A 72,089-nucleotide genomic window follows, 5' to 3' on the forward strand; every position below is an offset into this window, starting at 1 on the left:
AGAGCACTTTATGTAAAAAGGGAAGAAAAGAGATCTAAAGATTACCAGCCATAAAATGGTTCAGATAACATTATTCTACAGTTCCAGTTGCAAATTAATCAAGATGTTCGGACCAGAGTGTGAGGGGAAACTTGGTCAAAGATCACGTTGGATGTCAGAATAAACATCCTCAGCGTACAGTAAAGAAAGCCTGAACCTTGGGCTTGTTCTAGATAAAGTTGTTTTTCTTGGAGGGTTGAGATAAAATAGATGAAATGGTCATCTCAGGGAATGAGAGCCATTGAGTCAAAGAGTCATAGAGTGATACAGTGTGGAAACAGGCCCTTCGGCCCAATTTGCCCACACCGGCCAACATGCCCCAGCTACACTTGGCCCACCTGCCTGCGTTTGTCCTGAATTCAGCTTCTGTTGTGGAGAACAGCGATCATCAAGAAGGCTCAGCAGTGGCTGCACTTCCTGAGGGTTCTCAGGAAGCACAACCTGGACTCTAACCTGCTGCTGACCTTCTACCGCTCGTCCATCGAGAGCCTGCTGACATACTGCATTACAGCATGGTACGGCAGCTGCACCATGGCAGACAGGGAGAGGCTTCAGAGGGTAACTAGGACAGCACAGAAGATCATTGGTTGCCCTCTCCCCTCCCTGATGGATATTTACACCTCCCGCTGCCTTAGCAGGGCAAAGAATATCATCACGGACAGCTCCCATCCTGCGTTTGGACTGTTCGACCTGCTGCCCTCTGGAAGGCGCTATAGGTGCATCAAAACTAGGACAAATAGACTCAGGAATAGTTGTTTTCCGAAAGTCATAACTACTCTTAATTCACACATGCACTGATTTCACAGCCCAACACCCGGACTTCCATCTATTCTATCCACGTACTGAAATTTGGAACTGTAATGTGTATTGTAACTGTAATTTTTAATATTTAAATTTTATTTTATTTTAAAATATTTTAATATAATTTTTAAACATCTGCCTAAGAATACTACCTATTCATCCTTCACCATTTTGCCTTTATAGATACGTATATAGCGCCGCAGAATTGTGCACCTACCCCCCCCGCCCTTTGTTTTGTTTTCTGTTTCTTGTTTTTTGTACTAAATTATATGTATGCACTGAGTACGAGCTGCTTTTAATCTCATTGTACATGTAGAGTGACAATAAATGGCATATCATATATATATCAAAATCCAGACTGAAAGAGAAAAATGGCTGAATGACTTAAGCCCCTGTCCCACTGTACGAGGTAATTCAAGAGTTCTCCCGAGTTTTCCCCTGATTCGAACTCGGAGTTTGTGGATGACCTGTAGCGGCTCATACGAGTAACGGTAGGTACTTGGGAAATCCGGTAAACTGGTGGCGTTTTTTCAACACTGAAAAACGTCCACGAGTAAAAAAATACTTTTTTTACTCGTACGAGCCGCTACGAGACATCCACAAACTCCTACGGACCCGCTACAGACATTGTCAGAGTTTGAATCAGGGGAAAACACGGGAGAACTCTTGAATTACCTTGTACAGTGGGACAGGCCCTTTAGTATGTTAGCAGAGATGCGGTTGAAAGCACCAGGAGATTGGTGGGCAGTGAGAGGTCTCTGAGAGGAATCTAGTCACATGCGCTTGATATCCAATGCATTTGCAACACTGAGACCCTGACCCTCAATATCCTGAGAGGCATTATTGAACTTCTACAGGTGCACAGTAGAGAGCATGCTGACCGGTTGCATCGTGGCTTGGTTCGGCAACTTGAGCGCCTTGGAGAGTAGTAAACACTGCCTAGTCCATCATCGGCTCTGACCTCCCTTCCATCGAGGGGATCTATCGCAGTCGCTGCCTCAAAAAGGTTGGCAGTATCATCAAGGACCCACACCATCCTGGCCACACACTCATCTCACCGCTACCTTCAGGTAAAAGGTACAGGAGCCTGAAGACTGCAACGACCAGGTTCAGGAATAGCTACTTCCCCACAGCCATCAGGCTATTAAACTCGGCTCGGACAAAACTCTGAACATTAATAACTCATTATCTGTTTATTTACACTTTATCAGTTTATTTATGAATGTGTGTATATATTTATATAATGGTATATGGACACACTGATCCGTTTTGTAGTAAATGCCTACTATGTTCTGTTGTGCTGACACATGAGAATAAACTCTCTTGAATCATGAACCTTGACCAAAATCTCAACTGGACAATAAATAGTTTGACTATAAGAGACTGGGTAAGAGATTGGGTTTTCTGCAGTGAGTTTTAGAGTGATACAGCGTGGAAAGGCCTTTTGGCCCAACTTGCCCATATCGGCCAACATGTCCCAGCTACACTAGTCCCACCTGCCCCGTGTTTGGCCCATATCCCTCCAAACCTGTCCCATCCACGTACCTGCCTAAATGTTTCTTAAACTTTGCGATAGTCCCTGCCTCAACTATCTCCTCTGGCAGCTCGTTCTAGACACCCGCCACCATTTGTGTGAAATTAGATTCCATGTTTTAGTTTAGCTTTAGCATAGAGATACAGAGCGGAAACAGGCCCTTCTGCCCAACGGGCTTGCGGCGAGTCCAGGGGTCACCCGTACGCTAGTTCTATGTTATCCCAGGTTTTGCATCCTACAGGAGCCAAATATCCGGCAAACCTGCACGTCTTTGGAGTGTGAGAGGAAACCGGTGATCTCGGGGAAAACCCACGCAGGTCACGGGGAGAATGTACAAACTCCGTACAGACAGCGCCCGTAGTCAGGATCGAACTCGGGTCTCTGTCGCTGTGAGGCAGCAACTCTACCGCTGCACCACCGTGCCGCCCTATCATACGTCATGCCAAATGTAACCGAGGATTTATTGTCATTGTAACATTGGTGCCAATTTCCATTACTAACCCTTTCACAGAATTATAATTTAGTTCCCTGGGTCCTTTGGTTTACAATTTATCTTACGTATAGCAATGTTTTGATGTTCTACACAATAGAACGCTATCTTAACGCTAATTGCAGTACCTTGGTACATGTACTGGAGAACGATAGAACAGTGGTACCCGTACGTTATACTACGTGCTCAGCGAGCTCTGGCCGTATGTTGTGATGCCAATTGGCCTGCAATTTAACACTAACATTACTGTTGTGGATATGTATGATTCATACATTATTGGTGAGCAGCAAAAGCTGCTTATGTTGCAGTTGGCCTTCAATGACGGCGGAACGTTCTAACGTTATGAAAGAGGGTGTATCCTCAGTTTGATCAAAGTCCTTGAATCATGAGGGCAACATAGCTTTCAGTCGGGCTGGAGGGTTGGTGAATCGGTGGAACTCATTGCCACAGAAGGCTGTGGAGGCCAATGGATGTTTTTAAGGCAGAGATAGACAGATTCTTGATTAGTATGGGTAGAATAGGAGCAGAATTAGGCAACTCCAAAGACGTACAGGGTGTCAGGGGTTATGGGGAGAAGGCAGGAGAATGGGGGTGGAGAGGGAAAGATAGATCAGCCATGGTTGAATGGCAGAGTAGACTAGACGGGCCGAATGGCCTAATTCTGCTCCTGTCACTTATGAATTTATGAACGTGATGATAAGTTTAGTTTTAGTTTAGTTCAGGGATACAGCGCGGAAACTGGCCCTTCGGCCCAACGAGTCTGCACCGACCAGCGATCCCCGCACACTAACGCTATACTACACATCCTCGGGACAATTTGCATTTTTACCAAAGCCAATTAATCTACAAACCTGTACGTCTTTGGAGTGTGGGAGGAAACCGGAGCATCAGGAGAAAACTAACGCAGGAGGAACGTACAAACTCCGTACAGACAGCGCCCGTAGTCAATACAATACAACAATACAATACTATACAATGTATTTGTTGTCATTTGAACCCAGAGGTTCAAGCGAAATTTGGTTTCTGCAGTCATACAAACAAGAAGAAGAACCAAGACACAACACAATTTACACGAACATCCATCATAGTGAATCTCCTCCTCACTGTGATGGAAGGCAAAGTCTTATCTCTCCCCTGCACTCCTCATTCTCCTCCCGATGTCAGAGTCAAAGCCCCCGGCGGGCGATGGTAAATAAGTCCCGCAGCCATTAAAGCCGCGCTGGGCGATGCAAGTACCTGCTCCGAGTCTTGGTGTTGGTGCCCCCGGCGTGCGCTAACAAGTCCCGCGGCCATTTAAAGCCGTGCCGGGCGATGTAAGGCCCCGCTCCAGGTCATCCTCAACCCCGCAACTCGGGCGGGAGAAGTCGCCGTTGCGGAAGCCCCGAAAAGCGGTCTCCCACCCAGGATCTAACCTGGGTCTCTGGCGCTGTGAGGCAGCAACTCTAACAGCAGCACCACCGTGCCACCATTTTCCTGCATCTTCGGAGGGTGAGGTGATGGATTTTAGTGAGGGATGGGGGGTGGCTGGGACAAATCCTGGACAAACCCAAATCACTGGAGAAGGTTTCTGCAGAATTTTGTCTGCATTCCTAATGCCCATGTTCTGGCATTCGTCTGAATAGTCCCTGAAAATTTCAGGGATTCAGTGTAGATGGGACATGCTGGCCAGTGTGGGCAAGATGGGCCGAAGGGCCTGTTTCCACACTGTATCACTCTATGACTCTATCTACACTATTGCCACTAGTCCCCGTACATTAACACTATCCCACGCACACTAAGGAAGTTCCCAGTGAAAAAGCACGCAGGTCACGGGGAGAACGTACAAACTCCGTACAGCCAGCACCCGTAGTCAGGATTGAACACGGGTCTCTGGTGCTGTAAGACAACAACTCCATCGCTGCGCCACCGTGCCGTCAGAGACACACTTAGCAAATATATTTCAGAAATTTGACAACTTGCCACACCGACAAGTGCCGACTTGACCAGCTACACTAGTCCCACCTGCCTGCGTTTGGCCCATATCCCTGCAAACCTGTCCTATCAATGTACCTGCCTCACTGTTTCTTAAACGGTAGAATAGTCCCTGTCTCAACTACCTCTTCTGGCAGCTTGTTCCATACACCCACCACCCTTTGTGTAAAAACATTGTCCCTCAGATTCCTATTAAATCTTTTCACAGAGATGTTCTTGTTCTTCTTCTTGTTCACACAGAGAGTTGTAAATCTGTGGAATTCTCTGCCACAGAATGCAGTGGAGGCCAATTCACTGGACGTTTTCAAACAGGAATGACATTTAGCTCTAAGGGCTAATGGATTCAAGGGATATGGGGAGAAAGCAGGAACGGGGCAATGATTTTAGATTAGCCATGATCATATTGAATGGCGATGCTGGCTCGAAGGGCTGAATGGCCTACTCTTGCACATACTTTTGGAAGTTTCTTTCCATGTTTCTTCCCCTTCACCTTAAACCCATGTTTTCTGATCCTTGATTCACGTACTCTGTGCATCCACCCGATCTTTTCCTCTCATGGTCTTATACACCTCTATAAGATCTATTCCTCTCATTATTTTGTATGTATCCATAAGATCTCCCCTCATCCTCCTGCGCTCTATGGAATAGAGTCCCAGCCTACTCAACCTCTCCCTATAGCTCAGACCCTCTAGCCCTGGCAACATTCTCGTAAATCTTCTTGATATCCTTTCCAGCTTCACAACATCTTTCCCACAACACGGTGCCCAGAACTGGACACAATAAATGCGGCCTCACTAACATCTTATAGAATTGCAACATGAGTTTGAATGGAAGCCACATATCTTTAATGAACTTAAAAATGTAGCCTAGAAAAATGCAGGAAGGGCCCTTTGATCTATCGACTGGCCATGATTCAGAATCTTAATTGTGGGTGTCAGTAAAATGAACGATCCTTTCAAGCACAATGCGTGTTTTATTTAGCGGATCAAACCACGATCAATTAGTCCGAGAAATGTTCTTTAATTGTTGGCAAATGTCAAAACTTGCGAACAAACAAACAGATGCATGAAATGCGAAATGGGATTTCTGTCAAAGGTTCAATGCTGTTGAAAGCAATGATAGGCTCGGTGCTGGGACCGCAGCTATTTACAATATACATTCATGATTTAGATGAAGGGACTCAAAGTAACATTAGCAAATTTGCAGATGACACATAGCTGGGTGGCAGTGTGAACTGTGAGGGGGAAACACTTTTTCTCACAGAGAGTGGTGAGTCTGAGGGAGGTGGAGGCAGGTTCTCTGGATGCTTTCAAATGAGAGCTAAATAGGGCTCTTAAAAATAGCAGAGTCAGGGGATATACAAGATACAAGATACAATTTAATTGTCATTTGGACCCCTTGAGGTCCAAACAAAATGCCGTTTCTGGGGAGATATGGGGAGAAGGCAGGAACGGGGTACTGATTGGGGATGATCAGCCATGATCACATTGAATGGTGGAGCTGGCTCGAAGGGCAGAATGGCCTACTCCTGCACCTATTGTCTATTGTCTATTGATGCTATGAGGATGCAGGGTGACTTGGACAGGTTGGGTATGTGGGCGGATGCATGGCAGATGGAGTTTAATGTGGATGTATGTGAGGTTATCCACTTTGGTGGCAAAAACAGGATGGCAGATTATTATCCAAATGGTGTCAAGTTGGGAAAAGGGGAAAGTACAACGGGATCTGGGGGTCCTTGTACATCAGTCTATGAAAGTAAGCATGCAAGTACAGCAGGCAGTGAAGAAAGCAAATGGCATGTTGGACTTCATAGCAAGAGGAGTTGAGTATAGGAGCAAAGAGGTCCTTCTGCAGTTGTACAGGGCCCTAGTGAGACCACACCTGGAGTATTGTGTGCAGTTTTGGTCTCCAAATTTGTGGAAGGATATTCGTGCTATTGAGGGAGTGCAGCGTAGGTTTACAAGGTTAATTCCCGGGATGGCGGGACTGTCGTATGCTGAGAGAATGGAGCAGCTGGGCTTGTATACTCTGGTGTTTAGAAGGATGAGAGGTGATCTCATTGAAACATATAAGATTATTAAGGGTTTGGCCACACTAGAGGCAGGAAACATTTAGAACGGGGATGAGGAAACACGTTTTCACACAGAGATTTGTGAGTCTGTGGAATTCTCTGCCTCAGAGGGCGGCGGAGGGCGGTTCTCTGGACGCTTTCAAGAGAGAGTTAGATAGAGCTCTAAAAGATAGCGGAGTCAGGGGATACGGGGAGAAGGCAGGAACGGGGTACTGATTGTGGATGATCAGCCATGATCACATTGAATGGCAGTGCTGGTTCGAAGGGCTGAATGGCCTCCTCCTGCACCTATTGTCTATTGACATCCTCGTTACAGTGAAACGGGCGGCACAGTGGCGCAGCGGTAGAACTGCTGCCTCACAGCGCCGGAGACCCGGGTCCCATCCCGTCTATGGGTGCTGTCAGTACAGAGTTTGTACGTTCTCCCTGAGACCACGTGGGTTTTCTCTGGGTGCTCCGGTTTCCTCCCACACTCCCAAGACGCGCGGGTTTGTAGGTTAATTGACTTCAGTAAACATTTTAAATTGTCCCCAGTGTGTAGGATAATACTCGTGTACTGTGTGGTCGCTGGTTGGCGTTATTTGCCGGGCCGTAGGGCTTGTTTCCACGCTGTATCTCTGAAGTCTAAAGTAAAGTTAGGTCTAAAAGCGTCTGTGGAAGGAACGGACAAATGGCATTTCAGGTCGGGACCCTTCCTCAGACACATTGGAGTAGGGAGGAGAAAGCTGTCCAGAGGAAAATAAATAACCGTCTAGGAGGGGTAAGGTTGATGAAGAGAGGTGTAGGTGTGTAAAGTTGATAAAGAGAGGTCGGGCTGTGAGGCCAAGTCAATGGATGTTTTCAAGGTGGAGATTGATACATTCTTGATCATTCTTGATACATTCTTGATCTAGTCAGGGGTTACGGAGAGAAGGCAGGAGATTGGGGTTGAGAGGGAAAGATAGATCAGCCATGATTAAATGGCAGAGTCGACTTTAGTTTCGTTTAGAGATGCAGTGCGGAAACAGGCCCTTCGGCCCACCGGGTCCGCGCCGACCAGCGATCCCCGCACATTAACACTATCCTATACCCACTGGGGACCATTTTTACATTTACCAACCCAATTAACCTACAAACCTGTACTTCTTTGGAGTGTGGGAGGAAACCGAAGATCTCGGAAAAAAACCCACGCAGGTCACGGGGAGAACATACAAACTCCGTACAGACAGCACCCATGGTCGGGATCGAACCCGGGTCTCCAGCGCTGCATTCGCTGTAAGGCAGCGACTCTACCGCTGCGCCACCATGACCGCCCTTCCGTATCTTCCCCTTTGCTGCTGTACTTGAGTTTTGCACCCGACACACTGGAGGCAATTTACGGGAGCTTATTAGCCTACAAACCTGCACGTCTTTGGAGCGTGGGAGGTGACCGGAGCACACGGGGAAAACCCACACGGTCGCAGGGTGAACGTTTTAAACGCCGTACAGCCAGCACCCGTGGCCAGGATGGAACCCGGGTCTCCGGCGCTGTGAGGCAGCAACTCTACCGCTGCGCCACCGTGCCGCGCCATCCTGGAGGTGAGGCAAAAGTGTGGCCATTAAAAGTTTAAGAAGGTTCTGGAACCTCTAAAATCTTCAAACTAACAAAAGTATTGCACAACAATACTTGAAGAAAGGCTTTATTCCTTTGAAGTTAGATAGGAGATAATGGGGAACAGTGATGACTGCATTATGGTGGTGAAATATCGTCTTGTTCCGAAGCACTCATTCTACTGCGTCAGATTATTTAGTAGCTCATATAGATTAAAATCATGGAGTCATAATTATGAGAGTCCCGGGGGTTTTCATAAAAACATGTTAGATTAAACCATTCTTGCATCTCCTTAGATATGCATTTAATGTAATCAGCACATAAATTATTACTATTGTAGTGATTTTCGATTATTTTTAGTTTAGTTAGGTTGAGAGATACAGTGCAAAACAGGCCCTTCAGCCCACCGAGTCCGCACCGACCAGCAAACCCAGCACACTAACACTATCCTACACACACTAGGGACAATTTACAATTATACCCAAGCCAATTAACCTACAAACCTGTATGTCTTTAGAGTGTGGGAGGAAACCGGAGCACCCGGGGAAAACCCACGCAGGTCACAGGGAGAACGTGCAAACCCCGTACAGACAGCGCCTTGCAGTCAGGATTGAACCCGGGTCTCTGGTGCTGTGAGGCAGCAACTCTACCGCTGCGCCACCGTGCCGCCCCCTATTTTATCTCCTGTCTATCTTATCCCATGGACAGTCGCACCAAATTCAGTTCTCATCTATTGTTCTGAAAAATGTTTCGATTACCTGCTAATTAGTCAGATTTATCCCTTGTATTAGAGTGTTAGATTACCTGGCCTTTATTTGTTCATGTTGTTAGGCAGAACAGGGAAGGGTCTCGACCCGAAACGTCACCCATTCCTTCTCTCCAGTGATGCTGCCTGTCCCGATCAGTTACTCCAGCTTTACGTTTCTATCTTTGGGGGTATTGATGGGCCTAATTCTGCTCCTATCACTTATGAACGGTCACTCGAAACCTGTATGACTGTCCTCTCATAGAGGACGCCAGTGCGCGACTTTGTTTAACGTGGGGAGACTGGTGCACAGACAGCCACCACACGGTCCTTGACAGATCTGGGTCACGATCCACTGGCATGGAGTCCAAGACGACCGGAGACCCTTTTCTGCTGCAGCCTTCATCCGCCTTCCCAGCCGTTGTGTCGCTCCACTAAGTTCAGCCATCGTCCTCCGCCTGTTCCACCGTTGAGGTGTTGGTCGGATTGCTCTTTGTCAGGGACCTCCCCCTCGACCCTACCGCCATGGGTGGCCCTACCAGGAGCATAGCTCCAGACGGCATCGCTCTCAGGATCTCAGGACCACACAAGCTTCTCCACCACGACAAGGTGACAAATCCACGGAGAAGTGGAGAACATGAATTAATATGTTTAAGAAGGAACTTCAGATGCTGGAGAATCGAAGGTACACAAAAAAGCTGGAGAAACTCAGCGGGTGCAGCAGCATCTATGGAGCGAAGGAAATAGGCAACGTTTCGGCCCGAAACGTTGCCTATTTCCTTCGCTCCGTAGATGCTGCTGCACCCGCTGAGTTTCTCCAGCTTTTTTGTGTACATGAATTAATATGTTTGACACAGCCTCATGTTACTTAATTAGCGAGCTGCCAGTGGAGGGACTTGAGGCAGGTGCGATCACAATGTTTAATAAAACATTTGGACAGGTACATCGATAGGATAGGTTTAGAGGGATATGGGCCAAACGCAGACAGGTGGGACTGGTGTAGATGGGGCAAGTTGTTGGGCCGAAGGGTCTGTTTCCACGCTGTATGACTCTCTAATTAGATTTACAGCTGATTTTAAAATGAACCCCTGATGTTTACTAACCTCTTTGTAACACTGTGATAGCTTTCCCTGGATAATAAAAAAGAATGCATTTCAAAGCAGATAATTATTTAGATAAAATATACTTTAACTGTAATTTATAGTCTCAGGCAAAGAGAGAAGCAAATGATTTGGATAGCCTGCCTAACATGATACATCATACGTTTTTCCATTTTGCTTTGAACATACATACATTTTTCCTTTTTTCCCCCAAGTAATTTATTGAATAGAAATTGTCCAACCTTTATATAATATCCTTAAAGCAAATCAGATGTGACTACGATATATGTATATGTACATAAAACAAAAATTGTCAGTTACATTTGCTTCAGTGAACTACAGTAAATCCAGCAAAACTAGTGAAAATCTATTCCCTTTACAGGTGCTAATGGACCATACTGAAATGCTCTGAACAGCACAACATAATCAATGACTTCTCTAACTTCAAGTAACCCTATCCTCTCAATAGACAATAGACAATAGATTCAGGAGTAGGCCATTCGGGCCTTCGAGCCAGCACCACCATTCAATGTGATCGTGGCTGATCATCCACAATCAGTACCCCGTTCCTGCCTTCTCCACCCCCGACTCCGCTATCTTTAAGAGTCCTATCTAGCTCTCTCTTGAAAGTATCCAGAGAACCGGCCTCCACCTCCCTCTGAGGCAGAGAATTCCACAGACTCACAACTCTCTGTGAGAAAAAGTATTTCCTCGTCTCCGTTTTAAATGGCTTACTCCCTCTCCATCCCCTCCCCCTTCCCAGTTCTCCGACCAGTCTTGCTATCTCCGACAACATGTTATCTCTGAATCTCCCACTCCCCTGACATCAATCTGAAGAAGGGTCTCGACTCGAAACGTCACCCATTCCTTCTCTCCAAAGATGCTGCCTGTGACTGAGTGACTCCAACTTGTTTGTGTCTATAATCCATAAACATTAGACCTGCTTCAAACGCAATGTATAGCACACAGTGCTGGAGGAACACAATGGATCAGGCAGCATCTGTGGAGGGTAGACACAAGATGCTGGAGAAACTCAGCGGGACAGGCAGCATCTCTGGATAGAGGGAACGGGTGACGTTTCAGGTTGAGATCCTTCTTCGGACTGAGGGGAGAGGGACATCGAGATATATGAAAGGGGAAAGTGTGAAAACGAGCGATCAAAGGGGATGAAGTTCAAGAAAAATGTAGAATAGATCATTGTTAGCTTGGGGAAGGAGACAACGAAGCATATAAAAGTAAAATTTAATCAGGAGGGGAGTCAGACTGGTTGGAAAACTAGGATGGGGAGGTGATGGAGGGAAAGCAAGGGTTATTTGAAGTTAGAGAAGTCAATGTTCACACCGCTGGGGTGTAAGCTGCCCAAGCGAAATACGAGGTGCTTTTCCTCCAGTTTGCACTGGGCCTCACTCTGACAATTGAAGAGGCCCAGTACAGAAAGGTCAGTGCGGGAATGGGAGGGGTGGTTAAAGTGTTTAGCAACCTGGAGATTATGCAGTTCTAAGTGGACTGAGCGGAGGTGTTCAGCGAAACGATCGCTGAGCCTGCGCTTGGTCTCGCTGATATACAGGAGTCCACACCTGGAACAGCGGATACAGTAGATGAGGTTGGAGGAGGTGCTGGTGAACCTCTGCCTCACCTGAAAAGACTGTAAACCCCCATTTCCCCCAGCTCATTCCATACACCCACCACCCTTTGTGTGATAAAGTTAACACTTCAGGTTCTGATAAGATCTTTACCCTTTCACCATTAACCCATGCCCTCTGGTTCTCGATTCCCCTACCCTGGGCAAGAGACTTGTGTCTACCCGATCTATTCCGCTCATGATTTTGTGCTCCTCTATAAGATCTCCCATCATCCTCCTGTGCTCCAACGAATAGAGTCCTACTCTGCCCAACCTCTCTCCCCCTAGCTCAGGCCATCGAGTCCTGGCAACATCCTCGCAAATCTCTCCCTGCCCAGAACGGCCTTCCCATTATTGGTCTATAGGACGCAGCAGATTGGAACGGTACGGTGGCGCTGCAGTGGAGTTGCTGCCTGATAGCGCAGAGACCAGGGTTCGATCCTGACTCCGGGTGCTGTCTGTGTGGAGTTTGGACGTTCTCCCCGTGACCCACATGGATTTTGCTCCAGGTTCTGTAATGTCCAGGTTCAGGAACAGCTTCTACTCTACAGCCATCAGGTTATTAAACACAACAACCTCCAAATAAGCTCTGAACTACATAGACTCGGGGGGCAATGTTTTGTCTTTTTGAGCTATTATTGGTTGTGTATCTATGTGTATGTATATGTATGTATATTTCAAAAAAACTGTAAATGGCTCAATTGTAATCATGTGTTCTTTCTAATGCATTCTTGCTATTGAGGGAGTGCAGCAAAGGTTTACAAGGTTAATTCCCGGGATGGCGGGACTGTCATATGCTGAGAGAATGGAGCGGCTGGGCTTGTATACTCCGGAGTTTAGTAGGATGAGAGGGGATCTTATTGAAACATATAAGATTATTAAGGGTTTGGACACGCTAGAGGCAGGAAACATATTCCCAATGTTGGGGGAAGTCCAGAACCAGGGGCCACAGTTTAAGAATAAGGAGTAAGCCATTTAGAACGGTGACGAGGAAACACTTTTTCTCACAGAGAGTGGTGAGTGTGGAATTCTCTGCCTCAGAGGGAGGTGGAGGCAGGTTCTCTGGATGCTTTCAAGAGAGAGCTACATAGGGCTCTTAAAAATAGCGGAGTCAGGGGATATGGGGAGAAGGCAGGAACGGGGTACTGATTGGGGATGATCAGCCATGATCACATTGAATGGCGGTGCTGGCTCGAAGGGCCAAGTGGCCTGCTCCTCCACCTATTGTCTATTGTCTATTGTCTAATTGAGCCATCCACAGTGTCATCCATGATAAAGGGAATAATGTTTACTGCAAGATAAAGTCCCGTAAAATCCGATCAAAGATAGTCGGAGGGTCTCCAATGAGATAGATAGTAGTTCAGGACTACTAGTTGCTCTCTAGTTGTTGGTAGGATGGTTCCGTTTCCTGATAACGGCTGGGACGAAACTGTGAATCTGGAGGTGTGCGTTTTCACACATCTGTACCTTTTGCCTAATGGGAGAGGGGAGAAGAGGGAGTGAGACTCTTCCTTGATTATGCTGCTGGCCTTGCCGAGGCAGCTTGAAGTGTATTCATCATCGTTGAAAACATTCGCGACGCAGTGGTGCTGGTATGCGACGGGAACGGTGACGGACGCACCACACGTCTCTGTCCTCCAGTTCCTGCCGACTTCCACCGCTGGAAGTACAGGATTTTGGTGTGTGTGCTTTATCATCATTCCTTACAGTGCCGTGTACTCCAGTGATCGCAACTTCTACTGAAGTGTGGATGGCCGTTGGCTCGTTAGGAGCTCATCCGCCCTTTGACAGGTCTTGTTTTTGGTCCTGCTGGAGGTCCACAGCCCCCTCCTCACCTGGCAAACCAGGTGGGGGAGATGGTTTAGTCGCCGACTATCCGACCATGGAGCAGATAGCACGGGATTACATGGCGGGGGGGAAACTCCCCCTGACCTGAAGTGTAGATGGAGTCAATATGGAAGGGAGCCTCTAATAATCCAAGGGTATTGTAACCTAACAACCTAACAAGGCAAAAAGAGTCCAACTGAAATGATATCCATGAAACCATATCACATTTTGTTATGTTAAAACACACAGGCCATTTGTAAATGTTACATTTCTATTCCACAATTTACATTATAAAATTAAGTAACTGATACTTTGATTGATATAGTAACTTTAAAATGTGGCATGAATGCATAATTTGCATGTTTTATCAACAATAATTTTTGTTTAGAGATAAAAATGCAGGAACAGACCGTTCAGCCTAGCGGGTCCACGCCGACCAGCGATCCCCGCACGTTAACACCATCCCACACACACGAGGGACAACTTGTACATTGATACCAAGCCAATGAAAGATAGCGGAGTCAAGGGATATGGGGAGAAGGCAGGAACGGGTTACTGATTGGGGATGATCAGAAATGATCACAGTGAATGTCGGTGCTGGCCTACTCCTGCACCTATTGTCTATAGGTGCCTACTATACCTGTACGCCTTTGGAGTGTGGGAGGAAAGTGGAGTTCTCGGAGAAAACCCACGCAGGTCACGGGGGGAGATCGTACAAACCGTGTTCAGACAAGCACCCGTAGTCGGGATCGAACCCGAGACCCTGGCGCTGTAAGGCAGCAACTCTACCGCTACGCCACCAATTTGTCCAATATTTTCGCAAAGTTATTGCGTTAGTTAATGGGCAGAGGAACTATAGATGGAGGCGTGAATGGAACAGATCCTGATAACTCAAGAGCAAGAATTCAATCCCATGCTTGTTTAGCGCACAAATAAACTAATAAATTACATTGACGTCCTGTCAAGAAATATCTTAAGGGTTTAAAAATAAACCGATAAAGGAATTCGGACAGGACAACTCATTCTGCCAAAATCTCAGCGAAAAATTTAATTTCCTCAGGGAGGTGAGTTGTCAAATGTAAAGCCGTGGAAGAAGAAAAGCTTGCTGTAAAATTCCTTTCGGAGCAAAAGCAGTCAAGCCAGAATTCCGATCATTAATTTAATATTACAATACACGTTATCTGACTGTCACGGTGTGATTCCCATGGACGATCGTAACAGAAACAGAAAAGCTGTCTTCCGTCAAATGTTTAATCACTTATGTGCAACTAATTTTAGTTTAGTTTAGTTTAGTTTCGAGATACAGAGCGGAAACAGGCCCTTCGGCCCACCGAGTCTGCGCCGACCGCACATTAACTCTACCATTGGGGTGGGAGATTGCAACCTGCACTCTTGATGGCTCTTAAAAATAGCGGAGTCAGGGGATATGGGGAGAAGACAGGAACGGGGTACTGATTGGGGATGATCAGCCATGATCACATTGAATGTCGGTGCTGGCTCGAAGGGCCGAATGGCCTACTCCTGCACCTATTGTCTATTGTCTATTGTCTATTGTCTATTCACGTGGTCTGCCCTGTTTTGACGAATGCAATCAACCTGGCGTGCACAATCAAGTAAGATCAAATAGAACAAGTCGCCCTACAACTTTAGGCTGTGCACGCCATTCGCAAGAAGACGAAGAACACTCACTCTGGCCAACTTTACACATTTCTACCAAGCCGATTAACCTACAAACCTTTACCGTCTTTGGAGTGTGGGAGGAAACCGAAGATCTCGGACAAAACCCGCACGGCAGGTGGCGGGGAGAACGTACGCACTCCGTACAGACAGCACCCGAGGGCCGGATCGAACCCGGGTCTCTGGCACTGTGAGGCAGCAACTCTACCGCTGCCGCCCTTGTGGCTCATAATTTTCGAACCCCCTTTAAAAATATGATATACACCAATACCTTTGCCAAAGAATGTATACTTTATTTCCACAACTCGAGTGGTAATCTATGCCACATGCCTACGTTCCTATGAAATATGTAAACACCTAGCCCTCTGTATCACTTCAGATTTCTAATACAACATTTATGTCCTTCACTTATGTAGCCAAAGTTCAATTTACCCCATGTGTACCATTGATATTCAACTAATTGATCTGTGATTTTGTTCCAGCTTTACTTTCAAGCATGTGATAAGTTGAACCACATTTCGGATATTTAGTGTAACCAGAATCTTGCCTATTTTTTTCACTTATTTTCCTTCTTCTCTGGAGTATTGTATCTGGCTTTTGCCATTCATAGACAATCATCTTGTGTATACTTGGGTTACCTTACAAACACTAATGACAGCCAAAAGTTTTTGGGAGCAATGATCTATTTTTCTTCATCCGGTATTAATCACCTTTTCGTTAATAAATCAACTTGGGCTTAACTGTACTGACTTCCCACCGAAATGGCTCAAACGCCATTTAAGTTTACTTTTTGGTGGTAGATTGTAACTGGGTGAAACCACTAGATCTTGTTTTTTACATTCTGACTAAATGTCGGTGTGCCAGTCATATTCAAAAAAGATTTTTTTACAAATTACTCTTAATTAGTGCAAACATATTTCTTTTTTTGCTAGTTTCGTGATGCAGCGCGGAAACAGGGCCTTTGGCTTGCTGGAGTCCAGGCCGACCAGCGATTTTCTTCACACTAACAAAGCCCTCCACACACTAGGGACAATTTACAATGATACCAAGCCAATTTAAGGCCCTGTCCCTCTTTCCCGAGTTACTCCCGAATTCTCCCGAGTTTTCCCCTTGATTCAAACTCAGACAATTATGGTAATGGCCAGCCGTACTCGGGACTATTTTTTTTTACTCGTGGGCATTTTTCAACATGCTGAAAAAACGTCCCGACTTACCTGATGCCCCGAGTTCATACGGCTGGCATTACAAGCTGCCTAGAAATATCTACACTCCTACGGCCTCCTACAGACTCGCTACGGACATTCTCCGGGTGTAAGCTGCCTAAGCGAAAAATGAGGTGCTGTTCCTCCAATTTGCGCTGGGCCTCACTTTGACAATGGAGGAGGCCCAGGACAGAAAGGTCGGTGTGGGAATGGGAGGGGAGTTAAAGTATTTTTAACAACCGGGAGATCAGGTGGGTTTAGGTGTTCGGCGAAAGGATCGCCGAGCCTGCGCTTGGTCTCGCCGATATATAGGTGTCCACACCTGGAACAGCGGATACAGTTGTTGGAGGTTGGAGGAAGTTTGTCTCTTGACCTTGTTTGGATCCTATGTAGAGCTTCCTATTAATCTGCTTTGACCTATTGATTTTATATAGTGTTAGAATGGGGTAAACAAGTCCGAACATAGGTGTCTCAGCGGAAGAGCTACTGCCTTACAGCGCCAGAGGCCCGAGATCGATCTGGACTACGGGTGCTGTCTGAACAGAGTTTGTACATTCTTCCTGTGAGCTGCGTGGTTTTATTCCCCTTCTGTCCCAATGTTGGGGGAGACCAGAACCAGGGGCCACAGTTTAAGAGTAAGGAGTAAGCCATTTAGAACGGAGACGAGGAAACACATTTCCTCACAGAGAGTGGTGAGTCTGTGGAATTCTCTGCCTCAGAGGGCAGTGGAGGCCAGTTCTCTGGATACTTTCAAGGGAGAGCTAGATAGGGCTCTTAAAGATAGCGGAGTCAGAGGATATGGGGAGAAGGCAGATACGGGCTACTGATTGGGGATGATCAGCCATGATTACATTGAAAGGCGGTGCTGGCTCAAAGGGCCGAATGGCCTACTCCTGCACCTGCTGTCTATTGTCTATTGTCTGTCGTTGTGTAGACTGACTCTCCTTCCAAAATTCCAAAGACGTGCAGGTTTGTAGGTTAATTAGCTTGGTATAAATGTAAAATTGTCCCTAGTGTGTGTGGGGTTGTGTTAAAGTGCGGGGATCGCTGGTTGGCGTGGACTCGGTGGGCCAATGGGCCTGTTTCCGCGCTGTATCTCTAAACTAAACATTCCTATTATCTTTTGTTATTTGATCCTTTGATCTTTCACTTAAGCCTCCTCCCTAGAGTCACAAAATTTGTTCTAGCTTCTATTATTTTTGGCCATAGCCTAAATTACAATAGAACATCTGACCATAAAATAACGCTTTAGACTCAAGTTGTCTTCATCCTGCAGAGCTAGGAATCAGTTTACTGTCATATTAAATCTACCACGGCAGTTGCTGGAACTTAGAAACAAAGAACTGCAGATGCTGGTTCGTACCTAGAGCTCAATGCTCTTAAGACAATGCAATTGATTGCAGACGTTTGGAGAGCTTTTTGATGAAGGGCCAGGAAGCGAGCGGGCAAGATCATCTCTGACCCCTCTCACCCTGGCCACAAACTCTTTGAATCACTTCCCTCTGGAAGGCGACTCCGGACTGTCAAAGCTGCCACAGCCAGACATAAAAACAGTTTTTATCCACGAGTAGTTGCTCTACTCAACAGCCAAAAATCTGTAGCCTCCCTTTGATCTGGTATTTTGTTGGTTCACATGCTTGATCAATGGTGTTTTATCATTAATGTTTTATTATTAATGTTTAGTGATTTCTGAGTCATTTGTAACTGTCACTGTATTTCATGTTGTTACTTGTGGGCGGAGCACCAAGGCAAATTCCTTGTATGTGAATACTTGGCCAATAAACTTACTTACTTACTCAGTTATACCAAAGATAGACACAAAGTGCCGGAGTAACTCAGCGGGTTAGGCAGCATCGCTGGAGAAAAAGGATTGGGTGACGTTTTGGGTCGCGACCCTTCTTCAGACCCTTCTTTAGTTGTAGATGGTCACAAAATGCTGGAGTAGCTCAGTGGGACAGGCAGCATCTCTGGAGAGAATGAATAAATGAGTGAATGAATGAATGGATTAATATTTTATTGTCATATGTGACAAGTCCCATGGTGACAAAACCCATGTGACAAGATCCATGGTATGCAAAGAGTGGCCACTTAAAGGGCACGACTAAGTTACAAAGGTCCTCCTTTGTTCCCCCCCCCCCCCCTCCCCCCACCTGCCCCCCCCCCTTCATGGCGGTCCCCTCCTGCCAGGTCCTCCTTTGTTGCCAGTGGTGGGTTTCGGATCAAGACCCTTCTCCAGAGATGCGCCTATCTCGCTGAGTTACTCCTCAAGCACTTTTTGTCTATCTGCGGTGTAAACCAGCATCTGCAGTTCCTTCCCACGCCCTTCTGCAGCTGAAATGTCCCTTGTGATGTAATCTACCAGAGTCCAAATGTCGTTATTCACTTTTATGGCTTTATAACTTATCCTCACAGCTGAGCTGAAATACATATAATTTCTTTAAGTGATATTTGAGCTCTTTCATTATTTATCTTCTTCACCTTGAGACCTTATTTTACATCCATCTGTTAATTTGACACTTTGAGAACAGCGTTGGTCAATAATTCTTCCTCTAAATAACAGGCCTATTTAGTTTAGTTTCGAGATACAGCACAGAAACAGGCCCACCGAGTCCATGCCGACCAGCGATCACCCTGTACACTAGCGCTATGCTACACACTAGGGACAATTTACTATTTTTACCGAAGCTAATTAACCTCCAAACTTGAGGCAGATACGATAGTGGAGTTTAAGAGGCTTTTGGATATGCAGGGCCTGAAGAAGGGCCTCGACCCGAAACGTCACCCATTCCTTCTATCCAGAGATGCTGCCTGTCCCGCTGAATTACTCCGGCATTTTGTGTCTCTCTTTGGTGTAAGCCAGCATCTGCAGTTCCTTCCTACACAAGTTTGTAGGTTAATTGGCTTAGTATAAATGTAAAATTGTCCCTAATGTGTGTAGGACAGTATTAATGTGCGGGGATCGCTAGTCTGTGCGGGATTGGTGGGCCGTAGGGCCTGCTTCTGCATTGTATCTCTAAACTAAACTCAACTAAACTAAACCAAACCAAACTAAACTAAAATAAATTCAAGTGGTTTTAGACAGGCAAATGTTCCGTTAGCTTTCATTCCAAAAGGAGTTAGATGGTAAGATTATGGAATTTCTTCTTTATTAATAAGAGGGTTTAATATAACCACATCTGGAGGTGTGTGCCCAATCTCCTTACTTATGGAAGGATTCTCTTGCCTTGGAGGGATGCATGAAAGATTAGCTAGCCTGATCCTGAGATTAGTGGGGCTTTCCGCGAGCAAAGATTGAACACAATGGCCTCCATTCTCCAGGCACCAGTAGGGTGAAAAGTGATATCATTGAAACATATAACATTCTTAGACAATTTGACATCGAACAAGGGCAGGACCTACACAATAAATGGCCTCTGGGGAGTGTTGTAGAGCAGAGAGATCTAGGAGTGCAGGTTCATGGTTCCTCGATGGTCTCGAGTCGCAGGCAGATAAGGTGGTCAAAAATGCTTTTGGCACTTTGGCCTTCATTGAGTATAGAAGTTGGGAGGTCATGTTGCAGTTGTATAAGATGTTGGTGAGACCGCATTTAGAATATTGTGTTCAGTTCTGGGCACCATGTTATAGGAAAGATATTGTCAAGCTTGAAAGGGTTCAGAAAAGATTTACGAGGATGTTGCCAGGACTAAGAGGACGTGAGCTATGGGGACAGGTTGAATAGGCTGGGTCTCTATTCCATGGAGCGCAGGAGGATGAGGGGAGATCTTATGGAGGTGTACAAAATCATGAGAGGAATAGATCGGGTAGATGCACCGAATCTTTTGCCCAGAGTAGGGGAATCGAGAGCCAGAGAACATAGGTTCAAGGTGACGGGGAAAAGATCTGAGGAGTAACTTTTTCACACAAAGGGGGGTTGGTGTAAGGAACAAGCTGCCATAGGAGGTAGTTGAGGCTGGGACTATCCCATTGTTCAAGAAACAGTTAGGCAGGTACATGGATAGGACCAGTTTGGAGGGATATGGACCAAGAGCAGACAAGTGGGACTACGGTAGCTGGGTTGCCCGGTCTGGGTGAGTTGGGCCGAAGGGCCTGTTTCCTCACTGTATCACTCTATGACTCTATGATTAGAAGTGTGTAGGAAGGAACTGCAGTTGCTGGTTTTGAACTGAAGATAGACACAAAAAGATGCAGTAACTCAGCCGGACAGGCAGCATCTCTGGAGGGAAGGAATGGGTGACGTTTCGGGTCGAGATGGAAGAAGGGTCTCAACCCAAAATGTCACCCATTCCTTCTCTCCAGAGATGCTGCCTGGCCCGCTAAGTTACTCCAGCTTCTTGTGTCTATGGACAGATTAGAGACTGGAAAGCCATTTCACTTGGCTGGAGAAGGTTGAACAAGGTCCCATGGTTGTAGTGTTGGAGGTCATCCATTGAGGTCCAAGGTGAGAAAAACATTCAGAAGGATTCAAGCCTTTGGAATTCTCCACCGCAAAAGGGCGGTAGATATTCACGTTATGGGAGCAGATTAGGGCCATTTGGCCCAACAAGTCTACTCCGCCATTCAATCATGGCTGATCTATCTCTCCCTCCTAATCCCATTTTCCTGCCTTCTCCCCATAACCCTTGACACCCGTTCTAATCAAGAATTTGTCTCTCTCTGCCTTAAAAATATCTACTGACTTGGCCTCCACAGCCCTCTGTGGCAATGAGTTCCACAGATTAGCTACACTCTGACTAAAGAAGTTCCTCCTTACCTCCTTTCTAAAAGAGCACCCTTTAATTCTGAGGCTGTGTCCTCTGGTCCTAGACTCTCCCACCAGTGGAAACATCCTTTCCACATCCACTCTATCCATGCCTTTCATTATTCTGTAAGTTTCAATGAGGTCCCCCCCTCAACCTTCTAAACTCCAGCGAGTAGAGGCCCAGTGACGTCAAATGCTCATCATATGCCAACCCACTAATTCAATAGACAATAGCTAATAGGTGCAGGAGTAGGCCATTCAGCCCTTCGAGCCAGCTTAAATGTGATCATGACTGATCATCCCCAATCAGTACCCTGTTCCTGCTTCTCCCCATATCTCCTGACTCTGCTATTTTTTAAGAGCCCTATCTAGCTCTCTCTTGAAAGCATCCAGAGAACCTGCCTCCACCCGCAGAGAATTCCACAGACTCACCACTCTCTGTGAGTAAAAGTGTTTCCTCGTCTCCGTTCTAAATGGCTTACTCCTTATTCTTAAACTGTGGGCCCCTGGTTCTGGACTCCCCCAACATCGGGAACATGTTTCCTGCCTCTATCGTGTCCAAACCCTTAACAATCTTATATGTCTCATCCTTCTAAACTCCAGAGTGTACAAGCCCAGCGGCTCCATTCTCTCAGCAAATGACTCATTCTTGCAAACATTCAGTGGCCATGTTTATTCAAGTCTTATGGAGTTTTGGGAGAAAGGTTGGGAAGGAATAGAGTGAAAGGAAAAATAACTGATGATGTGAGATTTAGTTTAGTTTAGAAATACAGCGTGAAAACGTCTTTGGAGCGGTCCTTCGACCCACCGGGTCCACACCGACCAGCGATCCTTGCACACTCACACTATCCAACGCACACACTAGGGACAATTTTTACATTTACACCAAGTCAATGAATCCACAAACCTGCACGTGTTTGGAGTGTGGAAAGAAACTGAAGATCTCGGAGAAAAACCATGCAGGTCACGGGGAGAACGTACAGACAGCGCCTCTAGTCAGGATGGAACCCGGGTCTCTGGCGCTGTGAGGCAGCAACTCTACCGCTGCACCATCATGCCGCCCCTTTCTGGGACAGTTTCTTCACAGCTGTCATCAGGCAACTGAACCGTCCCCTCACCAACTAGAGAGCGGTCCTGACTTCTATCTACCTCATTGGAGACCTTCGGATTACCTTTAATCGGTCTCTACTGGACTTTATTCTTGCACTAAACATTATTCCCTTTCTGTAAACTTGATTCCATATCTGTGCACTGTTGATGGCTTGAATGCAATCATTGATAGTCATTTAGTGCAACGATATAGCATATTAAGCCCAACAAAGTCCGATTAACAATAACTGATGGATCGTTAATCTAACCTCTAGTAATGATAAATGGTTAAGAAAGAACTGCAGATGTTGGAAAAATCAAAGGTAGACAAAAATGCTGGAGGAACTCAGCGGATGAGGCAGCATCTATGGAGAGAAGGAATAGGCGACGTTTCGGGTCATGACTCTTCTTCAGACTGATGTCGGGGGGGGAGAGAAAGGAAGAGGCGGAGACGGTAGGCTTGAGGGAAAGCTGGGAAGGGTAAGGGGAAGGAGGGAGAAAGCAAGGGCTATCTGAAATTTGAGAAGTCAATGTTCATACCGCTGGGGCGTAAACTACCTAAACTAAATATGAGGTGCTGTTCCTCCAATTTGCGCTGGGCCGTGGAGGAGGCCCAAGACAGAAAGGTTGGATTCGGAATGGGAGGGGAAGTTGAAGTGCTGAGCCACTGGGAGATCAGGTTGGTTAGTGCGAACTGAGCGGAGGTGTTGGGCGAAGCGATCGCCGAGCCTGTGCTTGGTCTCACCGATGTAGAGCAGCTGACACCTAGAGCAGCGGATGCAATAGATGAGGTTGGAGGGGGTACAGGTGAACCTCTGTTGCATCTGGAACGACTGCTTGGGTCCTTGGACGGAGTCGAGGGGGGAGGTGAAGCGAAGCGTAGCATTTCCTGCGGTTGCAAGGGAAAGTACCCGGGGAGGGGGTGGTGCGGGTGGGAAGGGACAGAATTGACCTGGGAGTTACGGAGGGAACGGTCTCTGCGGAAAGCAGAAAGGGGAGGAGATGGGAAGATGTGGCCGGTGGTAGGATCCCGTTGGAGGTGTTGAAAATGATGGAGGATTATATGTTGTGATTATATATGGTGATGAATATATATTTATAGTGCGAACAAAAGTCCTAAAACTCAATCTCCATCTAACCAGGGTAGCACGGTGGCGCAGTGGTAAAGTTGCTGCCATACGGCGCCAGAGACCCGGGTTCGATCCTGACTACGGGCGCCGTCTGTACAGAGTTTGCACCTTCCCCCCGTGACCTGCGTGGGTCTTAGATTTAGACTTAGGTGACTTAGACTAAATCTAAGTCTAAATCTAAGTCTAAGTCTAAGAGTTTGCACGTTCTCCCCGTGACCTGCGTGGGTCTCCTCCGGTTGCTCCGATTGCTCCGGGTTCCTCCTACACGCTAAAGACCTGCATGTTTGTAGGTTAATTAGCTGGGGGGATGGGGAGTGGGGGTAAAATTGTAAATTGGCCCTAGTGTGTGTAGGATAGCGTTAGTGTACGGGGATCGCTGGTCGGTGCGGACTCATGGGCCGGGCCTGTTTCTGATCTGTATCGCGAAATTAAACTAAACAAAACTAAACTTAAGTAAATTGAACTAAACTGAACTGAACTGAGCTGAACAAAACTAAACTAAACTGAACCTAAACTAAACTTAATTAAACTAGACCAAACTTAACTAAACTAAACTAAACTGAACTAAACTGTACAAACTATCCCAAGCTCTGCCTTGACACCAGCACAAATCAGCTGTATGTCAGGGACATATCAGATGACTGTATGTACATGGGTGGATGTCAACAAAATGAACACAGTGTCACAGCCTGAATATCAGATGGTAAATTCTGCCTCCTTTCAATTATTACATTGTGTGCTGCTCCCCATCCTTCTTTGCCGCAAATTATTTCTCGATTATAGTGCACCTTTGGGACTTTGACTGTATTAGTTTTCTCCAGGAAAACCCTGGAGTGTGGAATAGCACTACCCGTTCTGGCCTCTTCTCCACAATAGCCATTCTTTGTGTTGGCACAATGGCACTAGACGTAACATAACACCCTCAAGGTTTTCTGGTCGTCCTCGCAGAATGCCCTCACTGGGATTCATTTCACCCCGAGAGCTGGCGTAAGATGCCGGGTAAATCTTATGAGAAATACTTGAGGCTGGCCAATCATGCAGTGAACGTCACACCCTGTGAGCGCTGGACCAATATAACTCCACGATCAACATTACAGCACCACACTCTTGGAGTTTAGTTCAGTTTAGTTTAGTTTAGAGATGCAGCGCGGAAACGGGCCCTTCGACCCACCGGGTCCGCGCCGACCAGCGATCCCCGCACACTAACACTATCCAACACACACACACACCAGGGACAATGTTTACATTTACATCAAGCCAATTAATCTACAAACCTGCACGTGTTCGGAGTGTGGGAGGAAACCGAAGATCTCGGAGAAAACCCACGCAGGTCACGGGAAGAATGTACAAACTCCGTACAGACAGCATCCGCAGTCGGGATCAAACCCGGGTCTCTGGCCCTATGAGGCAGCAACTCTGCCACAGTGCCGCCCTTGTCAAACATCGTTTAAGACAGGCACAGTTGCAATAATTTATTTCTTCCTGTTGGTTTGCTACATATCAGGACTCCCTTCCATTTTTCATACTTTAAACAACAGCTATGAGGAAAACTACAGGTACCACCAAGGGATATTTAAAATAAAACAGATGGATTCGACATGCATTAACTTTGCTGGTTATTCTCAAATATCGCAATTACCTTCACTGTTTTCCAGCGGATGAATGAAGACAATGGAGTCATAGTGAGTCGTACAGCATGGACACAGGCCCTTCGGCCCAACTTACCCATGCTGACCATGATGCCCCATCCACACTAGTCCCGCCTGCCCGCATTTGGTCCATATCCCCCTACATCTTTCCTATTCATGGAAAGGTACCGGCCGAAATGAAACAGGCCCTTCAGCCCAAGAAGTTTGTGCCAAACATGATGCCAAGAAAAACTAATCGCATCTGCCTTCACATGATCCATATTCAACATTCCCCGCAAGTTCAAGTTCAAGTGCCTATCCAAAGGCTTCTTCAACGCCACTATCGTATCTGCCTCCACCGCCACCCCTGGCAGCGCGTTCCAAGCGCCCACCACCCTCTGTATTAAAAACTTGCCCGCACATCTCCTTTAAACTTTGCCTCTCTCAACTTAAAGCCGTGCCCTCTAGTCTTTGACATTTCCGGCCTGGGATGAAGATTCCCCTGAGTAAAATTTAATGAACATGATCTAGAAAGAGCTCATAACATAACTTAATTCATAACCTACCAAACACAGATGTAGACTGTGCATGTTATTGCTTGCTATGTTTGTGCTGAATTTATATTTTCATAGTTAGAAGAAATGAGTAAATTTAGTTTAGTTTAGTTTAGAGATACAGAGCAGAAACAGGCCCTTCGGCCTAACCGAGTCTGTGCCGACCAGCGATCCCCGCACATTAACGCTACCCTACACGCACTAGAGACAATTTACACTTATACCAAACCAATCAACCTACAGACCTGAACGTCTTTGGAGTGCGGGAGGAAACCGAAGATGTCGAAGAAAACCCACGCAGGTCACAGGGACAAGGTACAAACTCAGTACAGACAGCACCCGTAGTCGGGATCGAACCCTGGTCTCTGGCGCTGCAAGCACTGTATGACAGCAACTCTACCGCTGAGCCACCGTGACACCCAAATCTGATATTACGTCACTGTTCATCCTTGGCACTTGAAGATGAACAACATTTTTCCATGTTTCTTTTAATTTTTTTGGCTCTTTTTCCTGGATCTTCATTATAGAGTGAAGGAGTCATAGCGACAAACAGCAAACAGGCCCTTCAGCCCACCCTGCCCATCAAGACCAAAATGCTCCATCTACGCTAGTTGACATTTGCCTGCATTTGGCCCATATCCGTCTAAACCTGTCCTATCCATGTACCTGTCCATATGTCTTTTAAACGCTGTCGCAGTACCAGCCTCAACTACCTCCTCTGGCAGCTCGTTGCATACACCCACCATGCTCTGTGTGTAAAAGTTTCCCCCTCATGTTCCTATTAAATCTTTCCCCTATCACTTTAAACCTATGCCCTCTGGTTTTTGATTTCCTCTAACCAAGGTAAAAGACTGTGCATTCACCTTATCAATTCCACGTAAAATGGACATTTGATATTTTTACCATTTTAAAAGCAATTTTAGGTCAACTGCTGTCAGTCTTTGAGTTGGGTGCTGGCTCGAAGGGCCGAATGGCCCCTTCCTGCACCTATTTTCCATGTTTCCATGAAATTGGGAGAGGTGTACCAACATACTTGTAGCCACATTTAATGCGTCACATTAAATTTAGGGCTGCACGGGGGTGGAGCAATAGAGCTGTTGCCTTACAGCGGCAGAGACCCGGGTTCCACCCTGACCACGGGTGCAGTCTGTACGGAGTTTGTACCTTCTCCCCAGGATTGAATGGGTTTTCTCCAGGTGCTCTGGCTTCCTCCCACATTCCAAAGACGTACAGGTTTGCAAGTTACTGGCTTATGCAAATTGTCCCGAGTGAGTAGGAGTAGTGTGCGGGGTGATCGTTGGATCAGCGCGGACTCGGTGGGCCGAAGGGCCTGTCTCCACGCTGTATCTCTCAACTGAACTGTACGCCTCACAACTAAGTGAGACCACACCTGGAGTATTGTGTGCGGTTTTGGTCCCCTAATTTGAGGAAAGACATTCTTGCTATTGAGGGAAGTGCAGCGTAGGTTTACAAGGTTAATTCCCGGGATGGCGGGACTGTCATATACTGAGAGAATGGAGCAGCTGGGCTTGTACACTCTGGAGTTTAGAAGGATGAGAGTGGATCTTATTGAAACGTATAAGATTATTAAGGGTTTGGACAGGCTAGAGGCAGGAATCATGTTCCCGATGTTGGGGGAGTCCAGAACCAGGGGCCACCGTTTAAGAATAAGGAGCAAGCCATTTAGAACAGAGACGAGGAAACACTTTTTCTCACGGATAGTTGTGAGTCTGTGGAATTCTCTGCCTCAGAGGGCGGTGGAGGCCGGTTCTCTGGATACTTTAAAGAGAGAGCTAGATAGGGCTCTTAAAGATTGCGGAGTCAGGGGATATGGTGAGAAGGCAGGAACGGGGTACTGATTGGGGATGATCAACCATGATCACATTGAATGGTGGTGTTGGCTCGAAGGGCCGAATGGCCTACTCCTGCACCTACTGTCTATTGTCTAAGTGTATATTGGCTGGTAATTGTAGCACTAAATGTTATAAAACCACAATAGTAATTTCATAGTGTGATGTTTGGTGGACTGTGTGGGGTTGGGAGGACCAGTTGCTCCTCCCATGCAGCAGGTGATGCAAAGGGAGATGTCTTGTGTAGACAGTGGGAGTGGGCAGCCATTTTGAGTTGTCATGCTGCCAGCATAGAGTAATGTAATAAAGACTTCTGTTGTACCTTCAAGACGCTCAAGTGTTATGCAGACGTAGAAAAAAGAATCCGAAAGTGATGTCTGAGGTGGGATACTGTCTGAGATGCTTCACCATGCTCTCCCTGGGCTTTGGAGATGTGGGCCTTGGTATCGGCGGTTGGTTCGATTCCACATGACACACATTTTAACCTTCATCGTCAGTTAAATACTGTTGACCGCCGAACCACTTGAGAAAATCTTTTGACGGGACTGATGCGGTCAATGTTACAGGCAGGCTGCTGCAGCTCAATCTGGGCTAACACATCAAACTCCTGTCGTCTCTCCTCAAAGTTGATCAAGCCTTCGACATAGTCGCGGAGCGCGGTGTCAAGTCGGTCAAGAACGTTCCCAGATATGGCACGGTGCCCTGCATCACTCCCACGTCCTTCTGCAACTGCAGTCGTTTCTGGTTTTCCTTCACACTGCTGTCAAGATATGCAAATTTCATCGGCAACTCTCGCCTCGTCAGTTGGTTGTTCTGATCGAAGAAGATTTCTGAAAGCTCTCCAAACATCAACATGCTGTCCTTTAAAACAGTGGCATTTTCCTTCACACTGCTGTCGAGATTTGCAGATTTCATTATCAACTCTTGACTCGTCTGATTGATGAAGGTTGTTCTGATGGATGAAGGTTTGTGAAAGCTCTCCAAGCATCAACATGCTGTCCTTTGAAACAGGTCCTCTTCGGCCTGCAGATGGGGATTGACTGCGTGGCTGGTCGAATAGCCCGGAGCGAGGAGAAATTCTTCATGATCCTGCATTCCTGGGCAACGTCGATCCACTTCTCGATGATTTAGCTTCGTTGCTGGGGCTTCAGCTGCAGGTCCCTCAGTATGGAGCTGACGATGCACTTGGTGACGACGTTGAACTGGCTGATGGTGACCGGGATGGTGGGTGCGAGGTGCTCTCGTTCCCCTTCTTGTCCCGTCTCGACCAGATGCGATCCCAGGCAGTAATGTGGGACAACCTCCTTGAACCGCGTCCATGTACGTCAACTGTTCTGCCACTTTATCTGACGGGAAAGAGAGGAAATCCTGTTTTTCTTCTATTCCACCTACCTGCACATCCCCTTCCTCTCCCGGGCTGAAAGTGACGTTGCCATGGAAACCAGTGTCCAGCTCCTGTTCCGCCAGCTCCTGGTTCTGGAAGTGCTGCTGCAGGAGGTTCTCGGCTCTCTGCTACGGATCGGAGCCAGGCATCGGCTGCCTCCGGTAACACAGCTCCTTGTCGAGGCAGGTGTAGTTCGGGATGTCCTGGAAGTCTTCAGAATACTGGTCCAACCAAGCGTGCAAAACGGAGGCGACAGCACTTTTAGCGGTGCACTTTGACCTCCATCTTCCCCATCGCTTTGACATTCAAACTTTCCGTGCCTGTCTAGCAGCAGCTCCAGTAATAATATTAATATAATAATAATATATTTTATTGTCATTGCACATAGGTGCAACGAGATTTGGTATGCAGCTTCCATCCGATGTCATAACTTAAACAACTAATACAATTTAGATACCCAGAGAAACATGATTTATAAAAAGAACAGTAAAACAGTAAAACAGTCTAAAGTGCAAATGTGTCTGTGCCGGGTCGATGTGCGACGTCACCATCCGAGGGAGACAGTTCATGGGGGTGGGGGCATTCAGCAGGGCCGGTTCAGAGCAGCTATAGCTCTGGGGAAAGAAGCTGTTTCTGAGTCTGGAGGTGCGGGCGTAGAAGGCCTTGTGACGTCTTCCGGAAGGTAGGAGTTCGAACAGACTATTACAAGGGTGTGAGGAGTCCTTGTGGATGCTGACGGCCTTCCTGAGGCACCGTGTGTGGTAGATGCCCTCCAAGGCTGGTAGCTGTGTCCCAATAATCTTCTGCGCCTTGTGGACGACGCGCTGAAGAGCTCTCCTCTCAGCCTCTGTGCCACTGAGATGCCACACAGAGATGCCATATGTACCTGCTCTGTTATAACAAACGCTGTGTGGGTTGACAGAAAGATGCTGATATAACTAAAGTCGTTGTCTCCAAAATCAGCAAGGAAATTTTCTACCAGTTTTTCCAGGGTTCCAGTTTTAATAGTGCGGATTTTGTATATTAAGGTGTGACCTGGCGGTACTTGCATACCATCATTTACTTTACCTGACTTAACCCATGACTTGGGAAATTTTGTGAGTGGCTACAATGCTAAACGTGAAGCAGATATTGGATTTACTTCAGAAAATAAATGCACCTCTAAATTACGCGTCTGTTTCACTTATAAGTAAGTAAGTAAGTAAGTACATTTTATTTATATAGCACGTTTAAATCAACTCGCGTTGAAACCAAAGTGCTTTACATAGAAGAAATAATTAAGTTTCCGTACATCCATAGAAAAATTTAAAAAAGAAAATTGATACAACAATTTATGGAATTCAACATGAACGTCCCCCCCACAGCAGAATCAACATTTTCCACTGTGGGGAAAGGCATCAGAAAGTTCCTCTGTGATCACTCCAGGTCGGGGCCTATTTGTGGCCTCCGCAGCCAGTCCGATGTTTTCAGGCCCTGTTGCCGGAAAGATGGAACTCCGACATAAAAGTATTTTTGTTACAAAGAAACTGAATATAATATGAAAATACTCAGGCAAAAGGGTCAAGGAGTCATAGAGTGATTCAGCGTGGAAACAAACTTGCCCACACCGACCAACGTGTCCCATCTACACTAGGCTTGGTCCATATCCCTCTAAACCTGTCATGTACCTGTCTAACTGTTTCTTAAACGTTGGGATAGTCACACCCTCAATGACCTCCTCTGGCAGCTCGTTCCATACACCCAGCTCACATTCAAGTGATTAATGCTCTGGAAAGATTTTTCGATGAAAGATAATTGCTGACTAATGAATTTTCCTCCATATTTGCTCTTGCAACTTCTTCCCATCCATGCTGTGTGTCTGTTGTGCTCTTCCAATCCAAAGTCAGAACTATTTTCCCCCGGGTGGAAATGTCCAACAAGAGAGGGCATAGCTATAAGGTGAGAGGGGAAAGTTTAAAGGAGATGTGCGGGGCAACTTTCTTTACACAGAGAGTGGTGGGGGCCAGGAACACCCTGCCAGGAGTGGTGGTCGAGGTTCCTTCGCTCCATAGATGCTGCCTCACACGCTGAGTTTCTCCAGCATTTTTGTCTACCGCAGATACGATAATGGTGTTTTATGAGGCTTTTGGATAGGTGCATTGAAGTGCAAGGAATAGAGGGATGTGGATCATGCACAGGCAAATGAGATATATAGGGAGAGGTTGAGTAGGCTGGGTTTCTATTCCATGGAGTGCAGGAGGAGGAGGGGTGATCTTATAGAGGTGTATAAAATCATGAGAGGAATAGATCGGGTAGATGCACAGAGTCTCTTGCCCAGAGTAGGTTAATCGAGGACCAGAGGACATAGGTTCAAGGTGAAGGGGAAAAGATTTAATAGGAATCTGAGGGGTAATCTTTTCACACAAAGGGTGGTGGGTGTATAGAACAAGCTGCCAGAGGAGGTAGTTGAGGCTGGGACTACCCCATCATTTAAGAAACAGTTAGACAGGTACATGGATAGGACAGGTTTGGAGGGATATGGCTGAAGCGCAGGCAGGTGGGACAAGTTTAGCTAGGACATTGTTGGCCGGTGTGGGCAAGTTGGGCCAATAGGGCCTGTTTCCAAATTGTATCACTCGATGACTTTATTAGTCAATCTTGGGATCATTTATCGGCAAAGTGTGGGTGGCATGGTGGTGCAGTGGTGGAGTTACTGCCTTACATGGAAACATAGAAAATTAGGTGCAGGATTAGGCCATTCAGCCCTTCGACCCAGCACCGCCATTTAATATGATCATGGCTGGTCATCCAGAATCAGTACCCCGTTCCTGCTTTCTCCCCATATCCCTTGATTCCTTTAGCCTAAGAGCTAAATCGAACTCTCTCTTGAATACATCTAGTGTACATCCAGTATGCTGAATACGTACAGCACCAGAGACCCGGGTTCAATCCTGACCACGGGTGCTGTCTGTACGGAGCTTGTACGTTATCCCCGCGGCCTGCGTGGGTTTTTCCCGGGTGCACTGGTTTCCTCCCACTCTCCAAAGACGTGCAGTTAATTGGCTTCTGTAAATTGTAAATTGTCCCTGGGGTGTAGGATGGTGCTAATGTACGGGGATCGCTGGTCGGCACGGACTCGGTGGGCCATGAACTCTACAGCTGTGGCATTGTGCCTCCCTAATAATGTGTGACCAAAATTTAATGCTTGAAACCAGCTTTTATTGGGTCTACAAATTGGGTTGTGCTTTACACTCTACGCTGAAGTACCAGGAAAACTATTTCTTCCTTTCTTGGAACAGGAAATATCTTTGGATAATAGGCATGGGTTGTTTAATGGGGAGCCTATGCCAGGAAAAGGACCCTGAGAGAGGTCCAAGGCAAAAAAAGTCGTCCAAAAAGCAGCCTATAATTTGGATGGGAAACTTTGTCTAAATTGTTAACATTTGTTCAAATGGTTTCATGAGACTTTAGACTTTTGGACTTTGGAGATACAGCGTGAAAACATGCCCTTCGGCCTGCCGAGTCTGCGCCGACCAGCCATCACACCGTACACTATCCCACACACACTAGGGACAATTTATAATTTTGCCGAAGCCAATTAACCTACAAACCCGCACGTCTTTGGAGTGTGGGAAGAAACGGCAACCCGGAGAAAACCCTACGTGGTCAGATATGCCCAATGTATGATGAGCATTTGACGGCATTGGGCCTGTACTCGCTGGTTTGGAAGGATGAGGGGAAAACTTCATTGAAACCTATCGAATAGTGAAAGGCCTGGGTAGAGTGGATGTGGGCAGGATGTTTCCACCGGTGGGAGAGTCTAGGGTCTGAGGGCACAGCCTCAGAATTAGAGGACGTACCTTTAGAAAGGAGAAGGACTTCCTTTAGTCAGAGCGTGGTGAATTTGTGGAATTCACTGCCACAGACAGCAGTGAAGGCAAAGTCATTGGGTCTTTTATAAAGCATAGACAGATCCTTGATTAGTACGGGTGTCAGGGGTTATGGGAAGAAGGCAGGAGAATAGGGTTAGGAGGGAGAGATAGATCAGCCACGATTGAATGGCGGAGTCGACTGGATGGGCCGAACTTCCTCATTCTGCTCCTATGATTTATGAACTTATATATAATACACACTAGCTCTCTGATCCGTTGATCTGGTTTGAATGGCACAAAAATAATGATCGTGAGACAGACACAAAAGGCTGGAGTAACTCAGCGGGTCTGGCAGCATCTCTGGAGAAAAGGAGTAGGTGACGTTTCGGATTTTATTGTCTGCCTTCAGTTTAAACCAGCGTTGGTAGTTCTTGTTAATAATTGGGAAACTTAACCATGGCCCATTGATTTGCATGTTATTCTAGAACCTTATTCCAAGGACTGCAATCTTTAGGAGCAACAATAAAATCAAGATTTAAGAGGGAGATGCACATGGAAATAAACTCAAATGTAATTTATTTTACTATCTTCTGAGTCATTTTATTGAGCATGAAACATTAAAGCAATCTGAGGACATGCAGTATTTCATCAAGAGCCTGTAGTGATCAGGAAGGAAATAACTATTTCCTGCAAAGAAACCTCGATCTCAAATCACTGTTCACATTTGATTTGCATCTACAATTCTTTTATTCGAAAAAGGACACCTCTGCTTTTTTACCAAAATGGCCGGCAGATTACAAGCCGCGTGTCAAATATAATCGCCACACTTTAAACCTCCAGAGGCAGAGGTGAAGATATAAACATTGTGAAGGATTCACACTTGCTTTCCCGTTAGGAAAACTAGCTACAAATGCCAGATGCCACAGACCTTTGTGGTGACTTGAGTTGAGTTTAGTTTAGAGACACAGCAGGGAAACAGGGGAGAAGGCAGGAGTATGGGGTTAGGAGGGAGAGGTGGATCAGCCACGATTGAATGGCGGAGTAGATTTGGTGGGCCGAGTGGCCTAATACTGCTCCTAACACTTATGAACTGGTCGTTTGGCCCACCATGTCCATGCCCACCAGCGATCCCCGTACACTAGAACTATCCTACGCACACTAGGGAAATTGTTTACCGAAGGCAAATAACATACAAACCTGTACTTCTTTGGAGTGTGGGAAGAAACCGGAGATCCCGGTGAAAACTCACGCAGGCCACGGGGAGAACGTACAAACTCCGTGCAGCCAGCACCTGTGGTCAGGATTGAACCAGGGTCTCTGGCGCTGTAAGGCAGCAACTCTACCACTGCGCCACCGTACTTCCAAAACGATGCATTTGGTGCATGCATTAAACTGCATCTTTTATTTTGTGTAGACCTTAGTACTTTGATGACTGGATTTCTTTTTCATAGAGAATCAATTGTTGCACCCTTCAACAATTTATAATTGCGGACTTTCAACTCATGTTACGCTGACCACAACTATTTAATGTCGAGAATTTCCTGGCCATTTTGGCAAGTGTGTTGAATTGAGTACAAGGGGCAGAATAATCTGTAATTAATTTATCATATCTCTAATATGATAAAATAAAAGTGTGACAGACAAGAGCCAAGAGCACCAGCAAATGCACCAGCTGCAAACAATGAAATTCTTATGTGGTACGGCTTTAAACAACCCTTAAAGCAATAAATATACTATTATACACACACACACACATATATAATAATAATAATAATAATAATAAATTTTATTTTCGGGCGCCTTTCAAAGTCTCAAGGACACCTTACCGAAATTAACAGAAGAGAAAAAAACATATAGTCAGTGTAAAATAATTAATAAGGATATCACCAATACACAAATTAAAGACAGAAATCGCTCCAAAGACAAAAAATCAAAAAACACAATGTGAAGAGAGAGCAGCGGCAGCTAAAGTGCGCCAGCGTCCACTCTCCCTTCCGACAGCCATCTTGGACACAGACTAACATATTAACTTACACACAAAAAAATCATCCCCCCACAGTGGACACCACTGTGGGGGAAGGCACAATGTCCAGTCCCCATCCCCAGTTCACCCAAAGTCAGGCCTATTGAGGCCACCGCTATTGCCTCTACGGAGGCCTGATGTTCCTGGCCGTTCTGGCCGGGTGGAGTTGCCCCGGCGTCGGGAGAGTCCTCACAGCGGCTGGGCCACCTGGAACGGCCGCTTCCTAGCAGGGGATTGTCGGCTTCCGAAGCCGCCAAGGCCGCGCCGGGTTGGAGCTCCCAGGCTCCCGATGTTAGAGTCGGTGCCGCCCGCTCCGCTCCGCAGACCCGCAGCCCGGAGGTGTTGATCTCGGCGGTCACAGCTCACCGGAGCTCCAGCGCGTCGATCCAGCGCGGAGACCCAGGCAAGGCATCGCCCGCTCCGCGATAGCGCTCCAGCGCTGTGCCGCCAACAAAGCCGAAGTGCTGGGCAGTCCCCGCCAGGAAACGGCACTCCACGACCGCTGGTAGGTCACGAGGACGGGTCGACGGGGCAGCCCGGAGAAAAAAGCTGCCTCACCGACCAGGTAGGGACCTAGAAGTATAATTACCCCCTTTCCCCCCACATTAAGAAGTCCATTTCTCCAACAAACGAAGAACAAGACTTACTAACAACTTCAAAAAAAAAAAATTAAACGATCGGCTGCTGGTTAGCAGCCGTTCCCCAAGATGGCTCCTCCTCCACGAATATATATATATATATATATATATAGGGAGGTCATGTTGCAGTTGTATAAGATGTTGGTGAGGCCACATTTAGAATATTGTGTTCAGTTCTTGACACCATGTTATAGGAAAGATATTGCCAAGCTGGAAAGGGTACAGAGAAGATTTACGAGGATGTTGTCAGGACTAGAGGGTGTGAGCTATAGGGAGAGGTTCAGTAGGCTGGGATTCTAATCTTTGGAGTGCAGGAGGATGAGGGGTGACCTTATGGAGGTGTATACAATCATGAGAGGAATAGATCGGGTAGATGCACAGAGTCTCTTTCCCAGAGTAGTTGAATCGAGGAGCAGGGGACGTAGGTTTAAGGTGAAGGGGAAAAGATTTAACAGGAATGTGATGGGTAACATTTTCACACAAAGGGTGGTGTATGAATGGGACAAGCTGCCAGAGGAGGTCGTTGAGGCTGGGACTATCCCAACATTTAAGAAGCAGTCAGACAGATCCATGGATAGGACAGGTTTGGAGTGATATGGACCATATGCGGGCAGGTGGGACCAGTGTATCTGGGACACGTTGGCCGGTGTGGGCAAGTTGGGCCTGTTTTGATGCTTTATTACTCTAAGAGAGGACAGAAGGGTCTTGACCCTTAACGTCACCTATTTCCTTCGCTCCATAGATGCTGCCTCACCCGCTAAGTTTCTACAGCATTTTTGTCTACCTGCAATAATCAACAATCAGTAATATGAGGTAACAGTACGGTAGTAGTGCTAAGCCGAAGTCTGTACCGTAACCAAAGCAAAGTCCATAGTAGATCTTGGTCACGGAGATAGGGGTTAGTGTTATGCAGAGTTCAGGGGCCTGAGTCATAAAGAAGAAGGAGAATATTACCATCTGTGATCCAGGGAAGGAGGTCATCGTTGTGTTCATTCAGTTTTTATTCTCTTTAATAAATCACAGAGGCCCATGTTAAAATAACAAGAGTAAACAGAATTCATTCCCACCGTCTTTGTTTAACACCAGCTTCCAAGGTAGGCTGCTCCGCTGAAATATCTTTAGGTAAAGATACTCATTAAGAGACCACACCTGGAGTATTGTGTACAGTTTTGGTCCCCTAATTTGAGGAAGGACATTCTTGCTATTGAGGGAGTGCAGCGTAGATTCACCAGGTTAATTCCCGGGATGGCGGGACTGTCATATGCTGAGAGAATGGAGTGGCTGGGCTTGTATACTCTGGAATATACAAGCATGAGAGGGGATCTTATTGAAACATATAAGATTGTTAAGGGTGTGGACACGCTTGATGTCCTGATGTTGGGGGAATCCAGAACCAGGGGCCACAGTTTAAGAATAAGGGGTAAGCCATTTAGAACGGAGACGAGGAAACACTTTTTCACACACAGTCTGTGGAATTATCTGCCTCTTAGGGCAGTGGAGGCCGGTTCTCTGGATACTTTCAAGAGAAAGCTAGATAGGGCTCTCAAAGATAGCAGTGTCAGGGGATATGGGGAGAAGGCAGGAAAGGGGTACATGGCCGTCCGAAGGGGGGGTGCGTTGGGTGCAACCACACTCCCCTTTTTTCCCCCAGAGTAAGAAAAAATCAAAAAAATAAATTAAATTGGGAAAAGAAAATCTGCGTTTCGACTTTGGAAATGGCCAGTTCTCTGTTCTCCTGTCGCCGGGTGGGAGTGGCTGAATCTGAACCCAGCGGCTGTAACCCCAACACCAGACGCTGCTGCGGCAGGGCCCGCTCCCCTCGCCTCCCCCCGCCCCGGGACCCAAGCCATTTCCCACCCACACCACCCCTGCTGACCCCCACTGGACCCATGCCACCCTCGCTGGCCCATGCCACCCCGCTGGGCCCACGCCACCCCCGCTGGGCCCACGCCACCCCCGCTGGGCTGGGCCTACGCCACCCCCGCTAACCCCCGCTGGGCCCATGCCACCCCCGCTGGCCCCCGCTGGGCCCACGCCACCCCCATTGTGAGGAGATTGATAGATTCTTGATTGATACGGGTGTCGGAGGTAATGGGGAGAAGGCAGGAGAATGGGTTTGAGAGGGAAAGATCTCCCAACTTCTATACTCAATACTCTGACTGATGAAGGCCAAAGTGCCAAAATACGTTTTGACCACTTGATATACCTGCGACACGACCTTCAAGGAACCATGCAGCCATCAACCATTCCTCTGCCCACCTGGCTAATTGATCCAGTTCCTGCTGCAATCTTTCACAACCATCTCTACTATCTGCAAAACCACTCACTTCTGTATCATCAGCAAACTTGCTAATCTTGCCCTGTTCTGTGACGTTTCACAGAGTGCTGGAGTAACTCAGTGGGTCAGGCTGAGTATAGAACTTGGGAGGTCATGTTGCAGCTGCATAAGAAGTAGGTGCCTTCTCCCCATTACCTCTGACACCCGTATTAATCAAGAATCTATCATCGCCTCCTGAAAAATGTCCATTGACTTGACCTCCACAGCCGTCTGTGGCAATGAATTCCACAGTTCACCACCCTCTGACTTAGGAAATTCCTGCTCATCTCCTTCTCAAAGGAATGTCTTTTAATTCTGAGGCTGTGGCCACTGGTCCTAGACTCCCCCACTAGTGGAAACATCCTCTCCAAATCCACTCCATCCAGGTTTTTACCAGGCTGGGACAGACAGCAACAGCTTCATACCGTGTCCTAAAGCTTGTGTCCTGTCCTGCATCACCCAAGGCAGCAGAGACGTTATAGGAGAGGGCAAGCACCGTATCAAAGTAGCTCACGATGGTTTGGGTAGCATTCAGGAATGTCTATGCATGTCACATCATGAATATTACTGAAGAACGGTCTTGACCCGAAATATAATCTATACCTTTTCTCCAGAGATGCTGCCTGACCCACTGAGTTACTCCAGCACTCTGTGACATATTACCTATCCATGAATACAAAGTGCTGGAGGAACTCAACGGGGCAGGCAGTCTCTGTGGCGGGAACGGACAGGTTCATAAATTCTTACGTTGTCAGAGCGGAATTAGGCCATTCGGCCCATAATGTCTATTCTGCCCAAAATGCGGATTTCATCCATGAAATTCAAGGAAACATACAAAAATAGATGCAAGAACAGGCCATTCGGCCCATCAAGTCTATTCTGCCCAAAATGCAGATTTCATCCATAGACAATAGACAATAGGTGCAGGAGTAGGCCATATAAAACATAGAAACATATAAAAATAGAAGCAGGAATAGGCCATTCGGCCCTTTAAGCCAGCACTGCCATTCAATATGATCATCCAAAATCAGTTCCTGCTTTCTCCCCATATCCCTCGATTCTGTTACATGAACATGACACGGCTGTGATATGATTTGATGCTTCTTTCTCACCACGCAAGTGGTAGATAAGCATCATCAGCTCCATGTACTCTTGCTTGCCTGTGTTGCAACCCCGAACCTCTGTTTAAACCCGACCTCGAGCAAGAATGCACTCACGGCCTTGGGCCGAAATCCAACTCTCTGATCGACCGAAGGAAATACGTCCTTTGGAACGTTGTTATCTTTCAAAACTGGAGATGCAACGCAACCAATAATCTCTCTGATCTCTGGAGAGTTGGTGCAGTTATGCAAGATCTTGCTGCTTGAGTTGTAAAAACATCTGTACTATTTTATAACCTTCGAGAAGGCACTCCATTCCCAAGATGAGAGTGTATCAATGGAATTAATCTAATCAAACATTAATTGCTTAAACTCGTTTTTTGAGGCTCGTTAATCTTTGAGCCTGACCTTGGCTTTTGATTTAATTCAAGGCAATTGATTTTGGTTGTAAAGACCGATTCATAGTTCTGAAAAAGTCATCACAATTTAGAATATTATTATAATCTAAACAAATGTTTACACTATTAATTAAAAAAAAAAAAAAAAGCTGTATCATCGTCATAGAGTGATAGATGATACACCGTGGAAACAGACCCTTCGGCCCAACTTGCCCACACCGGCCAACACGTCCCTGCCACATTAGTCCCACCTGCCTGCGCTTGGTCCATATCCCTCCAACCTTGTCCTTTCCTCTTTCCGAACACCTTTTGCATTTAAGGAACTTTACTGAATGAAGATCAGTAGACAGATAACGATTATCGCAAACTAATTTTGAGCATAATGGGACATCTTGGTTGGCATGGGCAAGTCGGGCCGAAGGGCCTTTTTCCACGCTATATGATTCTATAAAGGTATATACCTGATAGAACTATGATTATCTACATCAGTATATTGAGGCTTCCACATGATGGCATGTCGGTCACAGTGCTCAGCAACTGCAGCTCTGAGTCCGAGCCCCTCACTGTGGAAACGGAGGTCAAACAGGGATGCATCATTGCACCCACCCTGTTTGTTGTCTTCATTGCTGCCATACTTCACCTCATTGGTGAACAGCTGCCACAGGAGATCCCAATTCTCTACAGAACTGACGGTGGGAGCTTCAACCTTAATAGGTTGAAGGCCAAGTGTAAAGTCAGTAGCACCGCCATTATGGAGCTTCAGTACGCGTACGACTGCAGAAGACCTCCAGGGCATCCTGAATGCCTTTGCCAGGGCTTATAGAGCCATGGGCCTGTCTTAAACATCAAGAAAACCCAGGTCTTACATCAACCAGCTGTCTACCCAGCCCACTATAAAAGTGGACGACACCTCTCTTGAAAGCGTTGACCACTTCCCCTACCTTGGCAGCATTCTTTCCTCAAAAGCTGACATTGACTCTGAGGTCAACCATCGCCTGATTTGTGCCAGTGGAGCCTACGCCAGACTCAGGAAAAGAGTCTTTGAAGACAGAGACCGAAAGGCTCAAACAAAATTGCTGGCCTACAGAGCCGTTGTCCTCCCTACCCTGTTGTATGGAGCTGAGCCATCGACCTCCTGCAGCAGGCACCTGAGAGCCCTGGAACAATACCATCAGAGATCCTTACGAAGGATTCTGAGGATCAGCTGGGAAGACAAATGCACCAACATCTTTTTGGAGGAAGCCAACATGACCAGCATCACCACCACAATAATGCAGCACCAACTTCGATGGACTGGCCATGTCATTCGCATGTACAACACACGTCTCCCTAAACAGATCCTGTACTCTCAATTTAAGGAAGGTTGGCGAGCCCCCGGCGGGCCAAAGAAACGCTTCAAGGACAACATCAAGAACAGTCTGAAAAAATTCCACATCACATCGAGCAACTGGACTGGCGCTCCTGGAGGAAATCCGTGCAGGAAGGAGCTGCACATCGCAGAGACAAAGCGACATCACTGTAAGGAGAGAGAGAAGAAGGGGACTCGACGACTACCAACCACTGCCAGTCTCCACTGCCCACGTTGCACCAAGGTGTGTGGATCGCGGATCGGCCTCTACAGACAACTGCAGACTACTCCACAAGTAGACGGCCCTATGGAGAGGGGAGGTCAGTCATACTCATTTCGAGTGACCGCTGATGATGATATAAAAAGATGAGAGGCACAGATAGAGTAGACAGTCAAAACCTTTTTCCAGGGAGGAAATGTCAAAAGCAAGACGGCATAGCTTTAAGGTGAGTAGGGCAAAATTGAAAGGAGTTTTTGGCTATGGAGGAGGGTTGAGGGTGGGGTCAAGGAAAGCGCTCACATTGCTGTCATGTTTCCACCAATCTTTCCACCACCACGCACAAGAAGCACAAGAAGCGCAAGACAGAAACCATTGTATGCAGATGCCGAGATGTGCATGGGCCTTTGGAGCTTTTGGGCTTACCATAAAACCACCGGTAGCCATGACAGTAGGTGGGTCTGGTTCTTTCCGAAACGTGGGGTTGTGGACCATTTACAAGAAGGTTGGATGAGTTTAGTTTATACTGCACAGTACAAGCGAGATAGTCTAGGAATCTGGCTGGAGTTGCCTCTTTAGGCAGGCTCGCTATTATGACAAATGAGGCCTGTTTATTATCAACAAGCCCAACTCGCATGTGCAGTATGGACATTGAAATTTCGTGACTATTAATTCCCATGGGGTCAGCTTCATTCACAGGGCACCGGAAATATCTGAAATTTAACTGGATGGGGCAATGATACAGTTAAAACATTGCAAAATAGGCTAACTTCAGTTCCCAGGTTATTTACTAAATGAGTGCTTTGGCTGCTCAGAGTTTAAAAATATTGTTAAGAACTATCTGGATGAGATTAAACGCTGTATTTTGCTACATTAGCTGTATCAGCCACAAAACCCATTTGAGAAATTGGGTTCTCATCTGTCCAGATAAATTTAAGCTGATACCAACTGAACTTATTGATGATTGGGATTACCTTTAACTCTATTTAATCGTCTGGGACTCCGCCCTGAGGTAAGGGGATTGAAATTAATTGAAGTCCATAACAAAACTGATCAAGCAACCTTCTGTTCATCAAGTATAATTGGCTTACAGCTGTGCTATTTAGGCCTTTGCACAATCAGAACTATACAGCATGCAAAAGAAGTAAGCACTCAAGTACCATGTGGTCATTGTTACCAGCTCTATGCTATTCCACTAAATCTTCAGTTAAATTACAAACTGATGCTATTGTTCAGGATGAGAAATTGCTCATGCCATCTAGCTACAGATGTGGATGGGAGAGTTACCAATTCCTCATAGCCCTGCATGCAGCACTACGGGTCCAGTCATTACATAAACGTTGACTGGATAGGATGATTATATCTGCAGGCTAAATAACACTTATGTTATGACACAGTCAATCAGTATAGACCAGGGGTACCAGATCTCAAACTAGATGTTCACATATCCCATGAACCTTCGATTGTGTATGGTCAAACATCTACACCAGAATGTTAGATCACTAGAGCCTAGAGACTCTGAACTAGCAATATTGTTAGTTACATCTAGCATCAAAAGAAGGTATCACTTCAGACCATTTTCAGGTGGTTATGGGTCTGGGTTATACAGGAGTAAATACTGACATTTCAAATCACTCCACCAAGGCTGTAACAACCTCAGCAGCAGGGTTATGGAAGTTAGCGGGACCACATCCTAGTGGTTGCAGGATGGTCAATCTAGCAATTTTCTACACATTTAGTACTAACCCATTGCCAGACGGGGGTTATTTACGAACTCTATGTTAAGTTCTGTTCATAGTTCCTCCCGGGTGAGGGAGGTTACTATTGTCATTATTCATGTCTGAATACGATAACATACTTCCTCCCCTGGTCAACTAAGGCAGTGAGGGAAGCATGGACTCGTTCCACGGCATGAAATCACAGATCTTTAAAATCTTCACGTAGTCACTCACGTGACTCCGAAGTAAAATAGTAAGATTAACCGAGAACTTACCAGTTTGAAGTTCGATCTTTATTTTATGAGGAGTTACGATGAGGGATTACGTGCCCTCCACTCCCGCCCTCTATCATAAAGGTCAACTGGTATACTAGTTCTTCTTATCTTACTATGTTTATTTCATGTACTGTTGTCTGTGATTTCACACCGCTGCTTTGAAGAATGTCGCGCATGCTTGCTGATGGGGTCTTCACGTAATCCCTCATCGTAACTCCTCATAAAATAAAGATCAAACTTCAAACTGGTAAGTTCTCGTTTAATCTTACTATTCTATTCTATTCTACTCCAGCATTTTGTGTCGATGCCAGCTTTGAGAGTTACAAAGCAACATCATAGCAACTTAGCAAGCAGCTATAACATCCCAACGGCAGGAGATGGTCATTATGCCACTCAGTATTATTGCACATGAATCATTTAATTGTGCCTGGAAATGAGTTTGATGCACGAAAGACATAGAGCACACTGTCTGTGTAGTAATTATATCCGTTACAAAATGCATCATGTTCACGACAAAACCAAACTTTTGAAGTGCCGTTGTCTGTGCACGAAAATCAATTTTATAAATGTATCCCTGACTTTAATTGTACTTTAATTTAGTTTTAGTTTAGTTTGGAGATGCAGCACAGAAACAGGCCCTTCGACCCACCGAGTCCGCGCAAACCAGAGATCCCCACACGTTAGGGCGGCACGGTGGCGCAGCGGTAGAGTTGCTGCCGAATGGGTCTGTCCCACTTGGCGACTTTTTTAGGCGACTGTCATAGTCATTGCAGGTCACTGAAAAACCGGCGACAACCTACGTCATCCTGGTGACAACCTACGACAGCACCTACGTCAGGAGAAGTCGAGTTACGCTCATTGGCGTCAAACCCACTGACGCCAAATAATGTTCAACATGTTGGAAATTTAGCGGCGACCTGAAAGACGCTACGACTTTTTGCGCGACTGAGGAGACGACGCCCGGCGACCACCGGCGAACATGTGGCGACAAACTAGGCGCCTGTAGTTGCCTAAAAAATCACCTAAGTGGGACAGGCCCGTTACAGCACCAGCGATCCGGGTTCGATCCCGAATATGAGTGCTGTCTGTACGGAGTTTGTATGATCTCCCCCGTGCCTGCGCGGGTTTTCTCCGGGATCTCTCCCACACTTTAGAGATGTACCTACAACTTTGTAGGTTAATTGGCCTGGTATAAATGTAAATTGTCCCTAGTGTGTATGGGAAAGTGTTAATATGTGGGAATCGCTGGTCGGTGCGGACGCGGTGGGCCGAAGGGCCTGTTTCTGCGATGTATCTCTATACTAAACTAAATGAACACTATTCTACACACACTAGGGCCAATTTTACAATTTGCAATTAGACTTTGGAGTGCGGGTGGAAAACGGAGCCCCCGGCTAAAACCCACGCAGTTCACGGGGAGAACGTACAGACTCGGTACAGACTACACCCATAGTCAGGATGGAAGCTGAGTCTCTAGTGTTGTAAGGCATCGTGCCACATCTTATGAAGTTTTTTCACAAAAGGATTAATAATAGATGAGTAAAATCTCACTTCTGTTTGATTAATGTTGATTACTGGAACACAGGCTCTACACTGGTCAGGCCGCATTTGGAATATTGTGAGCAGTTTTGGGCCCATATCTGAGGACGGATGTGCAGGCTCTGGAGAGGGTCCAGAGGAGATTTGCGAGAACGATCCCAGGAATGATTGGGTTAACGTATGATGAGGGTTTGTTGGCACTGGGCCTGTACTCGCTGGAGTTTAGGATGAAAGGCTTACCGAATAGTGAAAGGCTTGGATAGAGTGGATGTGGAGAGGATGCTTCCACTAGTGGGAGAGTCTATGACCAGAGGAAATAGCCTCAGAACAAAAGGAGGTTCCTTTAGAAAGGAGATGCGGAGGAATTTCTTTAGTCAGAGGGTGGTGAATCTGTGGAACTCATTGCCACAGGAGGATGTGGAGGTCAAGTCAATGGATATTTGTAAAGAGGAGATTCTTGATTATTATGGGTGTCAGGGGAGAAGGCTGGAGAATGGGGTTAGGAGGGAAAGATAGATCAGCCATGATTGAATGGCGGAGTAGACTTGATGGGCCGAATGCCTAATTCTGCTCACGTAACTTAGGAACTTCTAGGGAGCATTTTGAATCAGGAATGCCGATCCCGATGCCTTATTGTCCGATAAGCCTCCCACTGTCCGGCTTTATGCCAGAACGCTTGCCCACAAAATTGATCCCACTGATTCTAATACATTTTCAGTTATGCATTTTTTTTTAAACTCATGAGTCTTATAAATAAAGAAATCACTTCTGAATTGGGTTAAAAACCAATACTATGCTTGCTATAAGGGAAGTAGCTCCATAAATGTTTTTGGATTTAGACTTTACACTTTAGAGATATAGCATGGAAACAGGCCCTTCGGCCCACCATGTCCATGCTGACCAACGATCCACCAATACACACTAGTTCTATCCTGCACACTGGAGACAATTTGCAGAAGCCAATTAAGCTACAAACCTGCACATCTGTGGAGAGTGGGAGGAAACCTCAGCACCCGAAGAAAGCCCACATGGTCACGGGGAGAACGTACAAACTCCGTACAGACAGCACCTGTAGTCAGGAATGAACCCGGGTCTCTGGCGCTGTGAAGCAGCAACTACCGCTGCGCCACCGTGCCACCCCTAAATATTAGTATAAATTTGCCTATGATCTGTGTGTAAAAATAAGATTTTAAATACAATCTGAAAAGATGATAATGTCCGATAAGGCAGAAATTTAAATGTTCTTTTTGATCAAAATTACATGAAAAATAAGCATACGTCAATAATATGAAAGTTATGACTTATTTCTGAATTGAGCATGATAATAAAATTGGTAACATTCCTGACCTGATAGACTTGATTCCACTCAGAATCAAGAGAGTTTAGTTTAGTTTAGTTTAGCCTAGTTTGGTTTTGTTTAGAGTCCCTAGTGTGTGTAGGATGGTATTAGTGTGCGGTGATCGCTAGTCGGCACGGACTTGGTGGGCCGAAGGGCCTGTTTCCGCTCTGTATCTCTAATTTAAACTAAACTAGACTAAACCCTCAGAGATTTTTTTTGCCTTTTGAGATACAGCGTGGAAACAGGCTTGTCGGCCCATCGAGTCTGTGCCGACCAGTGATCACTCATACGCTAATTCTATCCACCACTCTAGGGACAATCAACAGAAGCCAATTAACCTGTACATCTTTGGAGTGTGGGAAGAAATCGGAGCTCCCGGAGAAAGCCTTCACAGTCACGGGGAGAACGTACAAACTCCGTACAGACAGCACCCGGGTCTCTCTGGCGGTGCAAGGCAACAACTCTACCGCGGCGCCACCGTGCCGCCCTGTGGTCCGTTAAATTGCGCTGTGTGCTGTAAACAGAGTCATGAAATTCTGACTTACAGCAGCTTAACAGGCCTGTAAATACACCGCTCATAGATAACATAACAAGCAAAAAAAAATCAATGAAATAAAAAAAGAACGATATTAGTGCAAAAGGCCGGAGGTGCTTAGTACAACCAAGATAGTTCATAGTTCATAGATTAGTTAGTCTGTAGTTTATTTTAGTTTAATTTAGAGATACAGCACGGAAACAGGCCATTTGGTCCAGCGATCCCCAAGCAGGAACGGGGTACTGATTGTGGATGATCAGCCATGATCACATTGAATGGCAGTGCTGGCTTGAAGGGCCGAATGGCCTACTCCTGCACCTATTGTCTATTGTCTATTAACACTATCTTACTCCGTGGATTGTCACCTTGTCGTGGTGGAGAAGCTTGTGTGGTCCTGAGATCCTGAGAGCGATGCCGTCTGGAGCTATGCTCCTGGTAGGGCCACCCATGGCAGTAAGGTTGAAGGGGAGGTCTCTGACAAAGAGCAATTCAACCAAGACCTCAACGGTGGAACAGGTGGAGGACGATGGCTGACCTTAGTGGAGCATCACAACGGCTGGGAAGGCGGATGAAGGCTGCAGCAGAAAAGGGTCTCCGGTTGTCTTGGACTCCACGCCACTGGATCCTGATCCAGATCTGTCAAGGACCGTGGGGTGGCTGTCTGTGCACCAGTCTCCCCACGTGAAACAAAGTCACGCACAACCCTGGAGACACCCATGGTCAGCCATGGCTGAAGGGGGCCTAAGATTAACACTATTTACTCACACTAGGGAACATTTACACTTCTACCAAGTATACAAACCCAAGCCAATTAACCCGCAAACCTGTACATGTTTGGAGCGTGGGATGAAACTGAGGATATCAATCAATCAATCAATCAATCAATCAATCAATCAATCAATCAATCAATCAATCAATCAATCAATCAGTTTTATTCGTCTCTTGCACATAAAGTGCAAGTGAAATGAATTTGCCAGCAGCGGTACAATGAAAAAGAACACACAAAAACACAATAAAAATTTAACACAAACATCCACCACAGCATTCATCACTGTGGTGGAAGACACACAGTTTGGTCAGTCCTCCTCCATTTTCCCCCGTGGTCGGGATCTCAACCATCCGCATCCACCGCTGCAGGCGTCCAGATGTGCAGACAAGGTAAAAAGAGTATATCGCGGAGTAAACCCACGCAGGTCACGGGGAGAGCGTGCAAACTGCGTACAGACAGCGCCCGTAGTCGGGATCGAACCCGGGCCTCTGGCGCTGCAAGCTCTGTAAGGCAGCAACTCTACCGCTGAGCCACCGTGGCCGCCCAGCTAATTTGGTGCTATTTATATTTTGCAGTTTTATGGTTTTCCAGTATACATTGCAGGACAATTTACACAGACCTTTTTCACTGGATTTATGTGATTTAATTGTACATCCTCAGAACAAGGGAGCATTTACTTCCGCTCTCTATCTATACTTCATCATCTCTGGCACCAACAACAGAGTTTTTCTTTGACTTTGAAGTGGTTAGGTAGCGAGCTATGAATAAAACTGAATTACCAGCCCAAAGCATTTAAACATTTTAATATGCACCATGCAATATATTTTGCTTCAGATATTTTTGCACCATAATAAATGTTTGATTAGGGAGTACCTAATATATAGAAGGCTTCTAAAGCCATGATTTCACAGAATATTGTTTTTTTTGGAAATTAAATCTTCATAACTTCTTCCAAACTTGATTAAATATTGAATATCATATTCCTAGTAAAGATAAATCAGTACATGGCCACATCACTCTTAAATTTCACAGGTCATAGAGTGATACAGTGTGGAAACAGGCCCTTCAGCCCAACTTGACCACACCGACTAACATGCCCCAGCTACACTAGTCTTACCTGCCCGCATTCGGCCCATATCCCTCCAAACCTGTCCTATCCATGTACCTGTCTAACTGTTTCTGAAATGTTGGGATAGTCCCTGCCTCAACTACCTCCTCTGGCAGCTTGTTCCATACACTGAGGCTGATGGGTGATCTTATAGAAGTGTAGAAAATCATGAGAGGAATAGATCAGATAGACGCACAGTCTTGCCCAGAGTAGGGGAATCAAGGACCAGAGGACATAGGTTTAACGTGGAGGGGAAAAGATTTAATAAGAACCTGAGGAGTAACTTTTTCACACAGTTTTTAAACCAAAGATAGACACAAAATGCTGGAATAACTCAGCGGGACTGGCAGCAACTCTGGAGGGAAGGAATGGGTGACGTTTCGGCTCTAGACTGTAAATAGACAATGGACAATAGGTGCAGGAGTAGGCCATTTGGCCCTTCGAGCCAGCACCGCCATTCATAGTGATCATGGCTGATCATCCCCAATCAGTACCCCGTTCCTGCCTTCTCCACATATCCCCTGACTCCGCTATTTTTAAGAGCCCTATCTAGCTCTCTCTTGAAAGCATCCAGAGAACCAGCCTCCTGAGGCAGAGAATTCCACAGACAAACTATCCTTAATCTTTTCTCCTTTGCAATGCTGACAAGAGTGAACTGCATATTGCAACATTTTCTGCACTTGGTTCCAAATCAAATTAAATCACCAGGACGTGGTTTTGACATTTCCAAATATGTTATCATATTTACACCACCAAAAAATGAAAAATATGACAGACATTGCCAAGGCCTGCATTTGGTTGGAGAGGGTTCTTTGAACAAGCGTATCATGCAAGCGCATCGATAGCCAGGTCTCCTTTGAGGTTGCCAATTTTAGTACCTGTATAATACTGCATGGAAAAGTCAGATTCAACCACGACAAACTAACGGCAGGCTGAGCTAAGCTTCTGAATCACGTTGGTGCCATACTGTTCCCAAGTACATCATTATTCACACTGCAAAGTTCACATCTGAAGACAATTTTCATTGAGTTTAGTTAAGAGATACAGCTTGGAAACAGGCCCTTTGGCCCACCGAGCCCGCGCCGACCAACGATCCCCGCACACTACACACTAGGGACAATTTACAATTGTTTACCGAAGCCAATTAACCTACAAACCTGTACGTGACTCTTTGGAGTGTGGGAGGAAGCCAGAGCACCCGGAGAAAACCCACGCGGTCATGGGGAGAAACGTACAAACTCCGTGCAGCCAGCACCTGTCTATTGGGCATTGTGGTTGTTAATTTATTGATTTTTTGTTTATTATATGTTATCTGTGTGTATAAGCTTGTTATGCTGCTGCAAGTAAGAATTGCATTGTTCCTTTGTTGGTACGTATGACTTATAAACACCCTTGACTTGAACGTAGAACAGTACAGCACAGGAACAGGCCGTTCAGCCCACAATGTCTGTACTGAGCATGAGGTGAGGTTAAACTAATGGAACATATAACAGTGCAGCACCAAGAAAGGGCCCTTCAGCCCACAATCTTTCTGCCGAACATGGTGTTCTTGGAGGAGAGGGGTAATCTTATCTTCTATCTATATTACTAAAAGTCTGATGTTGACCACTTTTGGCCCACTGTGCTGCGATTTCCGAGAGAACGCCGCCACCTATGGCCATCATTTTTGTCCACCTCGCTCAGAGCCCCCCTCCGCCTTCCTGGACCGGAGGAGTTTTTCCATCGATGACAAATCAGAGAGATATTAATGTTTAAACAAAATTCACCATTCTCTCTGCTGCCCCTGCTGGAGGGAGGGGGAGAGACTATAAAATCAGGAAGTGGTGTGCCTCACTCAGTCTCTGCAAGATGGATGAAGCCAAAGGGTCACGTCTCTCTGAGCTCTGAATAACACTGAACACGTGTCTACTCAACTATGAGTCCCCTCAATGTGTTTGAAAATGAAAATATGGTTTGTTTGAAGTAAAAAGGCACTGCCTTCAAATGGTGCTTGGCTTGAAGTTAAAAGGCACTACTTACTGCAAATGGTGGTTTGGGTGCTTTGGCTTGAAGTTGAAAGGCACTACTTACTGTAAACGGTGGTTTGGGTGCTTTGGCTTGAAGTTGAAAGGCAGTACACTGTAAATGGTGGCTTGGGTGCTTTGGCTTAAAGTTGAAAGGCAGTACTTACTGCAAATGGTGGCTGGGTGCTTTGGCTTGAAGTTGAAAGGCACTACTTGCTGCGAATGGTGGCTTGGGTGCTTTGGCTTGAAGTTGAAAGGCACTAACAGCAAATGGTGACGGGTGCTTTGGCTTGAAGTTGAAAGGCACTACTTACTGGAATTGGTGGCTTGGTGGCTTGGGTGCTTTGGCTTGAAGTTGAATGACATTACTTACTGAAAATGGTGGCTGGGTGCTTTGGCTTGAAGTTGAAAGGCACTACTTACTGCAAATCGTGGCGGGTGCTTTGGCTTGAAGTTGAAAGGCACTACTTACTGCAACTGGTGGCTTGGGTGCTTTGGCTTGAAGTTGAAAGGCACTACTTACTGCAAATGGTGGCTTGGGTGCTTTGGCATGAAGTTGAAAGGCACTACTTACTGCAAATGGTGGCTTGGGTGCTTTGGCATGAAGTTGAAAGGCACTACTTACTGCAAATGGTGGCTTGGGTGCTTTGGCTTGAAGTTGAAAGGCACTACTGCAAATGCACTTACTTCCTGTTTGCACTGTATATTGATTTTAGATAAAACGCTACCACTTACGGCTGTGATTTTTGGCCATCTTACTCAGTCCCCCTCTGCTCAGCAGGTGCAGAGAATTCTTCCCATCAATGAAAAATAAAAGTGTTATTAGTGTTTAAAAAATGTTGAGAATCTCTCTCCTGTCAATCACGCCATGAAGGCCACACCTTTTCCGGTGGGAGGGGGAGGGGTTATAAAACCCGGAAGTGTGGGTGTGGCTCAGTCTCTGCATGATGGGGGAGGGAGAGGTCACGACTCTGTCTGAGCTGTGAATCAACTGAACACGCTGAATGTCCACTGAACTGTGAGTTTGGTGTTTTGTGTGGTTTTATGGTGGTTTCACCCTGCATGAAATGGTATGAAGCTGCATTTGAATTTGGTGGCCTTGCACCATGCTTGAAGTGGAATGAAACTGCACTTGAATTTGGTGGCCTTTCACCATGCTTGAAGTGGAATGAAACTGCACTTGAATTTGGCGGCCTTGCATCCTGCTTGAAGTGGTATGAAACTGCACTGAATTTGGTGGTACACAAAGAAGGTGGAGAAACTCAGTGGGTGCAGCAGCATCTATGGAGCGAAGGAAATAGGCTATGTTTCGGGCCGAAACCCTTCTTCAGACTGATCGGGGATGGCGGGGAGAAGGAAGGAAAAAGGAGGAGGAGGAGGGCTGGGGGATGGGAGGAGACAGCAAGGGCTAACAAAATTGGGAGAATTCAATGTTCATAACAAAATTGGGAGAATTCAATGAATCTGGTATTCCAGCCTAAAGTGGTATGAAACTGCACTTGAATTCGGTGGCCTTGCACCCTGCTCAAAGTGGTAAGAAACTGCACTTGAATTTGTTGGCCTTGCACCCTGCTTGAAATGGTAGGAAAATGGATTTGAATTTGGTGGCCTTGCACCCTGCTTGAAATGGTAGGAAAATGGATTTGAATTTGGTGGACTTGCACCCTGCTTTAAATGAAATTTCAAGGAATAGCCATGGGTCAACTGCCAGCCCACCAGCCGTGAGTGAGCTGCCAGCAGATCAGGCTTGAAAGACTGAGCTGCCACCCCAAGAACCCAAACCAGCACTCCAGAACCCCCCCCCCCCCCCCCCCCCCACTGGCCACCAATTTTGGAATTGGTGGAGAGGTGGAATATAGCGTTGGGGGACCAGCCCTCCCGTGTGAACATGGGACCCAACGGGTCCCACTTAGTCTAGTATTGTATAAAATAATGAAGGTAATAGACCGTGCGGCACGGTGGCGCACCGGTAGAGTTGCTTCCTTTTTTTAGTTTAGTAATACAGCGCAGAAACAGGCCCTCCGCACCGCTCAGCAATCCCCGCACATTGACACTATCCCATACCCACTAGGGACAACTTCTGCATTTACCAAGCCAATTAACCTTACAAACCTGGAGTGTGGGAGGAAACCGAAGATCTCGGAGAAAATCCACGCAGGTCACGGGGAGAACGTACAAACTCCGTATAGACAGCACTAATAGTCGGGATCGAACCCGGGTCTCCAGCGCTGCATTCGCATACCACTGCGCCACCGTGAGCCTTGCAGCCCTTACAGCGCTAGAGACCCAGGCTCAATGTCTACGTTCTCCCCGTGGCTGCGTGGGTTTCCTCCGAAATCTTCGGTTTCCTCCCCCACTCCAACGACCTGCAGGTTTGTAGGTTAATTGGCTCGGTGTATGTGTAAATTACCGCACCGCCATTCAATGTGATCATGGCTGATCATCCCCAATCAGTACCCCGTTCCTGCCTTCTCCCCATATCCCCTGACTCCGCTATCTTTAAGGGCCCTATCTAGCACTCTCTTGAAAGCATCCAGAGAATCTGCCTCTACCGCCCTCTGAGGCAGAGAATTCCACGGACAATTTTCATGTAGCACTTGCATTCCCTCTCTCTCCGCCCCCTACCCCATCCCAGTGGTCCTGCCAGTTCCACTGTTCGCATCCATAATAGCCCCTCGTTGACACCTCTTCCACGGCTAACAATGAACCAGTTCAGTTTAGTTCATAGTCATGTGTATCGAGGTACAGGGAAAAGCTTCATGTTGCGTGCTAACCAGTCAGCGGAAAGACAAAACGTGATTACAATCGAGCCGTTTACAGTGTACAGATACACGAAAAGGGAATAATGTTTTGTGCAAGGTAAAGCCAGTAAGAAACGATGCTGTAAGAGTGTTGAGTGATTGTAATTAGTGATTGTGGATCAACTTCTGTGGCTGGCGCGCAAGTAGTCGTCTGGTTTGGGCGCCATCTTGGAATTAGATCTAATGTGGACTCCACCTTTCCTTGGTCACTTGGCTGGCTCTGTTGTTGGTTTAGTTTAGCTTAGAGATACAGCGCGGAAACAGGCCCTTCGGCCCACCGAGCCCATGTAGACCAGCGATCCCCGCACACTAACACTGTCCTACACACTGGAGACAATCACATTTTTTTTTTACCACGGCAATTAGTCTATAAATCCGCACGTCTTTGGAGTGTGGGAGAAAACCAGAACACCTGGAGAAAACACACGCGATCACGGGGAGAACGCACAAACTCCTTACAGACAGCACCTGTAGTCGGGATCGAAGCTGGGTCTCTGGCGCTAATTCATCAACTTTGCTTTGTCCTGGCCTTTTCTTACCTCTAGTTTCCCCCCCCCCCCCCCCCCCCCCCCTCTCAGTCTGAACAAGGGTTTCCGACTCGAAAAGTCACCAATTATTTTTCTCCAGGGATGCTGCCTGACCCGCTGAGTTACACTAACACTTTGTGTCTATCTTCTGCAGTTAAGGATCTTTCCGTTGAATTGCGATTGGAGTGAGTGTGGGGTCTGGTCCTTTCCCAATGGATCAACGGTACTTCGCTCATTTGCACAACATGATGGCGCAGCGGCAGAGTTTCTCCCTCACAGCGCCAGAGACCCGGGTTCGATCACGGCGACGGGTGCTGTCAGTACAGAGTTTGTACCCGCGTGGGTTTTCTCCGAGATCTTCGGTTTCCTCCCACACTCCAAAGACGTGCAGGTTTGCAGGTCAATTGGCTTCGGTAAAAATTGTAAATTGTCCCTAGTGTGTGTAGGATAGTGTTAATGTGCGGGGATCGCTGGTCAGCACGGATTCGGTGGGCCGAAGGGCCTGTTTCCGCTGCCTATCTCTAAAACTAAAATAAAGTAAACCCACAAATGCACACTGGCGGTATTTTGGCGCCGCTTGCAAAGAAAAAAGTAAAAATGTCGGGTCCACATACTGGATGTACTGGAGCCCAGGTAAGTCCCAGGCTGCTGCAGGCCCACAAACTCCCTCTACTCTCCTCTCCTTGCCCGATTGCTTCTGGGTCCCTGGGACCACCTCCTGCAGCCCACCTTGAAGGCACTGGAGGCATTTCCCCAGTCCCTCTTCTGCTATGAAGTGAATGTTCCGGTGTGTCGGAAGGAACTGCAGATGTTGGTAATACACCGCAGATAGACACAAAATGCTGGAGTAACTCAACGGGACAGGCATCATCTCTGAAGAGAAGGAATGGGTGACGTTTGGGGTCGAGACCCCTCTTGCTTTCCCTCTCTCTCCGTACCTCCCCAGTCCTACTTCTCCGACTAGTCTCACTGTCTGTCTGATTAAATCTCACTGCCACAGAGGGCTGTGGAGGCCAAGGTCAGTGGATATGTTTAAAGCAGAGATAGACAAACTCTTGATTAGAACGGGTGTCAAGGGTTATGGGGAGAAGGTGGGAAAATGGGATTAGGAGGCAGAGATCAGCCATGATTGAATGGCGGAGTGGACTCGATGGGCCGAATGGCCTCCTATGAACTTGTAAGCCTCCTTGTCACCTTCCCCTCAGCTAACGACAATCCATTCCACATTTTCCTTGACCATGGTCCCCTTTGATCTCTGGTTTTCACACCTTACCCTTCCATATCTCTCGTTACATGTTCCCGGTGTGCAGGAAACGTGTTCCTGATGTTGGGGGTGTCCAGAACCGGGGGCCACAGTTTAAGAATAAGGAGTAAGCCATTTAGAATGGAGACGAGGAAACACCTTTTCTCACAGAAAGTGGTGAGTCTGTGGAATTCTCTGCCTCGGAGGGCGGTGGAGGCAGGTTCTCTGGATGCTTTCAAGAGAGAGCTAGATAGGGCTCTTAAAAATAGCGGAGTCAGGGGATATGGGGAGAAGGCAGGAACGGGGTACTGTTTGGGGATGATCAGCCATGATCACAGTGAATGGCAGTGCTGGCTCGAAGGGCCAAATGGCCTACTCCTGCACCTATTGTCTATTGTCTATTGTCGCCCTCTCCCCTGAGTCTGAAGAAGGGTCTCTGCCCATTTCCTTCTCTCCAGAGATGCGGCCTGCCCCGCTGTGTTTCTCCAGCATTTTGCGTGCGCAGGTGTGTCAGGTAGAGAGAGTACATTACCTGTGGTAAAGGAGTCAGTTCATTTATTCACACTGACTGATGGCACGATTTATCATCCTAACGTATATTTTCTTGCCCTCTTGCCCTCATTAAGATGCCATCCAGAAAAATAAACCACAAATATGTGCCTGGCATTTTTTAACTCCAAGGACTCTTCCCAAATTTGTGTGTTGTGGCAGTCCTCTCCTTGACCTGCATATTGACAAATGACTTTTGAAAACTAAATGTAAATATATAACCACATCATACATCAATTAACTTTTTCGGGTTGCCAATAATCTTAGCATTGTACCACCTTGAAATTTAAGTTCAAGTTAATTTTTTGCCAGGGTTTTGATTTATTGATTTATTCAGCAATATTACAAATTGTTTTAAATATGTTCATGCTCACCCCCCTCCGTGACTCACTGGTCAACTTGAGAAGCACCTTCCGCAGCAGGCTGGTTCCCCACCAAGATGCAGCACAGAATGCCACAGGAGATCCTTCTTCCCTGTGGCTATCAAACTGTACAACTCCTCTCCCTACTATCATGGGGTAGACTGACTCCCCTCCCCCCCCCTACCCCACCCCCCCACCCCACCCACCTCACCTCCCCATATATTTGCATGTCCCCAATCCTGGACTTTCCACTGGTCACTTTAATTTCATGTTTCATGTACCTTGTGTTTTTATGACTGTTGGCAGAACAATTTCCTTCCTGGGATAAATAAAGTTGTATCGTATCGTATGTAAAAGCGTATTGTATCGTATGTGACACTTCTAACGTGCATCAAATAAATCCTAACTGCAACCATAGAGTCATACAGCGTGGAAACAGGCCCTTCGGCCCAACTTGTCCTCACCAGCCAACGTCCCATCTACAGTAGTCCCACCTGCCTGCTTTTGGCCCATATCCCTCTACACCTGCCCTATCCATGTACCTTCTAAATGTTTCTTAAATGTGGTGATAGTGCCTCAACTACCGCCTCAGGCAGCTTGTTCCAGCACCTACCACCCTTTGCGTAAAAAGGTTACCCCTCAGATTTCCCTATTAAATGGCTTACTCCTTATTCTTAAACTGTGGCCCCTGGTTCTGGACTCCCCCAACATCGGGAACATGTTTCCTGCCTCTAGTGAGTCCAAGCCCTTAACAATCTTATATGTTTCAATTAGATCTCCTCTCATCCTTCTAAACTCCAGAGTGTACAAGCCCAGCCGCTTCATTCTCTCAGCATATGACAGTCCCGCCATCCCGGGAATTAACCTTGTAAACCTACGCTGCATACCCTCAATAGCAAGAATGTCCTTCCTCAAATTAGGGGAGCAAAACTGCACACAATACTCCAGGTGTGGTCTCACTAGGGCACTGTGTAACTGCAGAAAGACCTCCTATATTCGATTCCTCTTGTTATGAAGGCCAACATGCCATTCGCTTTCTTCACTGCCTGCTGTACCTGCATGCTTACTTTCATAGACTGATGTACAAGGACCCCCCAGATCCCGTTGTAGTTGTAGTTGTATGTAGTTGTGGTCGGATAGTCAGCGACTAAACTGTCTCCCCCACCTGGTTTGCCAGGTGAGGAGGGGGCTGCGGACCCCCAGCAGGACCAAAAACAAGACCTGTCATAGGGCGGATGCGCTTCTAGCGAGCCAACGGCCATCCACACTTCAGTAGAAGTTGCGATCACTGTCGTACACGGCATTGTAAGGCACCGTGCCCGTTGATGTTTTCAACGATGATGATGATGATGATGATGATGATGATGATAATGATGATGTTGGTGGTGTCTTGTGTTTATTTTCGTATGCCTGTATGCTAATTTGCATATCGCTGTACCTTAATTGGTAGACGTTACAATAAAAAACCCTTGAAACCTTCGCTTCTCGATTCCCCTACTCTGGGCAAGAGACTCTGTGCATCCACCCGATCTATTCCTCTCATGCTTTTGTACACCTCTATAAGATCACACCTCATCCTCCTGTGCTCCAGGGAATAGAGTCCCAGCCTACTCAACCGCTCCCAGTAGCTCAGGCCATCGAGTCCTGCCAACATCCTCGTAAATCTTCTCTGCACCCAGCTACTTTATGATGTTATCAGGAAGTACTGTGTGCTATCAGGAAGTCACTTGTGGACAAACAGGGGAAAACCCGAAATTAATTTTATGGATTTTAAAACTCTTTATCTGGGTCAGAGAGCTGGGGTTGCAGTTATGCCACACAGCCAGAGGGGGCGCCTAAGGTCTGAGTTGAGCAACTGAAGTTGAGGCAGAGTCAGACCTCATGACATTTCATTTACATTCCATGTCATTTTCCAATTCCAACTCAGAGATTGCTTCGCATTTATTAATGGCGTTATCAATAATGTATTTAGCGAACTAGACAGACACAAAATGCTGGAGTAACTCAGCGGGACAGGCAGCATCTCTGGAGAGAAGGGGTGGGTGACGTTTCGTGTCAGACTTTAATATTTGGCTAAGTTTGGGTTAACTTTTGGATGGCTCGATTGTAATAATTTTCAGTTGGGTTTAGTTTATAGTCACGTGTACCGAAGCACGGTGAAAAGCTTTTTGCTGCGCGCTATCCAGTCATAGAAAACACTGTACATGATTACGGTCGCGCTGTCCACAGTCTACAGGAAACGGGAATAATGTTTAGTGATAAGTAAGGTAAAGTCAAGTAATGTCAGGTAAAAGGATAGGTTTAGAGGGATGTGGGCCAAATGCAGGCAGGTGGGTAGTGTAGGGGTTATGGGGAGAAGGCAGGAGAATGGGGTTAGGAGGGAGAAGTAGAATTTAGAAGGATGAGATCTTATTGAAACGTATAAGATTATTAGGGGATTGGACACGCTAGAGGCAGGAAACATGTTCCCGATGTTGGGGGAGTCCAGAACCTGGGGCTGCAGTTTAAGAATAAGGGGTAGGACATTTAGAACGGAGATGAGGAAAAACATTTTTACTCAGAGAGTTGTGAATCTGTGGAATTCTCTGCCTCAAAAGGCAGTGGAGGCCATTGCTCTGGATGCTTTTAAGAGAGAGTTAGATAGAGCTCTTAAAGATAGCGGAGTCAGGGGATATGAGGAGAAGTCAGGAACGGGTTACTGATTGGGGATGATCAGCCGTGATCACATTGAATGGTGGTGCTGGCTCGAAGGGCTGAATGGCCAGCTCCTGCACCTATTGTCTATTGTCTGGATCAGCCATGATTGAATGGCGGAGGTCGACAAAATTGCTGGAGAAACTCAGCGGGTGCGACAGCATCTATGGAGCGAAGGAAATAGGCAACGTTTCGGGCCGAAACCCTTCTTCAGCTGAATGGCGGAGGAGACTTGATGGGCTGAAGGGGCTTAATTCTGCTCCAATCACTTATGACTCTTATGACCTTCGTGTAGATGGCGCATGTTGGTCAGCATGGGCAAGTTGGGCCGAAGGGCCCGTTTCCACGCTGTGTGACTATATTAAGTGCCGCGCTATAAGTCAAGGTGAAAGTTTACCTATTTGGATCCACCATTAACATTATATACAATTTATTTAATATGTCAACTCAAGGGGTATTGGCAGACCTGTACCAGCATGTAGTGGAAAGTCAAAACTTGAGAAATTGCAGGCTACCCCCCCAAGCTCCTAAACACGTGCAAAATGTTATACTCGTTTGCCTGTTGGCAGTACATTGCTTGTTTTTGGCTGGCGTTTCGTGGCAATGTGCGCTACTGCTTTCTGTGCCCTGGTCCCACTGTGCTAGCTGGAGAAAAGAAATCCAAAGCAAAAAAAAATTGGCTTCCATCCCACTTTAAAGTGAGCTTTATTGCCATTCAAGCACAACACAAACCAGCGCCTGCAGTTCCTTCCGACAAATTTAGCCCACATACCTGTACGTCTTTGGAGTGTGGAAGGAAACCAGAGATCCCAGAGAAAACACATGCAGGCCACGGGCAAAATCTGTACAGACAGCACCCGTAGTCAGGATCGAATCCGCGTTTCATAGAAACATGGAAAATAGTTGCAGGAGTAGGCCATTCGGCCCTTCGAGCCTGCACCTTTCAATATGTTCATGGCTGATCATCCAAAATCGGTACCCCGTTCCTGCCTTCTGCCCATATCCCTTGATTATGTTAGCCCTAGAAGCTAAATCTAACTCTCTCTTGAATATATCCAATGAATTGGACTCCACTGCCTTCTGTGGCAGAGAAATCCACAGATTCACAACTTTCTGGGTGAAAAGGTTTTTCCTCATCTCAGTCTTAAATGGCAGACCCCTTAATCTTCAACTGTGACCCCTGGTTCTGGACTCCCCCAACATGGGGAACATTTTTCCTGCATCTACCCTGCCCAATCCTTTAAGAATTTTGTATGTTTCTATAAGATATCCTCTCATCCTTCTAAATTCCAGTGAATAAGTCCAATTGATCATTTTCTGGCGCTGCAAGGCAATAACTCTACCACTGCACCTCTGTCACCTATTCTTTTTCTCCAGAGATGCTGCCTGACCCGCCAAGCTACTCCAGCAGTTTGTGTCTATCTTTGAGATATATTGATTGAAAGATACAGTTAGGGTTGCCAACTGTAACTGTAACGGGTGAGGCGCTCCGACCCGACAGTCCCCTCGACCCGAGTAGTAGCAGTCAAATACGGGACAAGGGCGGTCCCATATGGGACAAACCAATTTAGCCCAATATACGGGATGTCCTGGCTAATACGGGACAGTTGGCAACCCTAGATACAGCGATGGAAACAAACCCTTCGGCCCACCGGGTTCACGCTGATCGTTCATGCTAGTTCTGTGTTATCCCGCTTTGTCATCCACTCCCTACACACCAGGGGCAATTTACAGAGTTTTATTTGCAATTTACCATTTTTGTTGCCACCCTTCCTTCCTGGCTCCATCCACCATCTACCCACACGTTTCACCCACTGGTTCTCTCCCCCCACCCACGCTCCCCCCTCTAAACCTACTTCCATTTGTCCTTCACCGATCCCTTAACGTTTCTTATTGTCACATTCCTTACTTAGTTTAGTTTAGTTTAGAGAAACAGGCCCTCCCAGCCCACCGAAGTTAACCAAATTGTCCCCTCACACTAACCCTACCCTGCACACACACGTGGATGATTTACAATTTTACCAAAGCTAATTCATCTACAATCCTGCACGTCTTTGGAGTCCGGGAGGAAAACGGAGATCCCGGGGAAAACCCACTCTGGGTCACGGGGTGAACATTCAAACTCTGCAGGGACAGCACTCGTGGTCAGGATTGAACCCAGAGCTCTGTAAAGGGGCTGTCCCACTGCGGCGACCTATTACGCGAGTTCAGAAGAGTGTCTTCGACCTTCAAGCTCGAGGGCATTCGGCTGGAAAACGTCGAGCTGTGTCGACTGTCAGCGTTGAAACCGCGAGCTGGATCGACCGACCGACCACACACACGCGCCGCACACACACACACGCACACACGCACACACGCACGCACACGCACAAACACATCGCAAATGTGGGGGCCAGGGAAAGCGGGGGAGCGCTTTCTGAAATTCACACCCGCGATGAAGAGGAAGGTAAAAGACGGCGGCACAGTTACGGTAAGTCCTTTAGAGAGCGAGGGGGGGGGGGGGGTGGAAAGGGGCGGGGAGAGAAGGAGAGAGAGAAGGAGAGAGAAGAGGAGAGAGGGGGAGAGAAGGAAGAAGGGGACAGAAGGGGAGAGAAGTGGAGAAGAAGGGGGGCAGAAGGAGTGGAGACACTTTTAAGAAGTCAGACAACATAATAAAGTTTAGCGGGCATTTAACCTACCGGTCGGTTTTCCTTGGTCCTGAAAACTCCAATGAGCCAATTAAAATGCCCGGTCAGCGAAGGAGATTGCCTACGGCTGCCCTCGACTGCCTGTAACTACATAGCTAACCCACTCCACTGCACTACGAGTTCAAAAGAACCATGGCAAGCAATTTTTACTCGCGGAAACATTTTCAACATGTTGAAAAAATTTCCGCGACCTGGCTGAGGCCGCGAGTAGGCGGGAACTTTCCTCAAGAATGCAGGAGAGTTCCAGTGACCTCTTATGGCCTCCTAGGACCACGTGTTGACCATGCTGCGAGTTTGAGTTGGGGGCAAACTCGTCTAAACTCGCAGATTAGGTCCCGCAGTGGGACAGCCCCTTAAGGCAGCAGCTGCTCCACCACTGTGCCACCATGCTGCACTAATGCAGGGTTGCAAAGCAAAACAACACCAATTCCTTGCCATTCCACCCATTCAAGTTCCTCCAGCAGATTGCTCCATATTCCTGCATCTGCTATCTCTTGTGTCTCCATGTTTAGTATTGAATGGAATTGAAAGATAGGGCATGGAAACAGGCCCTTCAGCCCACTGAGCCAACACTGATCATCCATCACCCATTTACACCTGTTCTATGTTATCCACTCACTACACAATAGCGGGGAATTTGATTAACATACAAACCCACGTCTTCGGGATGTGGGAGGAAGCAGAACACAAGAGGAAACCAAGGCGGTCACAGGAAAAACGTGCAAACTCCGCGCAGACAGCACCCGAGTTCAGGATCGAACCATGTCCCTGGCGTTGTGAGGCAGCAACTCGACCAGCTGTGCCGCCCACACCCTCCCATAAATCCTTCTCATTTTGATTTTTACATTTAGGCATCTAAGTTGAGGCAGAACATTCAATATTTTTGACAAATTTTAGAGAAATGGTTTTAAAGGGGAAGGTGGGGGGGGGGGGGGGGGAGACTTAATAGATATCTGAGGGATAACTTTTTCACACAAAGGCTGGTGGGTGTATGGACCAAGCTGCCGGAGGAGGTAGTTGAGGCTGGGACAATTGCAACGTTTAAGACACAATTACACAGGTACATGGATAGGACGGGTTTGGAGGGATATGGACCAAATGCAGGCAGGTGGGACTAGTGTAGATGGGACATGTTGGTGGTTTGGGCTGAAGGCCCCGGTTCCACGCTGTATGACTCTACGACATCTATCTAAATTGTCATTTGAGTTAATAATTTTATTGCGCTAACATAAAGCAGCTGGCAGGTGAATTCTTTATCTCAGTGCTATCCGTGTTATTATACACCTGGTCTGAGCAAAGGTGCTGCAGTCAGCATTCACCTGCTTTCCCAGCTTTCATCAAATGTGTTGTGCAATTCATTTCAAACCTTTTCACCACAGCAGTTCACACTGACAAGGAACCTAAACCCCAGACACAAACAAGCCGGAGTAACTCAGCAGGACAGGCAGCATCTCTGGAGAGAAGGAATGGGTGATAATAGACAATAGACAATAGGTTCAGGATTAGGCCATTCGGCCCTTCGTGCCAGCACCGCATTCAATGTGATCATGGCTGGTCATCCCCAATCAGTACCCCATTCCTGCCTTCTCCCCATATCCCCTGACTCCGCTATCTTTAAGAGCCCTATCTAGCTCTCTCTTGAAAGCATCCAGAGAACCGGCCTCCACCACCCTCTGAGGCAGAGAATTCCACAGACTCACAACTTTCTGTGTGGAAAAGTGTTTCCCAATCTCTGTTCTGAATGGCTTACTCCTTATTCTTAAACTGTGGCCCCTGGTTCTGGACTCCCCCAACATCGGGAAACATGTTTCCTGCCTCTAGCGTGTCCAAACCCTGAATAATCATATGTTTCAATAAGATATCCTCTCATCCTTCTAAACTCCAGAGCGTACAAGCCCAGCCGCTCCATGACGTTTCAGGTTGAGTTCCTTCTTCAGACTGGGCCTAAATCCCACATCAGAAACCATATCAGAAATTAGAGGGTCCTGCTTTTGTGCAAGGTTGATATTTGTGGCGTTACGAGTTTAATGATGGGCTAGGTTAAGTGGAAGATAGGATGTGAGTGTATCAGCATTTGTTTGAGTGAATTAATCAGTAGTTTCCTTTATTTAGTAGATACTGGGTAGCATAGTTGGTGAGAGCAGGTTTTGAGGTGGGTTGTTCTAGACAATAGACAATAGGTGCAGGAGGAGGCCATTCGGCCCCTCGAGCTGGGATGTCAGGACCAACTGTTGAGTTTTCTCGAGGTGTCCTGGGCCTAACGCAACCAAACGCCAGGGAATGAAGGTGCCCACTTGATAACCCCAATGATATACTCGGATCTTCCTGAGAAGATTACGGAGAGTCGGTTTGTCAAAGAGGACTCTCTCTAACTTCTACAGGTGTACAGTAGAGAGCATGCTGACCGATTGCATCGTGGCTTGGTTCGGCAACTTGAGCGATCTGGAGCGGAAAAGACTACAAAAAGTAGTAAACACTGCCCAATTCATCATCGGCTCCGACCTCCCTTCCATCGAGGGGATCTATCGCAGTCGCTGCCTAAAAAAGGCTGGCAGTATCATCAAGGGCCCACACCATCCTGGCCACACGCTCATCTCCCCGCTACCTTCAGGTAGAAGGTACAGGAGCCTGAAGACTGCAACAACCAGGTTCAGGAATAGCTACTTCCCCACAGCCATCAGGCTATTAAACTCAATTTAAACAAAACTCTGAACATTAATAGCCCATTATCTATTTATTTGCACTTCATTAGTTTATTTATTGATGTGTGTATATATTTATATAATGGTATATAGTCACACTCATGCCTTATGTTCTGTTGTGCTGAAGCAAAGCAAGAATTTCATTGTCCTATCAGGGACACATGACAATAAACTTTCTTGATCTTGATCTTGATGTACACGATCAGATTTTTTAATGAGCTTGTTACCTCATGTAGGTAGCTGTTTATCACACATGAAGTTAGTTATTGCCTTGAGCATAAGTTGGCATATTCAGTTTAGATAACACCCCTAGGCTTTGGGCTTGGGTTTTCTTAGCTGAGCGTTTATCCTGGTGTTATAGAACGTACTTTGTATTTTAATTGTAATTTATACTGAACGGAAACACCAGGGACAATTTACAGAAGACAATTAATCTCCAAACCAGCACGTCTTTGGAATTGTGGGAGGAATTCACGGGGTGGCGCCAGCAATGGCTGCCTCGCCAACAGTCTGTCTGTCATTCATTTCCTTTGTGTTTAATAGTATGTGTTAAATGTATTAGTGTTCTTTAGCTTGTTTTACGTGGGGGGGGGGGATGAGGTTTTGGGGAAACTTAATATTTTTTTTTTTCCGTATCGTATCTCCGTCTGCACAGCGGCCTAACATTGAGGAGTTTGCGGCCTTTGCTGGAGATCGTCTTGGAGAAGCTCAACTGCGGAGGCTGCGGACTTACCATCGCGGAGCCTGTGATCCCTTTGCCAGGGATCGACCTCGGAGCTCCAACCGTGGGTGCTTGCGGAATTTAACATCACAGAGCCCGCGGTCAGAGACCGACTTCGGGAACTCCAAACCGTCGAAGTTTCGACTGCCTGGACACGGTAGTTTCGATTGCCCCGACGTGGGAGTTTCGACTGTCCCAACGCGGGAGTTTAGATCGCCCCGTCGCGGGAGTTTCGATCGCCCCCCGACTGCGGATGGTTCGACTGCCCCGACCACTGGGGAATAAAGAGGAAGGAGATTGGACTTTATTGTCTTCCATCACAGTGAGCAACGTGGGGAATCCACTGTGGTGGATGTTTATGTTAATTGTTATGCAGTTGTGTGGCTTGCTGCTTTTTTTTGGTATGGCTGTATGGTAATTCGCATATCACTGTACCTTAATTGGTACACGTGACAATAAAAGACTTTTAAAACCTTTGAATCTGAAACACCAGGAGAAAATCCACGCGGACACAGAGAGAATGTAAAACCGCTGCGCGGCCGCGCCACCCAACTTGCCCACGTTGACTTAGTGGCCCCATCCACACTAGTCCCCACTTGTCTGTATCTGGCATACATATGAGGGAGTGCAGCGTAGGTTTACAAGGTTAATTCCCGGGATGGCGGGACTGTCCATTTGGCCCTTCGAGCCAGCACCACCATTCAATGTGATCATGGCTGATCATCCCCAATCAGTACCCCGTTCCTGTCTTCTCCCCATATTTCCTGCACTATTTTTTAAGAGCTCTATCTAGCTCTCTCTTGAAAGCATCCAGACAACCTGCCTCCACCGCCCTCTGAGGCAGAGCATTCCACAGACTCACCACTCTCTGTGAGAAAAAGTGTTTCCTCGTCTCCATTCTAAATTGCTTACTCCTTATTCTTGAACTGTGGCCCCTGGTTCTGGACTCCCCCAACGTTGGGAACATGTTTCCTGCCTCTAGCGTGTCCAAGCCCTTAACAATCTTATATGTTTCAATAAGATATCCTCTCATCCTTCTAAACTCCAGAGTGTACAAGCCCAGCTACTCTATTCTCTCAGCATACGACAGTCCAGCCATCCCGGGAATTAACCTTGTAAACCTACGCTGCACTCCCTCAATAGCAAGAATGTCCTTCCTCAAATTAGGGGACGTGGAGACCTGTAGATGAATTGGCCTCTGTAAATTGTCCGTAGTTATAGAACTAGGGTACGTGTTGATTGTCGGTTGGCGTGGACTTGATGGACCATGGGTTATTATTAACTAGGTTACTTTAGTTTAGAGATATAGCACGGAAACAGGCCCTTCGGCCCACTGGGTCCATGCCGACCAGCGATCCCCACCATCCTACACACACACTAGGGACAGTTTACGATTACACAAAGCCAATTAGCCTGGAAGCCTTATCTCTGTAACTCCCTCTCCCCTGACTCTCAGTCTGAAAAGGGTCTCGACCAGAAACGTCAACCATTCCTTTTATCCAGAGATGCTGTCTGTCTCGCTGAGTTACTCCTGCATTTTGTGTCTATCTTCAATTAGCCTGGAAGCCTATATCTCATTGGAAATGTGGGAGTAAACTGAAGATCTTGGTGAAAACCCACGCAGGTCACAGGGAGAAGGTACAAACTCCGGGCAAACAAGCACCCGTGGTCAGGATCGAACCCGGGTCTCCGGCGCTGCGAGGCAGCAACTCTACCGCTGCGCCACCGTGCCGCCCTGTATCTCTAAACCAAACTATTGCAGCAGATGCTGGAAAAATCAAATGTGGACAAATGTGCTGGAGAAACTCAGCGGGTGAGGCAGCATCTATGGAGTGAAGGAATAGGCGATGTTTCAGAAGAAGGGTCTCGACCTGAAACGTCGCCTATTCCTTCGCTCCGTAGATGCTGCCTCACTCGCTGAGTTTCTCCAGCAGTTTTATCTACCTTCTAAATCAAACTAACTCTGCAGTTCCTTGTGTCTGCCTCTAACAGCTTCTGTGTGAGTAATATTTTGGCTGAGGATCGGTATGTTATGAAATATGTAAAATCCCACGTTGATAGTTACTTGGCAGTCGTTCCGATCCATCCAAGCCTTATCTGGCAGGTGTGCGCCTTTTATCATTTTCTTTTCCTCCTCAGGTTAGGGAGGCTCATTTTCAATCTATTTTGCAATTCTGGAAGGCGATTTTGTAAAGCACATTCACCTTTCTGCTGATCAGCTTCCTCCGCAGTCTGATTGATTTTAACATTAAGAGGTACACGTGTTTGGAGGAATCTGTACATTCTCCGTAGCCGGTAAGGAGGAAAGAAAAATAAACTCGCCGTTGATATGTAATAATTCATTTGTAGCAGCCTTGTTGACACAGAAGGCTGTGCAGGCCAAGACAATGGATATTTTTTAAGGCAGAGAGAGACAGATTCTTGATTATAGACAATAGACAATAGGTGTAGGAGTAGGCCATTCGGCCCTTCGAGCCAGCACCGCTATTCATAGAAACATAGAAAATAGGTGCAGGAGGAGGCCATTCAATGTGATCATGGCTGATCATCCACAATCAGTTCCCCGTTCCTGCCTTCTCCCCATATCCCCCGACTCCGCTATCTTCAAGAGCCCTATCTAGCTCTCTCTTGAAAGTATCCAGAGAACCGGCTTCCACCGCTCTCTGAGGCAGAGAATTCCACAGACTCACAACTCTCTGTGTGAAAAGGTTTTTCCTCATCTCCGTTCTAAATGGCTTACCCCTTATTCTTAACCTGTGGCCCCTGGTTCTGGACTCCCCCAACATCGGGAACATGTTTCCTGCCTCTAGCGTGTCCAAACCCTGAATAATCTTATATGTTTCAATAAGATTCCCTCCCATCCTTATGAATTCCTGTGTATACAAGCCCAGCTGCTCCATTCAATTAACATATGACAGTCCCGCCATCCCAGGAAGTAACCTGGTGAACCTACGCTGCACTCCCTCAATAGCAAGAATGTCCCTCCTCAAATTAGGGGACCAAAACTGGACTCACTGGGACCCTTTTCAACTGATGAAGGACTTATTTTAGTATATGTGTCAGGGGTTATGGGGGGGGAGGCAGGAAATGGGGTTAGGAGGGAGAGATCGATCAGACATGATTGAATGGCGGAGTAGACTTGATGGGCCGAATGGCCTAATTCTGCTCCTATCAGTTATGAAACATAGAAACATAGAAATTAGGTGCAGGAGTAGGCCATTCGGCCCTTCGAGCCTGCACCGCCATTTAATATGATCATGGCTGATCATCCAACTCAGTATCCCGTACCTGCCTTTTCTCCATACCCTCTGATCCCCTTGGCCACAAGGGCCACATCTATGAACTTACGGCCATACAGTTACAGAGACATACAATATGGAAACGGGCCAACTGGACAGCACGCAACAAAAAAGCTTTTCACTGTACCTCGTTACACGTGACAATAAATAAACAATAGACAATAGGTGCAGGAGTAGGCCATTCGGCCCTTCGAGCCAGCACCGCCATTCAATGTAATCATGGCTGATCATCCACAATCAGTACCCCGTTCCTGCCTTCTCTCCATCACAGTGAGGAGGAGATTCACTGTGATGGATGTTTGTGTAAATTGTGTTGTGTCTTGGTTCTTCTTCTGGTTTGTATGACTGCAGAAACCAAATTTCGTTTGAACCTCTGGGTTCAAATGACAACAAATAAATGGTATTGTATTGTATTATATACCCCCTGACTCCGCTATTTTTAAGAGCCCTATCTAGCTCTCTCTTGAAAGCGTCCAGAGAACCTGCCTCCACCGCCCTCTGAGGCAGAGAATTCCACAGACTCACTACTCTCTGTGAGAAAACGTTTCCTCATCTCTGTTCTAAACTAAACTAAATTAAACTTATTCGGAATAAGCAGTTCTTGAGCCTGGTGGGCACGTTTTTCAGATTCCGATACTTCTTCCCGATGGTAGGAGTGAAATGAGAGCATGGCCAGGGTGGTCATAGAATTAAAATGATACATTGTGGAAAAAGACGCTTTGGCCCAACTTGCCCATGCCAACTAGCATGTCCTATCTACACTAGCCCCACCTGCCCATGTCCCTTCAAACCTGTTCTAATCACGTTCCTGTCTAACTGCTTCTTAAACAATACGATAGACCCTGCCTCCACTACCTCCTCCGGCAGCTCGTTACATGGGGTCAAGGAAAGAGTGTTCATGTCACGGCCCTGTTCCCACCAATCTTTCCACCACCACGCACAAGAAGCGACAAGACAGCCACCATCGTAGACAGATGCCGAGAGGTGTGTTCAACTCTGGCTGAACAACTTCTAATCTTGTGTGTGGACTCGATAAGAAGAAGAAGATTGTTCCAGACACCCACCACCCTTTGTGTGAAAAAGTTACCCCTCAGGTTCCTATTAAATCTTTTCCCCTTCACCTTAAACCTATGTCCTCTTGTCCTTAATTCCCGTACGTGGGGCAAGATATTCTGTGCATCTAGCCAATCTATTCCTCTCATGATTTTGTACACCGCTATCAGACCATCCCTCATCCTCTCCGAAGAATAAAGTCCTAGCCCGTTATGTTATATATTTTTTCATGCCACGTCATTCTTGGTTCTTGGTCCTCCAAAATATTACAAATGGAATTTAAACTGAAGTTAGAGAAGTCAATGTTCATACCGCTGGGGGTATAAACTACACAAGCAAAATATGAGGTGCTGTTCCTCCAATTTGCGCTGGGCCTCACTCTGACAACGGAGGAGGCCCAGGACAGAAAGGTGAAATTGGGAATGGGAGGGGGAGTTGAAGTGCTGAGCTACCGGGAGATCAGGTAGGTTAAGACGGACTGAGCGGAGGTGTTCAGCGAAACGATCGCCGAGCCTGTGCTTGGTCTCGCCGATGTGGAGAAGTGTGTTTTCACACTTCCGTACCTCTTGCCAGATGGGAAAATAAATAACACAAAATAGTTAGAAGAAAGTTCCTGATCGGAAACGCCACCTGTCCATGTTCACCTGAGATGTTGTCTGACTCGCTGAGTTACCCCAACATTTTATGTCCATCGAAAGAAGATCGCTCTTGCATGTGCCCATGACTCCACAGCAAGCCCCCCCGCATGATCAACATGCTTTGTATACATAAAAGATGCAACTACTTATTTCACCCTCATACGGGATACACAGCAGTATCTCTCTGCGATGCTTTGCCTCCATGTAGCAAACTAGTGGGGTCCCCACTACCTAGAGGGCAGCACGGTGGTGCAGCGGTAGAGTTGCTGCTCACAGCGCAAGAGACCCGGGTTCGATCCTGACTTCGGGTGCTGTCTGTACGGAGTTTGTACGTTCTCCCCGTGACTTGCGTAGGTTTTCTCCGGGATCTCCGGTTTTCTCCCACACTCCAAAGACGTACAGGTTTGTAGGTTCATTGGCTTGGTATAAATATAAATGTAAATTGTCCCGTGTGGATGTAGGATAGTGTTGGTGTACGGGGATCGCTGGTCGCCGCCGATCCGGTGGGACGAAGGAGAACGTTTTTTTTTCTAAACTAAACTAAAAATAACGAAACCATACCTTACATGTTTCCCTCCAAGTCACACACTGTCCTGTCTTTTCCTGGTCGTTGCTTCATCATCCTGATCCAGGAATTCTTGGAAAGTAACGGAATTCCTGTTTAGTATTTGCGGGATGACTTTCCATCACATGTTCTGCGGTGGTTTCAGAGGCATTTTGCCACCACTTTCTCAAGGACAATTAGCAAGAGGCAATAAATGGTGACCTTGTCTGGAAACACACCTACATTCTGTAGACGATCAAAGTACATTGTAGATTGTCATCTACGTAGATGACAATCTACAGGCCAACAGGTCAAGGCGATTGGATCGCAGGCACAGGTTTGAGTATGTGTGTACTTGTAAGAAGGAACTGCAGATGCTGGTTTACACTGAAGATAGACACAAAATGCTAGAGTAACTCACCGTGACAGGCAGCATCTCTGGAGAGCGTGGGTTTTCTCTGGGATCTTCGGTTTCCTCCCACACTCCAAAGACGTACAGGTTTGTAGGTTAATTGGCTTGGGTTTGCATAAATTACCCCTAGTGTGTGTGTAGGATAGTGTTAATGTGCGGGGATCACTGGTCAGCGCAGACTCGGTGGGCTGAAGGGCCTGTTTCCGAGCTGTATCTCTAAACTATAATCTAAACTAAACTAAACTACTAGCTACCTCATTGGTTTCCCTTGGACTATCCTTCATCAGACTTTGCTGGCTTCACCTTGCACTGAACGTTATTCCCTTATTGTGTATCTGTGTGTTGCAAATGGCTCGATTGTAATCATGTATTGTCTTTCTTCTGACTATAATTAGCATGCAACAAAAGCTTTTCACTGTACCTCGTTACACGTGACAATAAACTAAACTGAAATGACATTTAAACGGTAATATCCTTTGATGTTCGTAACTATCTCATTACAAACTCATCACAGTAGAACCCCACATACTACCAGGAAAGCCCTACACCGCCTCCGCTCTGGAGTTGGACGTTGCGGACTCGACCTGAAGAAGTTGGGCTTCTCGGACTCTGACAGCCCTGTCCCACGGTACGAGTTCATTCCAAGAGCTCTCCCGAGTTTTAAAAAAATCAAATTCGTGGTAAGCACGGAGAATGAACGTAGCTGGTATGTTGGAGCTCGGGGATGTTTCTTAGCGGCTCGTAACGCTAACGGCAGGTACTCGGGAAGACTCGCTAATGGCAGGTAAGCACGGGAAGACTCGAGAAGATTTTTCAACATGTTGAAAAATGTCCATGAGAGCCCCGAGTACCGATGAGCGGCCATTACCGTAAATCTCCGAGTTCGAATCGGGCAAACTCGGGAGAGCTCTTGCAATGAACTCGTACCGTGAGACAGGGGTTTCACTCTGTGGGAGAGGTACAGACAACGGCCCACTACTGACTTGCGGTGGAGAGGCCTGCACAGCGGACAATCTCCGCAGAGGCACAGATGTGGCACTGGCCATGGCAAAGCGCTGGCAGGACATCGTCTGATGCACGAGCCAGCGAACGAACTGTAGGACCATTTAGAAAGGGGCAACTTACATCTTTTGGTGGAATTCAGCATTCCATTTCCTGAAACAAATCTGTTCCATGCCACCACTTTATACGAGGAGGTTAGATTACTAACTTCCTGTTTGCAAAAAGTTAACATTATACTGAAGCGTAAAACTAAACCCAAAAAGCCTGTTTATGTAAAATAAAATATCAGGTAACCAGCAAAGTTTCAGAATACGTGGAGGCCAAGTCAATGGATATTTTCAAGGCAGATATAATAGATTGATTCTCAATTAGTACGGGTGTCAGGGGTTATGGGGAGAAGGCCTTATGTGAGGTAAGGGAAACAAGTAGAGTAGCTATGGAAACTATGAGATTCAAAGAAGAGGAAGTACCGACTCTTTTGAGAAATATAAAAGTGGATAAGTCTCCAGGTCTGGACAGGATATTCCCTAGGACATTGAGGGAAGTTAGTGTAGAAATAGCAGGGGCTATGACAGAAACATTTCAAATGTCATTAGAAACGGGAATAGTGCCAGAGGATTGGCGTACTGCGCATGTTGTTCCATTGTTTAAAAAGG

The 72,089-nt window shown here is 46.7% G+C and overlaps 1 pseudogene; it reads right to left on the reverse strand.

The window, feature by feature from the left end:
• Positions 1–23,560: 23,560 nt before the first annotated feature.
• Positions 23,561–30,072, reverse strand: LOC129696019 (ral guanine nucleotide dissociation stimulator-like 1; annotated as a pseudogene).
• Between the last annotated feature and the right edge of the window lie 42,017 nt (positions 30,073–72,089).

Source organism: Leucoraja erinacea, chromosome 4 (assembly GCF_028641065.1).
Source record: "Leucoraja erinacea ecotype New England chromosome 4, Leri_hhj_1, whole genome shotgun sequence".
Lineage (NCBI taxonomy): Eukaryota > Metazoa > Chordata > Chondrichthyes > Rajiformes > Rajidae > Leucoraja > Leucoraja erinaceus.